Consider the following 72,089-nt stretch of genomic DNA (forward strand, 5'->3'; position numbering starts at 1 on the left):
CCGGTAGAACAGCTGTAGGAGAACCGTGACGTTCCCAGTTTCAATCACTATAGGCTCCCCCAGAGTTAGTGTCGAAGTGTCCTTGAGCAAGACACTGAACCCCTAATTGCTCCTGATGTGCAGGTTGGTGCCTTGCATGGTTTCCTCTGCCATCGGTCACGGTGTATGAATGTGTGTGTGAATGGGTGAATGAATGTAATGCACAATCTATGCACAATCTATGTATAAGGTGCTATATAAATAAATGCACCATTTACCATGTAGTGTCACCACGATAATGGGCAGGCCAACATACCAATTTGACTGCAAATATATACAAGTATTCTTTATCATAACATACAGTAACTATTACTGTATGTATGTCAGTCTGACATTTGGAATCTCTTAATCTCATCTCCATTTCACCATATTCATACGGCGGCCATTTTGCACTTATTTCATACTTAAAGAGTACCACCCGGGGTGGCATTTCTTCTTCCCAACCCGCAAATATGATGTACGATGTAAGAGAAAAGTGGCGGCAGCCGTGTGTGAATATAGTCAATGCTTTAAGAAGATTCTTGCAGCAAACCTATACCTATACTGTTATTTGTTTCATTAAGACAGTTTTGCTTCCATAACGTACAATCATTCTCTCATTGTTGCAGGTGTCCGATATAGAAAATAAGATTGCGGCCCTTAGTGCCATGGACAAGTCCAAGAAAAAGGCAAGCTGGATCCTTGATATAATGTGATTTGACTGTGTCACTGGAACATAACATGAAAACAGATATATCTACTGTAGATTAGCTTCATGGGCAGCATTCCTTTTCGGGTTTATGATCCGGTCGGGAGCGGATGATATCGCTCTGTCACTCATGTTGTAGTAATTGTTTTGTAGTCATCAGGCAGGAACCATCAATCTGGAACTTCCTTTTCCCTCAAACCAATTTTTCTCAATAAAAGCTGCATGCTACGAGAGCTTTTATTGTTATTCTTCCGGTTTTAGGGAAAGGAAGTTGCAGATGATGGTTCCTGCCTGATGACTATAAAACAATGACTACAACATGACGATATTATCCGCTCCAGACCGGTTCACACGGCAATTTTGTTAACACAGACCAAGGCTTTCCTCCGAGGTGGAAAGCCTGGTGATGCAAGGTTAACTGCAGTCGATAGGAAATGCTGATTAGTATCTTTCAGCTCTACTGTACTGGGGTTAGACAATAGCTCAGCTCAGTCCTGTGTTTTTGATGTGTGTGTGTGTGTGGTGATATAACAATAATTACTTTGGGGATTTTATTCCTAGTTTTTAATTTACATGCAATCGTGTTTTTCATTAATTATCTCCATCTGGTCTATATTCCTGCTCCAACAGATGTCTGGTCCCCAGCAAAGGAAAAGATTTACTCCTGACGCAAGTAAGGCTTGAAACTCTCTGCTAAGGTTAATGTCTCGCCCAGACCACAGGGTTCATGATTTTTACAGTGTTTGGGGAGAAAAACAAGCATTTCGATCTTTGATCTTATGACTCATAGACCCATGAAATTCATGAACATTCAGTCAAAATAGCTGAACTTTATGTGAAAATAGCATAAGCTCACGGTGTGCCATATGACAACGTGTTGTGATCTTATAGACCGGGCTATTTTCACAATGTCATGCACAATGAATGAAATATATGAGTACTCTTGGATTTGGTGGTTAAAAAACCAAGTCAAGTTAATTTTCCTGCGTGTCTTTGCAAATAACCTGATACCTTATTCAAATCACAGGAAACAGCAACAGCTCAGGATTTCAATGGAAGTCCAACAACATCTTCTAACAAACTTCATCTCCCGCCCCGGACCGCTGCACGAACACACTGGATGTGTACTCTCAACATGGTCTCGACTCCTCAGAAGACCTCAGCCATGCATTTTGATCCTTGTAATATTTTCAGAATCAGCATACTTGGATGTATACGTATGCAGAAACATATTCACAACTTACACGGTAGCTCAGTACACTTTGACTAGTCCATTCATAACAATGCTTTAAGTTCGAAGGCGATACATTGCAACTTGCAACAACAACCCAAAGCTGTGTCGACCACAACGGCGCAATAGGCTCTAGCAACAGCAGTCATATTTTGGAAAGAAATTGGGCCTCTTCCTTACTTCACAGGTTTTACCAATGATACTAACGAAGGCTCTGTTTCATTTAGTGTAGTGTAGGACATCCTTGTTTTAAGTTCAAGGACCCCCATAACTCTTGAGTTATTTGGTTCCCATGTATACACTCTCAGAGTTACACACAACCACCAGGGGCCATTTGGTAAGCCCCTCTCAAGGAGCACTGAGATTTTCAAGAATGTTAAGTGCATTATAAATAAAATCATCATCATCATCATCATCATCATCAAGGACCCATGAGGGTCCCTGGCCTGGACCACACCTTGAGACCCACTGGTGCAGTGTTGTTTTCGTCGACTACCTTTTTTTCACTGACAAAAACTACATAAAAACTAAATAAAAACTAAGCCACGAAAACTATGACTAAATATACTGACAATTTCGTCAACAAATAAAAACTAGACTAAAATGTTAGGCAGGGACTAGTGGACAAGAGATCCAGTATAAGTCATTTTACACTTGGTTGCATGCTGAAAATAGCAGGTATACAATCTACAAGTCATTACGATGGCATCAACGTCTGCCAAAATACATTTTAGTCGAATAAATCAACTGTAGATTTAGTCGACTAAAATCTTATGATTTAGTCGACTAAAACTAGACTAACAGCCTGGTGACTAAAATGTGACTAGAAACTATTATGAAAACTATTGAAGAGACTATGACAAACTAAAATAAAAATTTGCTGCCAAAAAAACTGCACTGGTTTAGCAGACTGTGACGCAAGGAAGAGGCCCGATTTATTTACAATATGGCTGCTACTGTATGCATGGAGCATTACTCCACTCCTTACACCACCTCAGGTTTCTACGCTAGTTGTGGCACAGGGACAATGTAATGGCACTGCACAAGACAATGCAAGAAGACGGGGTACCAAGGTTCTGAAAAGTGGGGCCCGGCGGGGATCCCCATGGGGTCATCGATGGGGTTCTGGTGGGGTCCAGTATTTAATTTCACAGGCCAGATGTTAACCCGACGATGGCAAATGTATGACAGTCAGTGACTATTCAGATCTTTAGGTTTCACTGACTCTACCCTACAGTTAGCTCTGGTCCATAGCTCTAATGCGTTGCATTTAGAGCTATGTTACCGATTACTTCCAGGGCTCGCTAAACTCACTTTGCCACTTAGCCAGTAGCCACTTGATTTCCCACTCACTTTATGCATGTGCATACCCTGTATATAGAGGTTCTCCCACTATGCATCAATAGATCACACAGTGAAGTCTGTGTAAATATCTGGCAAGAGAATGAAATCCGCACTCTCAGTTGTATTAAGAGTCTTATTTAATAATGTAGAGGATCCGCAGCAGCAGTCAGACCAGACAAACGCGTTTCGACGCGCAGGCCTTCGTCATTCTGACACTGACGAAGGCCTGCGCGCCGAAATGCGCAATTTTATTCTCTTTCTACATGTCCCCCTCGAAGTACAGTAAATTAACACTCAGGGATTTTATTGTACACACACACACCGCCCCACAAATATTTACTTCAGCCTTTAACCATAACGAATATTAAAACCCAGCTGGTCTCCGAAAATGTTCTTCCTTTAATTTGTCCACTTGCAGCACTCGTAGCAAGACAGGACTTTATTTCATGAGCGCTCACCTCTTTGCCTTGAAATAAACAAATCACCTCTTCGTATAAAATACACTCAAGGGTTGAAGTGTTCATCCAATGAGCCAAAGACTATAGTTCAGTCAGACAAGTCACGAATAGATTTACCAATATTTATTACAGAATGAGTAAGGAGTGTGCATATGATATTCGACTTGGCGTTCGGCTCTGCTGGATTTTCTCCCTGCTCGGCACGATTAAGGACCAACATAAAACATTAAGAGCAGGGAGATAGATATACAGTCTAGTGCAGTCTAGCATGCAGTCTAGTGAGCTTAAGTAGCCCACCCAATTGGTCAGCCGACTGCCGCATCGGCGAATGACGTGTGTGACTTGCACACACATAGTAATGCAGCATGTTAATAGACCACTGGTTGAAAACCACTGATATAATCAGCCATTTGTAAGCTGATCTACAATAGGGCTTTCACTTCTAGTGATTTTTACTAGTTGCCTAGTTTACTAGTCGACTAGTTGTTTAACTACCTATTATGAAAAAAAAGTTTAAATAAATAAATATATTTGTTCATTTAGAAACTGTGTACATTGGTGACTATAATCTAGCATTCTAGCTGATCTTGAGGCCTACAAAAACGGGTGAGAAAAAAACTTTTTGGCTTTTTTAATTAATGTTTTTATCAAATAGTCCAGGGGTTCTCAACGTTTTTGGCTGGGGACCCCCGGAAATGCTTTGGCCATGTCTCGGGACCCCCGCCCCGCCTCCCTCCCCACCACCAATACAAACTGACAACAAAAATTAATCTTAATAATAGAGAAAATATATCATAAATAAATACTGAAACCAGATATAATCATTAAGGAAAGTGTATGCATGTACTCTGTGTACTTAATGATAATTTAATAATAACTAGGGTGACCCATGGGTTGAGAACCCCTGAACTAGGGGTAACAAGGTCGACTAGTGGATTTACTAGTCGACTAGTTGCTTAAAGCCCTAATCTACAAACTCACAGTGCATTTGTGAGCTTGTACTGTATGTAGATATGCTATTGTCCAAAAAAAAAAATTGACATTCGGCATAATGAGTACTTTTGATACTTTAAGTGCATTTTGATGCCAATACTTTTGTACTTTTACTCAAGTCAATTTTGAATTCTGGACATTTACTTGTAACCGAGTATTTCTTCATTGCAGTATTGATACTTTTACTTAAATGCGTAATTGAGTAGTTTTTCCATTACTGGCTAGAAGAACCTGAATGAGCACAATCGTCACCTATCAACTGCGTATGAGTAGTGATTCTAGACTGTATATACTTTGATTGATTGATTGATTGATTGAAATATTTATTAACAGTTTGCAGAATTACAGTACATTTCAAGCACAAACTCAATACAAAGACTGTTAACTGTGAGTGGACGACCCAATTAAGCATACACTTGTTTACAAGAGGGTCCACCATGTTCAATTCATCAAAACATTTAGAGATGTACAAATAGACACTTCTATATAGTCAAAGAACAGAACAGGAATTCATCATACCTGCTCATTGTCTCAGCAAAGCCAGCTGCATCAAAGAAAATGTGTAACTATGTGTGGAAATGATACTGTATGCAATACATACTGTATAGTTCATGTGGACAATGTTGCATAATACTGTACTTGATTCACAAATAAAAAGGCTCTGGTCAGGCTCTGCCAGTGGGCCTAACAGGCCAACTCTCAACTTTCCACACACACACACACACACACTCTCTCTGTTGGTCTTGTGTGAAATGTTGTCCCCTGGTGGACATTTCATACCATGCAGTAGAGACACAGTCTCTCACAGTCTCTCTCTCTCTCTCTCTCTCTCTCTCACACACAGTCTCTCTCTCACACAGTCTCTCTCTCTCACAGTCTCTCTCTCTCACATTTCATACCATGCATAGTAGTTACAGTATGTTATTGATAAAACACTACAATGAACAGACAGACATGGATCCTGCCTCAACTCCAAACCTTCCAAACACCACAGAAGCCACAACACACACAAAACAAATAGTGACACTAAACATTAAACTAGAAATGATGCACTCTGTCGAGGTGCAAACTTGTATGTATGTGTATGGCCATACACAAGCAGAGCGCCTGAGCGTGCAAGTACTGCAACTAACTAATGTCTATTACAACTGCTGTTCTAAAACCTTTAGACCCGTTATTGACCGTACCAACATTGAAACATACCCTAGTTACGTCACCATCAACAGCCAAATGAGCCAATAATATTGAAACGTACCCTAGTTACGTCACCAACAACAGCCAGTTAGGGACCACCGAGGACAGGCCTACATACCATACATACACACCATGCATACCATATACATGCATACATACATACCATGCATACACAGCCGCCAGCCGACCACAGTACTTGACTCTTTTGTCACCCAGTCTTTGGGCCAGAATACAGCAGCAATAGTTGGATTAATAAGCATCCCGTGGCACAGAGACAGACATGGTTCCTACCTTTAACCGTCTTCTGTGCAGAAACGTCTTTGATCAAGTCAGTGAACTCCGTGTCATCCCCCTCAGTGGACACAGGTGAGGTGATTAAGCTGCTCTTGAAGCCATCCTGGATCTCACTCGGTTTCTTTACGAAGGCTGGCTTCAAGAAAGAGCGCACACCACCTGTTTATGAGACACATAACGTTTAAGGTAAATGGGCATCGTTAAAAGGAATGCAGGAAAGGTGGGCACCATTACCATATATATGGTGGCTGGCTCCATGGGCACCAACTTTCTGGAAAGACTGGGCTCTAGGGAAGAGTGGGCACTAGGGCAACTGGACACTAGGAAGAGTGGGCACTAGGGAAAATGGACACTAGGAAGAGTGGGCACTAGGGCAACTGGACACTAGGAAGAGTGGGCACTAGGGAAAATGGACACTAGGAAGAGTGGGCACTAGGGCAACTGGACACTAGGAAGAGTGGGCACTAGGGCAACTGGACACTAGGAAGAGTGGACACTAGGGCCGTTTCCCTACACCTTTAAAAGCACACATGGGTAAATTAGTTATTTTTTAATTAATTGTGTTGGGATACCACTTAGGCAATATGACTAACTAACTTACACTTAATAAATCAAAGCACAACAGCTTCAATTAAATTAAACATAAATATATATATATATATATATTTTTTTAACTCATCTACTACAATTAACCTACACTACGTCATGTTCCACTCGAGCAGCAGAACAAGAGACGTTTTAATTGTGATGTAAATGTATTGAAGGATAAATCATATTAGCCCCGTTTGGAACATGTAGCCTACGTGTTGCTCCTTTTGTTTACATTTTCTGTCTCCCCGTCCCCAAATACAGAAAAGGTATAAAGGGGCTACCTCTGCTCTGCTACATGTAACTCTGGTCCATTGTTTGTTTGTTTGTTTGTTTGTTATACATACATACAGTACCGAATACGATAACACCTGTTCGCCAGCCATGCAGCCGTCTGCTTCGACTGATAGCGAGAAGCCCGCTGTTTTATAGTAGAAAATGGTGACCCATAGTTACTGCGTCCCTGTGTTCACAGGCTGTGGAAAATAAACTAGTTTGTGAATATTAAATAAACAAATGAAGTTGGATATTTTCACAAGAGTTGAGGCGAAGAATCATTTAAGTCCAGTACGTGTCCACTGTCCACCATATATTCTGACCCGAAAGGCTTACCTGTCTAAAAAAAGATGTCCTGGCGAAGTGAAACGAAATGAAAATTCAGTGTCAGCCATGCAGGCTACGTACAGTAGGCCTACCTGTCTGACTCCTGAGTCCTGACCCTTACTTTATTCATCACATTATGGATATATTTTATGGACAAAACGGTTCGAATTCGTCTCAACTCTCCTGATACTTTAGTAAATGTGTTGTACCTTAATAATGTAATACTTGGCGTTGTCCAGGCCACCACTGGCCTTAATAATACCATGCCTTGCTTAATACCTTTTTCTCCCTGGAGTAAAAAACTGGCTGGGCAACGTGGCTCTGGCACCATCTAGCGGCTGAAGTGCGGCGCCACAGGGATGCGTCAAACATGTGCGACAACCACCTTACGTCACCACCACAGTCAGGCACTGACAGGCGGCGCATGGAGTTCTCTCTCCTTCTGACATGTGATTGAATGCTGTGTTTACAGTTTATTATCAATAATTATCGTTCGGACATCATCACCATCCCATCATCATGTCGGTGTTTCACGACGAGGTGGAGATAGAGGACTTTGAGTTCGACGAGGAGACGGAGACGTACTACTACCCGTGTCCCTGTGGAGACAGGTTCGCCATAACTAAAGTAAGTGATGGCATTGGTAGTCTGTCTGTCTCTCAACAATATTGTTTAAGAACATGTTTGTATAAATGCAGCTCTTATAGTGACAGCTTCTTTGTTGGCCACTACTATTTTGTTTTCATCAAAATATATCGATGATCTGAAAGTAAAAGTAATGCTCTATATAACATACACAATATAGTCTTTCTTGGTCCAATTAAGGCTGATAATGCTGACTAGTAGTAATAAATCATAGATGTAGTTTTATCGAGTCAAGACTCGATCAAATAATAGACTTCTGAACCAACCCAAGGCTACTTCAATGCAGTGATGCAATACTCACTTATGCAATACTGTATATTATTGGTCAGTCACTATATTTCAATATACTAATTATACTAATGCAACCTTAACGTCTTTAATGCAGTGATGAATGATGCAACATAGTTACATATGGTCACATTCTGACTACACATTCTGGACTCTTTCAATGCAGTGATGCAAGTCAAAGAAGACCCTTGCAAGTCTAATATAATTGCTCTCCTCTCATTCAACAGGAGGACTTGGAGAACGGTGAAGAAGAGGCCACGTGTCCCAGCTGTTCACTGATAGTTAAAGTCATCTATGACAAGGTGGGTGATCAACATACCTGTATATGGACAGTTACACATGGTCATGCACTGCTACAGTTTAACCACTTAACCACTTAAATCCTATATGGTTTACCTACCGGAGTGCCTCAAGGCAACACAGTAAAACAACCCAACATAACGTTGTTGCACAACGTGTGTGTCTGCACATTTCTAGAGATACAATGTCTCTATACAATGGGGGGGGGGGGGGGGTCGTGGCCTGAATAGTTTTGGAAGCCTTGCTATAGAGCGTCGCAGTCCCTTTCCAGACCCGGGAAATAGTTCCCTGTTCATTTTCCTCATAGACTTTTCAAAAAGTAATTATTTAAAGACATTTACGCTGCGGACAAAGCCAACTCGAGTTGTGACAAATCACGACAATAAACATAATTTTGTAAGAAGTAAAACAAAACCTGCCTTTTTCTTCTTCTTTCTAATTATTTGATCGACTATTTGATTTGATTTGCATATACTAGTGTCTTTCCTGTTTAGTCGCGATTGCGTTTCTGTTAAACATTACGAATGACAATTACATTTCTGTTTGGCTTGTAGGGTTTCGTAAACAAAAGTTGCATGGGGCAGATATGGCAAATAACATACATAATTGAATAACTTTTTACAAAAAAAAAAAACTTAAAAAATAAATAGTTGAAATTGCTAATCTAGAAAGTCAAGCTTTTAGAGCAAGTATTGAATTTGGTTATCAATCAAATTATCATTAATAATTACGACAGGGGCATACTGCCATTCATTGTATTGTCCGCTGTGTGTTCCAGGAGATGTTCATGTCCGGAGAGATGGTGGAAGCTCCGTCGTCGATGGAGACCAAGCTGGAGGTGGCTCAGTCGTGACCAAACGGGACGTCGGGGGATGGACGATGCACTGCAAATGCACTGCGGCCATCACCTTGTCACAGGCCGCATTCCTTCACACACGCTATGCATGACCAAAACCCACAGGCCTTTTCTTCACTATCAGTTTATTATTTATCATAAGGAATGTTTGCTGTGAACACACACACACACACACACACACACGCACACACTGTTCGCCATTGACAATGAAACAAAAAAATATTTTTTCTCGTCTGACTACAAGAACAGAAGAGAACTGTGTCGACATGTTTTGCGGGTTCTGGATTTGTCCACACTACGGTTCGGTTTCAGATTAGTTTGTCTGAGCACCTAATTTGGGCCCTCTGCACAGACGGTGGTATGAACATGAATTCTGGAAACACTGGAACTCAGAACCCATAATAAATAAATAAATTAGCCTATCTACAAGCTTCCAATGCGTCACAATGCGATGTATTGTGAGCTTGTAGATTTTGTAAAAGTGTACAAATGGAACCTTCAGTTCCTTTTTGGTTCTTATTCCATGAGCCAGAGCTCCAAAATTGGAACGTTAATTATGAATTGAGTGGGCAAAACCATACATAAATTGTTTATAGGATCGATAATATAAGTAAATTAATATATGTTTTCATATTTTCTATTTTCTTGTGTATTTTCCTATATAATGCCTCATTTGCAAATTAAAAAATAAATACAATAAATCATTGTCTTCAACTGGGGAAGTGTTATGGTGATAACAATCTAATGGTTTTGCCCACTCAATTCATAATTAACGTTCCAATTTTGGAGCTCTGGCTAAGAACCACAAAGAACTGAACTGGTTCCCAACCAACCGGTGGAAAAGGTTGTCACAGAGTTACAGACCTGTAAGGGTCCGCTTGGACCCCCCTATAGGAATAGGACTGTTAAGAGGGAACTGTTAAGGAACCACTTTAAAATCCTAAAGGCTTCCAACCCTACCTATGCATATCCATAACACAAGCTAGTTTTTGTTTCAGCCTCAGCCTGTACCAACCACAAGTTTCCCAAACCCTGCTTTTGGAATTGATTTTGAATTGCAGTTGGTTCCGTTAACACTGTGCGCACAACATAATGTAAATAGGTCTTCTAGTATTTTAAACTTTATCTTCTGTGTGACTCGTCATGCTTGTGTGGTGAACACAATTAATAAAACTTTGCGTTGAGACAGATTACACTGCTTGGGTTTTAATTGTAATTGCGGAATGTGTTCAGCAGAGGGAGCACTTGGACAAGGATAAGTTGCACTGCAAAGAAAAGGATTCCTCAAAGGTAGTGTAAGTGATATTCTTTTTAACTGAAAGCTCTATATTCAGATATAAATAATTGATTTAGACTTGGGAGGGAGGGGAAAGAAAAACACCTGAATGTATCACTGAACAAGTAACAGGTATGTCTCCCCAGCTCTAATTAACAGGAATACATTTTCAGGTGTTTTTGTATTATAATAATTAAAAAAAGGAAGACAATCAACTCTCATGGGGTCCCTGGCACAAATAAGTTAACCAGCGAATAACCAACTAAGTCCATAATTTATTCTGACCCCTCCCTGAAAAGTATCTGTCCTGACCAATTTATACATTATGATTAATTAGTATGGACTTAGATGGTTCTTCGTCTTGACAACTGTGCAATTCTTCAGCCGTGCTTGATTAATCAAAAAAAGCTTTAAGAGAGGTTTAAGACAAGCACTTCGATGTTGTCCGTTTAAAGCCATAGTTCAAATGGACATTAGTGGTCAGAACTGGTCATGGAAGTATAAAAGCTGCCGGGCAGAAACCTAGCTTGTTTCTACATTATTTCAACTTTTTCTTCTTTTTTGGCTCATTTATCCTGATGACGGCCTAAATGACGGAAAGTCGTTTTAAAGGGGTTTTTCACTTTCAAACAATCTCTTGCCTGATGGGAGGAGATTGAAGAGCTAATATCCAGGATGGGAGTTGTCTGCTATGATTTTTTTAGCCTTCCTAATTAGTAATTATTCTGGTGGAGTAGAGTGAGGAAAGTGTAGGGAGGCTACTTACATCCAATGGTTTTTGATGCACAACGTACTACTCTTTCCGCAGCTTCGATTTGTCTTGAGAGGTTGTGTGACCAAACCAGACAAGCATGGAGAAGGTAAGAACACTTTCAATAGTGGCCCTATAGAAGTGAGTCATGGCTGCTTAACTGACTTTAAACTTCTTAAGCTGCCGCAGGAAAAAGTTGCAGAGATTATGCATGTGACATCATCATACCAGAAGTTATGCGGGATCGCCTACTGAGTGGCAAAAAAACTACTTTCTTGCCCTCTTGACATAGCCTGGTTAATAAACCAGACCGAATCAGCCGTTGGCAAAAATAAATTGCCTGCCGGCGGATTACGGTCTGGAGAGGCTCAATTGTACGCCCATTTCCTACACCAGAGAAATGGGGCGGCCAATCGGGACACGGTATGCAATATGGGCGGGCTTTGGTACAGTGACTTTCAATGCTTGAGACCTTTGACTGACAGTAGCTCTGACCAATTGCGTCAAAGAGAAAATGTTTCAACCCGCCCCCCCTGGAAATGAAATCCAAGCTGAGCCTCCCCAGACTAATATCCCGCGGTCCGTGCGATATTAGTCTGGTTTATTAACAAGGCTACTCTTGACAGCCCATACTTTTGATGAATTGAAAATGGTGGGCCCTATTGTAAATAAGTGTAATGGTGTCGTCCACACTCACAGTTAATAGTTTTTGTATAGAGTTGTACTTGAAATTTACCGTAATTCTGCAAACTGTTTTTTTTTCTTTTCTTTTTTTTCCTGAGATGTGCCTCTGCTCAATAATATTTTTATTGACTTTTTTTTTATAACATACATTACATACAATACATTCACACACACACACTCACATTGCACTTGCACTTGTATACACAAAACAAAATAAATAAGTATCTAAATAAGAAAAAAACATTTGTGTAGTCCTTTAGTTTTCAGTTCTGTTTCTTTTCCTCTTAGATAATTCTGCAAACTGTTAATAAATCAATCAATACATCCAAACAGAAAAGTCCAAACTGCAATGCTCTGACACTCAGTCTAGATAAGCTATAGCAGTGGTTCCCAAACTCTTTCATGTCAAGGACCCCCAAATTGATACTAATGAGCCCTCGGACCCCCATTTGAAAAGATATGCCAGGGACCCCCCATAAGAAAAGATGTTTATGGCTCTAGCAGTGATTCTCAACCCGTTTCATTTCAAGGACCCCCAGTTTGACATGCATTAGTCTACGGACCCCCATTTAACCCCAAATTATAGTGTAAAATCAATGTTAATCGGGTCCATTTGGTTCCAAACTATCATTTACCTGGGGACCCCCTGGAACTCCCTCAAGGACCCCTGGGGGAACCAGTGAGATATAGGGCCCTAGGGGGCGTGTCTTCCCTCATGGCAGATCTGACGTCACCGCCAGAGAGAGAGAGAGATAATGGGAAAGAGACAGTAGGCTATAGTAGGCTACAGTCAGGAGGAGGAGAGAGACGCCGCAGCTGCATGCATGCATGCTGGTCCTGTCTGTATTTATTGTGTGAACTGAACACAACTAGTAACAACAGGAGGGGAATAAACGGTCACTCACTCTCCAGCCTGGGATAACAAGGATTACTATATTTACTACAGCCGCTCATAGCTATTATGTAACACTATAAACTCACTTCATCTCTGAGCTGAATGACAGACACACACTCCACCATAAGGTAAGCGTAAAGTTAATTTGCTGAAAGAAAGAAAGAAAGAAAGAAAGAAAGCGCAGTTGAGTGTGTGTGTGTGTGTGTGTGTGTGTGTGTGTGTGTGTGTGTGTGTGTGTGTGTGTGTGTGTGTGTGTGTGTGTGTGTGTGTGTGTGTGTGTGTGTGTGTGCGTGCGTGCGTGCTTGTGTGTGTGCGTGCGTGCGTGCTGGCTATGTATCACTTGTTGGCGGCTTAATTATGTTGTTTCCACAGATAATTTTAGTGTGAGGTGTGTTTATTTGTGACGATGATGATGATGATGATGAGAGGATTATTGCAGCGTACGGGGTTGTAATTCTCTTTGTCCACACGGGGCTGCATGCGAGGAGGGAGGGAGGGAGAGACTGATTGTTTACGCACGAAAACGAGCACGCGTTTATAATGGTGCCATTATTTGCGTCGGAATGCATTTCCACGCGTGAATGAACCCGTGAAGTCAGGGTCCTCTGGGTCCTCCTCGCCTTATTAAAATAGCATCATAATCATTCTAAACCTTGTTGGGTTTGTGAATCACTTTGAAATGAAATCACTTGTTATCACAACAGCGGCTACAGTATATAGAGATATTCCATTTCATCCACAGTTATAGCCTGTGTATGTCTATACACCTGTATGCATACAGCCTGTATGCCTATGTCTATATACCAATGCACACTGATGCTGTAATCTGTGCAGGTGCACTGCCTCTATACACACTCTGATGTGGCAGCGTGTTGTTGTTCAGTGTGGCTGGCATCTCCCTTAGAGATAGGGTGAGAAGTTCAGTCACACGAGAGAGACTCAGAGTAGAACCGCTGCTCCTTCGCCTGGAAAGGAGCCAGCTTAGGTGGTTCGGGCATCTGGTTAGGATGCCTCTCGCGCGTCTCCCTAGGGAGGTCCTCGACGCACGTCCCACTGGGAGGAGACCCCGGGGCAGACCAAGGCACAGTTGGAGGAAACACATCGACTCACTGGCCTTGGAACGTCTCGGGATCCTCCAGGGAGGAAGTCACTAATGTGGCTCTGGAGAGGGAAGTCTGGAGCACTCTGGTGGAGCTGTTGCCCCCGCGACCCAACTACGGATAAGCGGTTGAATATGGATGGATGAAAATAGCTGTCTGATCAAATTAATATCAGGCGAAACACAATGACCCCAACATGTTTTGAAAGTGAAATATCAAAGGTAATAGAGCATGCACATCCACTCTAGCCCAGGTGCTGGAGTGGACACATGGCAGTACAGGAGAAAGAAATAGAGTCCGCAAGGGAATAACTCAGCTCCACTGGTTTAGTAATTCAACGTTTCCATCACTGGCATCTTCTTCAGGAATGATTCCTGAAGATTCCTGAATAAGAAAAATGTGACCTGAATTCTCTAAAGTCCTGACGACGTACGATTTGGATGGCCGAGAAGCACAACTTCTCTGTCGTTTTTTGTTCCAATTGATCGAATATAGTTATTATGCTGTTGTGTAAGTAGGGCATTCATTTACAAAATTAAGTTTCTGCCCGACAGCAGCAGCAACAACAACAACAACTGTTTTGTTAATCAGAGGTCTTATGATGACTCTGTGGCTTCATAGCAACGTGTTGCATGGCTACAGGGTAGTAGCTGAGCACAAGTGCTCATTTTCAGCAACGCCCTGCACATAGAAACACACATTAAAACCTGGGAGCCTTATACTGTTGGCCACTAAGCAGCTCCACTGGAGCAGGTGGGGGTTCAGTGCCTTGCTCAAGGGCACTTCAGCGGTGTTGTTGGGTGAGTGATGACCAATCACTTCCCGACCCAGATTTTTCCTGCCCGCCCGGGGAATCGAACCGGCAACAAGGGCGCTCCTCTAACCCTTAGGCCACTGCTGCCCAACATGTTGTGATCTTGTAGATTGTACATTGGCTATTTGGAGGTATTGGAGGTTTAAATTGCTCCTGTGGCCTATAATAGTGGCTTCTTTGGGGCTTGTTTTCATGTCTACATTGATGTTGCTTATAGTTATTTCTCTCTGGAAACACTGGTGACCTGCATGCATTCAAATTTCAAACCCAGTGTGTTTTGGCGAGAGGACACACGGTCCGTGATTCATCTTCACATCGTAATGGATGCATCGCGGTCACCGACTTCTCCTTCTGAGTCCGACCGTGGCTCAGTGTGCGACGCATACTTTTACTTTCATGTAGGCCTACTTGTGAAATAGAGTCCAAAGGGAAGCACGCACATCTCAAACAATTCTCTGAAAAAGCAACTCCGCACCCGATCTACCTGGGAGCTTATGATCAGTGTGCGGACTGGCTTCCTTTTTTGACTTTTACGTACTGTACTTGTCTTGTACCATCGGCTGAGACTTATCTGGGACAATACGATATATATATATTTAGACAGCAGTCGCCGCGGAGAGAAAGAGAGAAAAGATAGAATAAGGGGAGGATGAAGTTTCTCTCTGCTTTGATATACGACTTGCAGAAGAACACTTCTCTCTGTATCAGATTTTAGTCCCCCACTCTCCCAGAGAGTTGATCCTTTTTCATCGGGAGGCAAGAATCACTTCATTCACATCATGGGTATACACGAGTGACATGGTGACACAGTACAGTACACAGTGGCACACATGGCACGCGGACAATGGGCACATCACACAATGGACTGCAAGCGGACACTGCGTGACACGACGATAATAAACCGTTGACGGCAAGCCCCGGTCGGCGTCTGCCTGTAATCCGACACCATTGATTGTTGGACGTTGACTATCACGTTTCTGTTACTTTGTCACGTTCTTTGATTTTGGTTTTGATTTGAGGCTAATGTGACCAACCCCCCCCCCCCCCGTTTCTCATGTTCGTGTTTCGGGGCCAGTCACCTAAAACAGGGCCGTCTCTCTCTTTATCTATCTACTGTATGTTCTTACAAAAACACACCGATCACGACCAACAACAAAAGCTCAGTTGACTATGGCAATTAAGCCAACACTGGTAGGCCAAGTTCCATATATGAGTCTATAGGACCCACAAAAATATATGTAATTGACCACCGACCCCCATCTGAAAATATGTTGTTCCAGCCTCCAGGGGACCCCCCCCCTGCTCTGAAAGAATATCTATTCAATGATCTGCGCCCCATTTTCACGATTTAAAAAAATAGCAGATCGGCACTGAGTGCCGCACTATGAGCTTGTAGATCTGCTATTTTTCAATAGCTAAAGTATCACATAATGCTTAAAACAGTGTTTTCAGGTTCCTGTCCTGAATGGGTTAACTCAGCCTTCTCACAGCGCTACACTATACTTTCAGCTGGGCTGATAGAATAATAGATAATTGCAATGTGGTGAGTCATGCATTAGTTATGTTCCACATGGGTGGCAGTAGGCTACGAGACATTTGCTTTGCCACATGCATTCCGGCTCTCCAGCCCCATGGTGGTGCCAGAAATAGGATCTTTTTATCACGAGGGGATAGAAGATCAATACAGCTTCAACCCAACCCCTCCCAAATGAGCTGTCGCGGGCTGGAAATAAAAGGGACAACAGGGTATTCAAGGTGAGCCAAGTCTGACTCGATTCATTCAAAATGTACTTCCTCTGAGGCTCTGACACAGTTATCCAGTGTCCTAGTTTATATCATCTCTTTTAAGTCAATGTTTTTATTTTATTTTATTTGTGTTGGATTGGGAATGTAGGCTTAACTATAACTCATTTTGGGCGGGAACCCCTTTTGGTGTTTTAAGCATCATGTTGTACTTTAGCTATTGGAAAATAGCAGATCTACAAGCTCATAGCGGGGCACCGAGTGCCGCAAAAGAGCTTGTAGGTCTGCTATTTTTGAAAAATCATGAAAATGTGGCGCAAGTCTTTGAATATATATTCTTTCAGAGCGAACGTTTTTAACTAAAATCTTTGCTTCTGGGGGGGGGGGGGGGGGGGGTCCCTGGAACAACATATATTCAGATGGGGGGGGGGGGGGTCCCTGGAACAACATATATTCAGATGGGGATCCGCTGCCAAATACAGATAATTCTGAGCACCACTGACGTAGAAACGTGTCATGACTTTTTAGAATCGTCCTCAAGTAAGAATGGGTTAAATCTTTTTAATTTTTATTTTATTTCATTTGTGTTAGATTAGATTAGGTTTAACACCACTATTATAGTTCTAATAGCCTATAGGTCTGTTTTTTTACCCGCACCGGTGCCGTTCCATTTGAATGCCCGAACTGTACGAACGTACAGTACCACCTCCAAGAATGATGAAAGCTGTGAAACTGTTGTTCATAGACGTGTGTGTGTGTGTGTGTGTGTGTGTGTGTGTGTGTGTGTGTGTGTGTGTGTGTGTGTGTGTGTGTGTGTGTGTGTGTGAGTGTGAGTGTGAGTGTGAGTGTGAGTGTGAGTGTGAGTGTGAGTGTGAGTGTGAGTGTGAGTGTGAGAGAGAGAGAGAGAGAGAGAGATCATATTGTAACGACTCTGCAAAAGACCCGGCGGTAACTTGCTCCTCCAACCGAGCTAGCTCTCTCTTGGCGTGGCTTGTTGCTTGCCTCGTCTACTGAGTTGGAGACCGGGGTTCGACTCCTAGCTCAAGGTGCATGCTAAATGTTACATTGGTGTCAGAAGTGGTCGAGGACCGCTGGAGCGTGCCCTTGCGTGAGGGACGTGAGGGACTACTCTCGAGGAGTCAGTATATTTAGTCATAGTTTTAGTCATCATGGCTTAGTTTATATTTAGTTTTTATGTAGTTTTTGTCGGTGAAAAAAGGTAGTCGACGAACATTTTTTGTCATAGTTTTAGTCGACAAAAACAACACTGGTCTTCAACTCCAGCTCAGGGTGCTAAACGTTACAATTTACACATGTAGTGGCTTGTTTTTGGCTTGTTTTCATAGATCTGGCTGCTTGTTTCTCTCGCAACAAATCTGGCAACTGCTGCCCACAAGCCATTTGTTTGTCATTGCTGAGTCACACAACCTTTGTTTTTTTTTCATAAAAATGGGCACAATTCCGCCCAAAACACCACAGAGGCTGTTCCCACAGCAGCGAACGGATGAGACACTGTTACACGGCCGGACGGCGGTGCCAAGAACAGAACTACACCCCCAGAGATGTGACTGGATTTTCTTTTCTTTTTTTTACCCAATTAGGGCTGACATCGAAATAAAAAAAAATCTTCTAAATCCTGACAGTTTTCTGAACAACCTCATCTATATCAGTGGTGCTTAATATATCATGTGAAAGACACCCCAAAAAAATCACACCCGTGTGAACTGAGTGGTGCAACTCTCCCCTCTTTCCCCTCCCCCTACTGGTACTCATAGTAACACAGTCACATAGGTTAAGATGGACATTGCTGTTCCTTGGAGTGGTTGCACCACTCAAAAATATGTAATTGCAGGCCACAGACCACCATCTGTAAATATGTTGTTCCAGGAACCTCTCAGAAACAAAGATTTGAGTTAAAAACATTCGCTCTGAAATAATGCTTGAAACACCAAAAGGGGTTCACGTACAGAATGAGTTAAGGAAATAGTACATTCACGGTTTTATGACTTCTGTTGAATGAATGATTCATGATACTGTAGCTGCTGGTTATTTCTGGCTAGTCTGCCATAGCATGGTTAGGCGGTGTGACGCCATAGTTAGTAATTTTCCCTCTCCAGTGGTGTAAAGCAGTCGGCTCTCAAACCTTTTCATGTCAAGAAACACTGCTGCACATTGATATCGTTGCTGTCGGGCAGAAGCCTCTTATCTCTATATTTTAACATGTTGTGTTAGGCTACATACATGTAGCCTAACACAACATGTTCAAATATAGATATATATGTACTGTATATATAGAGTACATATATATATCGTAACATTACGCCACACCTGATCATACTACAGTGTCAGACGAAAGCATCAACAGTAGCAGATCCACAAGCTCAAAAATATTCTCTGCCTACCTGCTCATTCCTGGCTTCTCTCCTGCCGTGCGGACGTGCGTCACTGCTGCTGCTGCTGTCTCCCTGCCTCGCTTGCTGCTAACCTGCTGCTCATGAAGCTTTTGCAAATCCCAGCATCGCCTCCCCAGCATCCACCTGTAGACTCCGTTAACAGACCCCCCCCCTGCATGGGGGTCTTAATTAATTCCATGTAATTCTATTTGGCTTATAACTTAACTAAAGTGTTAATGTTACAGGGACAGAGCCCAGCTGACGCCAATCTATGCTTTATAAATAAATATATATTCTAAATTAATTCTAAGAGTTGTCTGACTGAATTTGGATTGGACATATGAGGGTTCCTCCCGACACAGAAAATGTGTATCTGTCACGTGTAGGTGAGGTAAGGACCCAAACGCAGGACAGCCAGGCATGTAGTGTTCAAAACCATGAATTGGTGTTTTACTACAGAAGACAGGTGAACATGAACAACTTAAAACAGACTGAAACAGGTGACAGGATACAATGACTCAACAAGGACTGACTGGGGAACAAGACTGATATACACATGAGGGTTAATTACAAAATGAGGCACAGCTGGAGCAAATAAACATAGAACTATGAAACCTAGACCAGGGAACAACACATAGAAATACAAGACCTAGACTACAATAAAATTACAAAAGTCTGTGACTGTGACAGTATTTGGCATTTGGTAAAGTTCACAAACCCAATCCTCTACCAAAGTGGTCTTGTTATTACCCTTTAAGATTTGAAGTATAGCACTGGCTATAGAAAGGTCATGTGATGCCATAGTGAATAATTTCCCTTCTCCAAAAGGCTTCAAAAAAATGATCCTCCCTGCTGACTGACTTTTCTTGGAGTGTCAGAGTTTGTTTGGAAGAAACTCCAACCGCCCCCCACCCCCTCTCTCCCACCCCCAAACGTTGGTTTTTCAATTGTTGAGTGATGACATGTTTATAAAGAGTTGAGAGGCTTCAAACCCCCCGTGGGGAGGATTCAGACATTTCCTAAACTTAAAAAGCAACTGCAGTATGGGGCGGTATATATTTCTTTCCCCCCTGCTGTGTCATGGCAAGCTTGTCACACAGACAAAAACTGATATGAGTTAACTTCTGTGTGTGAGAAGGAAGTTTGGGAAACTCTGCATTCTCTAACAGCTGTGGGAAGAAACCTAAGTAGGCCTACAGTACATTCACTCATGTAGTGTAGCCTACTTGTTGTGTAATTGTGTATGGACATATACTATAATATAGCCCTGCTCTGATGTTTGACTTTGATCCAGATTTGTTTTTCATTAAGAAAGGAAATGGAACAGAGATTTTCATCATTTCAACACATCTGAAGGATGCTGTAAGTCACTTTCATATGTCTAACACGGTATAGAACTAAAGGACTGTGAGGCCTCTTTACAAATTACTCAATTTGGAAATGTATATTTTGTATAATCGTTTGGAGATTGGCCTTTGTAACAGTATATGTTTCTTTTCCCTTTTTACCTCCTTTATCTATCTGTACGTCTCTAAATGTTTTGATGAATTGGACAAGATGGACCCTCTTGTAAACAAGTGTAATGCTTTATTGGGTCGTCCACTCACAGTTAACAGTCTTTGTATTGAGTTGTGCTTGAAATGTACTGTAATTCTGCAAACTGTTAATAAATATTTCAATCAATCAATCAATGACTGACAGTATAAGTAATTGATATATACAGTATTGAGGTATACACACACTGGGTGTAATAGCCGGCATCAGTAGTGGAAAGTACTCAAGTAATGTAACTGTACTTATGAACAATATTTAGTTATTCTTTTACTTTAATGGAGTGCTTCCCATTTTAAAAAAAATTACTTCTACTTCACTACATGTCAAATATTGTATACACTTACTCCACTATAATTATTTGAAAACAGTTGTTCCTACTAGTTACTTTGATTATAATTTCAAAACCACTTCAGACCTATACATACACATACTTTGGCAATTTGAAACTAAACAGATGTACAATAACAGATGTGGATCTGCTATTTTGAAAGTATATAAATTATGTATTTATCATTTCTGGGGGCCCCTGAAACATAATTGAAAAAGCACTGTGCTTTTTCAATTACGTTTATTTAAAAATAAGTAATAAAATAATAGTAAAAAAAAAAAGAAACACAGCCCCCTCATGTATTAGAAGGCCAATATCAGGCTTGTAAGACAGGCAATCTTTAGGCAATTATTTTAAGATTAGAGTATAATTTGAAGAGGTCAAACAAACTAGCAATATGTTCAGAAGCACCTTACATAATATCTTAATAATAGTCTCGGATATTTCATAATAAAAGCACAGTTAGTTAGTTGACTGCGAGAGTGAGGTCTAGCCAGCACTAACTCAGGATTCCTGGATCGCTGCCCTCCACAATTTCCTATCCAACATGAGGTTCTTGAGCTCTGCAGTGTTGTCAGCCAAGCTGTCACGCCGCAGCACGTCTGCATAGGTGGTACGCTTTTTTCCCCTCCTGGCTTTGCCCTGGGTTGGCTCCCATAGGGTAAATTTACTTGCCTCAAGTTCTGGGTGCCTGACGGAGTGCCCTGCCAGCCTCATCCGTCTCTCTCTGACTTTGACCCGTGGTAGGTCCCCATATAGGACGGTCCACATTTCTGATGTGGTCCGCCCATGTGACATCTAGTGCCATTCGTAGCATTCTTGTGTAGACTCCATCCAGGGCTTTTTTCCTGTTGTACTGTGAGGGTCCATGTCTCGGCCCCATAGGGCAGTACTGACTGTGATTTCCACACTCTCCTCTCCCTCTCTCTACGTCGTCCTCAGACGAGCCCTCCATCGGCGTTTCCAGTCATCTCGGTTCTCCATACATCTGGCCAGCTCCTTTGTGCTTTCCGCACCAGTATCTTTCATTAGTACGTCCACGTAGGTAGGTGTGGGACGTCCTCTCGATCGATGCCCGTGTGTTGGTTCCCACAGTACAGGCTTTTGGCCGGGAGTTCTTGGTGTCGGTGGCAGTGGCCAGCTAGTCTCATCCTCCTTACTGCTATCTTCTCTGTTAAGACAAAAAGGAAAAAAATGGAAAGGCGAGGCTCGCAGCACGGCAGTTAGCTTGTAGATCTGCTATTTTTTGAAAAGCCAACATAATTGGATGAAGTTGATGACATGATTGTGATGCTGTGATGCTGGAACCCCCCCCCCACCCTCTGTTCAATATCTCCCATCATATCAGTGACGGACGGTGTCAAATTCAATCTCCCTTCTATCCTCTCATTTTGATATGAGCAGCATGCTAGTCTGTATGTGAGGAATGTGATCGATTGGCTTCTGAGCTGATCGATGAGGTGCTATCTGTCTGTCACCGATCAATAGATGTGGGAAACGCGTATATCTATTCTACGTCCGAGCATAGACATGGTAACGCCCCGCCTGCCTCTGATTGGCCTACCGACACTGCCTGTCTGGCCGTCTTGCCTGTCCTCCGAGATGCAAGGGTACTTTTTGTAGAAGAGGCAAACTAATATTGTTTGTGCCGTTTGCTTTGATTGAATAATTGATTGAACACGTATGTACTATTGATTTGGCTGTGTTCTGAAATAAAGTGTTATTGTTGATTATCGTGTATTAATCTAATTATAGTAAACTAATACTATTATACAAAAATATATAAAGATCAAGGGAAAATAGACCTTTTTACAGTACAATAATGTTTCAAGTTTACAAATAAACAGGCCAACGGCATAAACAATATTAGTTTGCCTCTTCTACAAAAGTTACTGTCGCACTGTCATTCTCTTGACATATTGTACTTGTATTATTTATTTATTTCCCACCACAGAGTAACCTCGCGGCAGACTATACAGCATGTATCTTGACTATCTTCCACCTCGGAGGAAACTCTGGTAAAGCCGGCAGTGTCGGTAGGCCAATCAGAGGCAGGCGGGGCGTTACCATGTCTATGCTCAGACGTAGAAAAGATATACGCATGGGGAACGCAGGGAGGGGGGGGGGAGATGCTGGTTTGATTGAGAGCAGAGCACCACGTGTTTACAGAGAATGTGTGTGTGTGTGTGTGTGTGTGTGTGTGTGTGTGTGTGTGTGTGTGTGTGTGTGGATACGTGTGCACGTATCCACGTGCACACGTGCGTGCCTGCTGATGCATGTTCATTACCGTTCATTGCCTCATTCTATAATTCAGTAGCAGAGTCTGTCACCTCAGTGACATCAGAAAAGACACACGCACGCACACACACAGTCACACACAAAGTGCAGGTTTAACTGATTCATTAAAATTAAAGTTAGGCATGTGTTTAATACGTTTTACTTGGTTTACGGTTAGGAATGGTTCATACATGTTAATTCTGGACCAGCATATACACACACACACTGATGTACACATGCAGTGTCTCTCTGTGTGACTGACTGTACGCCGGTCAACCTCTCTCTCTCTCTCTGTCTCTCTGTGTCTCTCTCTCTTTCTCTCACACTTTCCCTCTCTGTCTCTCTGTCTGTCTCTCTCTCTGTGTCTCTCTCTCCCCCTCTCTCCCCCCATCTCTCACAGACAAAGAAAGAGAGAGATACATATAAAGAGTTTCTCTCTCTATCTCTCTCTCTCTCTCTCTCTCTCTCTCTCTCATATTCTCTCACAGACGGACAAAGAAAGAGAGCGAGCAATAGCACGATTTCCGTGTGTCTCCCTCTCTCTACCACCCCCTCACAGACAGACGGAGCTAGAGTTTCATAACTGTCTGTCTGTCTGTCTCACTCAGCATGTTATGTTTCACACACACACACACACACACACACACACACACACACACACACACACACACACACACACACACACACACACACACACACACACACACACACATTTTCTCTTCTGGGGGTCCCTGGCACAGAACATTTTCAGATGGCGGGGGGCGTTCCTTGCATATCATTTTGGGGGTCCTTGGCTGCATGTTGTAGCAGACACTTTTATCTAATTATAGCGTTGTGGTCAAATCGCCTTAATTTCCTTTTGATTTTGTAATGAAGGAAATTGAAAATTGCTCGCGGTGAGCACGACGGGTTCAATAATCATATTCCTTCATATAGTCGTGTCCTGCCAGCCAGCCAGGGCTTTCTCCGCCTCGGTGCACGTGGGGTACACCAGGGAGGCGAGGTGCACGCATGCTCACAGATGATGCTAGCATGGCACAATTCAGTAATAAAAACGAATGCAGGGAATAATAATAAAGTCTGAACGAACGCGGTAAATGCAATACCACAAATCAGCTCTGTCTGTCGCTCTCGGGAGGATGTTTATTATAAATTGTATTATTAGTTTTTTTATTGTGATGGGATTCAAGATTTTTTTAAATATTGCTATATCAGTCAAGGTCCCTATAGGAATAAGTCTGTGTGTGTGTATCAGTGGTGCAAAGCAGTGTAGTTTTCGTCGACTAAAACTATGACGAGAAATGTTCCGTCGACTACATTTTTTTCATTGACTAAAACTAAATGGAAACTAAATTAAAACTAAGCTATGATGACTAAAACTGAGACTAAATATATTTATTTCATCAACAAATGAGAACTAGACTAAAGTGTTAGGAAGGGACTAGTGGACAAGAGATCCAGTATAAGTCATTTTACACTTAAAAATAGCAGATCGTGAGCTTGTAGATTGGCTATTTTCAGGAAGTGATTACGATGGCATCAAGGCCCACCAAAATACATTTTAGTCGACTAAATCCAGTGTAGATTTAGTCAATTAAAATCTTATGATATTTATTCGGCTAAAACTAGACTAACACTATTCCAGGTGACTAAAACGAAGTGAAAACTATTCAAGAGACTATGAAAATCTAAAATGTCTGTCAAAAACAACAAGGGTGCAAAGTAGTACTCAAGTAGGCCTACTGTCTACTTCATTACACTTTTGGGGATTGCTTTTACTTTACCGGAGTGTTTCCGAGATGTTCAATATTTCACTTATACTGCACTACGTCTCGGAGGCAAATATTGTAGGTTTTTCCTCCACTACAATTACTTGACAACATTAGTTAGTCACTTGGTGGACTTTGATTATTATTACAAAACATGGGCTATTTGAAAATAGCCGATATACAAGCTCACAAGCTTTGAAGTAGGAATGTCCCGATACACCTTTTTTCGTTCCAGATCCGATCCTGACACCACAATGTATGTGTTAGCCGATACCGAATACCGATACCAGTGTTATGATCTCATGTTGTGTGTATAGCTATATCTCATGTTGTGTTTATAGTTATCTAGCTATATATCTCGTGTTGTGTTTATAGTTATCTAGCTATATATCTCGTGTTGTGTTTATAGCTATCTAGCTATATATCTCATGTTGTGTTTAGAGCTATCTAGCTATATATCTCGTGTTGTGTTTAGAGCTATCTAGCTATATATCTCGTGTTGTGTTTCTAGCTATATATCTCATGTTGTGTTTGTAGCGCACTTGCAGTTTGGGCAACTCCAAAGCAAACTCCACATGCCCCAACATTTCATTTACCTGCCATAGTGTCAACACCTTATCACTGTGTCGGATCGGTGGTTAGACTGGCATATTCGCCGATACCGATATGACCCGATATGACCCGATATGAAAAATAAGGGCCGATACGATACAGTATCGGGACATCTCTACTTTGAAGCTTATAGATGTGTTATTTTCAATGCAGTACATGGGGGTTTGTGGAGTCCTCGTCCTGCTGCCAGCCCACATCTTATTAAAAGCCCACAGAGCTTGCTGCTTGCTGCAGGCACACACACACACACACACACACACACACACACACACACACACACACACACACACACACACACACACACACACACACACACACACACACTCCCAGCATGCGTGTGCTTGCTGCTACTGCATGCTGGGACTGTGTGTGTGTGTGTGTGTGTGTGTGTGTGTGTGTGTGTGTGTGTGTGTGTGTGTGTGTGTGTGTGTGTGTGTGTGTGTGAGACATGTGACTGTGTGTGTGTGTGCCTCTCAAGGGCACATGCTGGACTGAGATCCTGTTTTCTTTTGACAGGTGGTTAGTTAGCGATATTTTTTATCAATTTCTCTCTCTAGCCTCTACCTGTCTCATTGTGTTCTTCCTGCATGCACGCACACGCACACGCACACACACACACACACACACACACACACACACACACACACACACACTAGTCTAGTATACAAAAACAGAACAGTGCCGCTGCAATCATCTGCATATATTTTTCACGCCGGTGGTGAGCGTCTTTTATCATTGTCTGGGGTTCACACACACACACACAGGGTTTAATCTCCCTGCCTGCCCGCCTAACTAGGCAGAAAATAACTTGTTTCCACGAGAGATGTGGAAAACAGGCCTTGTTTGAAATATGAGCCGACGGTTTCCAACCTGTGGGCCAGGGCCCACTGGTTGGACGGGAGGATATTGCAAGTGGGCCATGCATCGTCTGATCAAAATCTACAAAGTAAGTAAATAAAGATGGCATATAATAGCAGTGGAGTAAAAGTACAATATGTTTTTGCTGCGAGAGTGAGGTCTAGCCAACACGAACTCGGGATTCCTGGATCGCTGCCCTGTACAATTTCCTATCCAACTCTTGAGCTCTGCAGTGTTGTCAGCCAAGCTGTCGCGCCGCAGCACGTCTACATAGGTGGTATACGCTTCTTTCCCCTCCTGTTACTGCAGCGCTGTTATCTGCTTAAACTTTTGCTGCTAACCCTCCTCCACCCCAGCTACCACCTGTCTCACCCTCCTCCACCCCAGCTACCACCTGTCTCACCCGAGCTACCACCTGTCTCACCCTCCTCCACCCCAGCTACCACCTGTCTCACCCTCCTCCACCCCAGCTACCACCTGCCTCACCCTCCTCCACCCCAGCTACCACCTGTCTCACCCTCCTCCACCCCAGCTACCACCTGTCTCACCCGTCGTTTTTGATCTGCTGTTTAGGTACGGGGGATTCGGAGTCCCTATGGTTGGGACTGATGCGCTTGATCTGATTATCTCTAAAAAGCAGATCCAATTCACCGCCAAATTCCCATCCTGAAGTGCTGTACTTTGCAATTTTGCAGTAGGCCTATCTGTACTTTTAGACTTATTGCATACTTACTGATACTTATTGAAGTACAAAATGTGAGTATAGTTTTTCCAACACTGGTTCAATCGTCTCCTAACTCCTCTAGGCGCTGGAGAAAACGTGCTGCAGCGTCCATCATTTATTTTAATTTGCTTGAATCAGCGTTTTGTCTCTTCCTCCTCTGCTGATCAGCAACACGCCTCCAGTTAGAGCATCTCTTCAACCCCGCCATATATCGACTTCTACTCCTTATCTCTGCTTCTTAATTTCTCTCTCACTCACTTCTATGCACGCACGCGTGCACATTCTCTCTCTCTCTTTCACACTCTTTCCCCCTTTCTCATGCACACATGGCAGGCATGCCCCTAGTACACACCCTATACACACACATGCCTATGTTATGTTACAGTACGATGAGAAAATCTGTCAGATTGTAAAAGGAGCACTTGCTTTTGGGCGTGAGACGGAGCAAGCCTTGATGTTGCAGTGGTACAACGCGAGTGCTCTGTGCTCACAGGCCCGGCCGGGTGCTGGGGGCTCACGGCAAAACCTTGCCGGTGATGAGTCGACCTTAATTGCAGGCTCATCGCAAAGGCAAAAACATCTATTTGGATGGCATGTTATTTAGACAGATGACAGGTCGTTATTGACAGAGCATCCTATTGGTTTACTTATGATCCTAGATGACTATTTCTATGCATTTCAATGTATTACCTTGTGTTAATTGTCCTTGCTTATTGTAAATCGGTCTGGATTAAGAGTGTCTGCTAAATGCCCAAATTGTAGTAATTTAACGAATGCACTGTACCTCTGCCATATAGCCTATATGTGTGATGGACTTGCCATATACTGTCGTACTGCTGCCTGCTCTGCTGCCTGCTCTGCGTTTAGGTCAGATGTTTCTTCCATCTCGGCTATCAAACAGATAATGTGGCAGCATGGAATGCACATCGCTATGTGAATAGCTTATGCATAATTAATCTGGGTTGATTGGTATTCCTACAACGGTAACATGAGGCGCTGTGTGTGTGTGTGTGTGTGTGTGTGTGTGTGTGCGAGTGCTTGCTTGCTTGCTTGATGCCCTCTGTGTGTGCGTGCGTGCATACTGTGTAGTGAGTGAGAGGAAATGTGAGTGCATGAGTGTGTGTATGTATCCCACGTACATTTGGGTACAAACATGCACTTGCATTATTAGTGCCTGTGTGTGTGTGTGTGTGTGTGTGTGTGTGTGTGTGTGTGTGTGTGTGTGTGTGTGTGTGTGTGTGTGTGTGTGTGTGTGTGTGTGTGTGTGTGTGTGTGTGTGTGTGTGTGTGTGTGTGTGTGCGCGAGCGTGCATGCATGCACACACGCATTGGATGTGTATCGTGATGTGCATGTGTCTGTGTGCATAATCAACGTGCGACACGTGCATGCACGTGTGTGATTTGATACTCCGGTGCAGCATTTGTTTCGGTCCAGCTGGCTGTGTGTGTGTGTGTGTGTGTGTGAGTGCGCGCGCACACGCCTGGGTTCAGGCCGGGTTCGTGGGAAAGCCGTCTCTATTCTGGCTGGGTCTGGGGAGGCCAGATGGGGCAGAGGGGATTAAATGAAACGCTGCCTCTATTTCTGAAGCGTTTTCTCACTGCATGCTGGGTTCACATCAGGCCTGCATGCACTGTTGGTTTCGTCGACTAAAACTAAGACGAAAAATGTCCGTCAACTACAAGCTCACAAGCTTGTATTTCTGCTATTTTCAGCATGCAACCAAGTGTAAAATGACTTATACTGGATCTCTTCTCTCTCTCTCTCTCTCTCTCTCTCTCTCACACACACAATGTCCACTAGTCCCTTCCTAACATTTTAGTCTAGTTTGTATTTGTTGACGAAATTGTCAATATATAACCTAATATTGTCTTAGGTTATCATAGCTTAGTTTTCATTTAGTTTCCATTTAGTTCTTGTCCGTAGTCGACGAACATTTTCGTCATAGACGAAATCAACAACAGTGCATGCTCTGGTACGTCACTCTCGAGGCTTTGTTTTGGTTCCTCTTGAGAGATCCTCTCCCTCCACCACCCACCAGATAGCTGTCTGAAGTCTGACTGAAGCCTTTTGGCTAAGAAACAGCTGACAGCGACTACGGCCATACAGCAGCAGCCCAGAGCGATAACGATAAAGACCTGTATAGTTAATGGCCGTTCCACATTGGAGCTGATAGAAGTGGCGTCTAGGGCCCCCTGTTAACCGCCACACGCATCCAGGGCCAGGCCATCAATCCAACCGCATGGAGAGAGAGAGAGAGAGAGAGAGAGAGAGCCCCCCCCAGAAGAAGAGAAGAGAAAAAAATAACATGGGCTGGTTTATTGATTAGCTATACCTCAGTGGTTTTCAACCAGTGGTCCGGGGACCACCAGTGGTCCGCGAGAGGATTCTGGGTGGTCCCCAATGCAGCTAAATTATGGAGAGTTGCTAACCAAATGGACCCTTATGGATCTTTAACTCTTCAGAGCGAAAAACATTTTACACTCTCAAGAGTTACATTATTGTTAAACATCTGAATTATTTAATTTACAAGACTGTTTTGCATTTGCCTCTCCTAAATACAGAGTAGAATTGTGGACAAAAAACTCTTTCGTTTTGGGTCCGAGAGACTCTCTCTCTCTCTCTCTTTCCATCTCGCCCTACTTTCCTATCCCTCTCGACCATTCCTATCACTCCCCCCCCCACCCAAACACCCCCCCCCCCCCCAAACACCCCCCCTCTCCCTCTCTCTCTGCCCCCCCGCCCTCCATTCTCTTATGTGAGGTAATTTCATAATTGAAGCGAGCATTACTTTTAGCTCTTAAGAAGTCCATAAAGGGTTGTGACTGAGTGCCTAACATAAGTTACAGCGTGTTGGGTGGGTGGCCATAATATATTATATGGATCTCAAAGTGGGGTGTAATTAGACGTTAGACGTTAACAGCAGCTGAAGATATGGGTGCTGAATCTCACCTTTTTTTAAATTATTATTATTAATCAACTTAATTGACAATTAAGACCTGAGGCCGAATTAAAAAAAAAAGTTTTATAAATCCTAACAGTTTCCTGAAAAATCTCCCAGAATTATCTGAAAATGTTGTTCCAGGGACCTCCCAGAAGCAAGGATTTGAGTAAAAAATCACACCCGTGTGAACCAAGTGGTGCAACTCCCCTCTCTCTCTCCCCCCCCCCCTCCTCCTCCTCCTCCTCCTCTCTCTCTCTCTCTCTCTCTCTCTCTAACAGGCAACAGTGCACTGTCTCTCTCTCTCTGCATGGCACAACAGCGCCCCTACTGGTACTCATACTGGTGCTTATACATACATAGGTGAACACATACATACATAGGTGAACACATACATAGGTGTACACGGATATTGCTGGTTGTAGGAGTGGTTGCACCACTCAAAAACGTAAAGAATATATTCAAAGATTTGCGCAGATCTACAAGCTCACACACACACACAGAAACTGTTTGACACATAAGCCTGCCAGTTTGTAAATCTGCTACCCCCCCCCCCCCCCCCCCCCACAGGGAAAGTGACAGTACAGTATTTTTTTCCTCCACAGGAAGGTGGAATTTTTCACAGCGTTTGTTTTGACAGCCTCCACGGTGGCTGGACTGCCCCCCCCCCCCCCTCCCCAACAGGGGCACACAGCACAGGTCAGAGGTCAGGGCACCCACTTCCTGTGTGTACAAGCCACTTCCTGCTTCACAGATCCCTCCGGAAAGGGGGTGGGGGGGCGTCAGTTGATCTGGCATCCTACAGTTTGTATAGTTTGTATGTGTATACACATTATGTTTTGGATATAATACTCTGTTGCTCATTTGTACTTTTAAGCAGTTCTTCCACTACTGGTAACGTGCTTTGGGGAGTCTTCGGTCTTCCATGAGCCCGTCCTCCCGGTCCTCCGGTTTCATCCCGTCCTCTCAGGGTCAAGAAATTCCCAGTGACGAGGTCACATTGGTCAGGGGCCGGTCACATGAGACTCTATAATGTGTGTGTGAGTGAGTGAGTGAGTGAGTGAGTGAGTGAGTGAGTGAGTGAGTGAGTGTGTGTGTGTGTGTGTGTGTGTGTGTGTGTGTGTGTGTGTGTGTGTGTGTGTGTGCAACGTGATGTGACACCAGCAGTGGCAGGAGCAGGAGGCGGAGTCAGCTCGTGGTCAGGGACCCTGGTGAAAGTTTAAAGCGACACAGAGGAAGTATCAGCTTAGAGCTTCTCTCTGGCTGTTGTTGTTCCAGGCAAAGATGTTTCTTTTGGAAAGACAGGCCGTCCCAATCAGAGCCACTAGAGGCGCCGGCTGATCTCTCGATCGTCCAATGTCTACTGGTGCTAGATCCTGCGAGAGTTTGTTCCTGGGATAGCAAAAGGTTTCCTGATTTGTCTCTCTAAAACAAGCTAAAAAACATTTTAGTATGAACATCTTGGGAATATTGTGTGGCGGTTCAGTGACCATGATGCTAAAGAAGGAATGGTTCAGAAGCTGTGTTCACATTCACTCTCCCATTGGGATTACCAATAGACCCCAACCTGCTTTTTATATTTGTGTGCGCGCGTGCGTGCGCTCTCACATCTGTCTGCAACTCAGCCAGGTCTTTCATTTTGGAATGTTATCAGCAGACTGTTGTCTGTATTGTCTGCCTCGGGCCCTCATCTCTTTAGTGTGTCAGTTTAATCTGCTCCTCCCTGCTGATTGAAATAACTGCACAGCTTTGACACACCTGAGCACACGTTGGCTCAGCTGTGCCAACCAGAGCATGTCTGATTCTCTTCTGTGTCTGCCTGTATATTTCTCTCTCTCTCTCTCTGTCTCTCTCTCCCCCTCTCCCAATTTTCATCAAAACGAGCTGGAAGGCTAACATTTGGTCTCTGTTAGATTGAGTTCCGCGCAGGGAAGAGTCAGGTGTAACTTTGTTGTTTGTTCCCCCCCCCCCCCTTACCGACGGTATTGCGGTAATTACTGCACTTGTGCAGTGTCTGCGAGCAGCGAGAGAGGGAAAAAAGAAAAAGGAGAGAGCCAGAGACATCAGTTCCACCACTGGTCGCTTGTGGAAAGGAAAGAGGAAAGAGGACGGGTCGGACAAAACTGTTTTTATCTTTTGACTGACCATTTAGAGGTTAGGTAGGTAGGTCTATCGGGTTGGAAATAATAATTTCAAACACTGTCATTTTTATTTGGAATCGCATCATCGCATTGCGGTTATTGCACCCAGCAGCCCTATAGTCTACAACTACTAAAGAGGCGTTTATGTTTTATTTTGCCCTTAAGATATTTCACGGAAGTTCGCTAGGTGAATGTTTCCAACTCAAATGCTGATAAAAACGCAGAATGAAACTGAATGGATTTCAGTTAACTACTGTATCTCTCTCCCTGAATACTAGGGGGGGCGTTACATTGCAACTTAGAGGGAAGACTATCTTACTCAATCTATAAAAGTTGTGCATTTTCTGTCAGAAATGGCTATACACATCCATATAGGAAAAGGTTAGTTTGGTATACAGGTACACTTTAGAAAGTTGACAGCATTATTTCAATGTTTTGCATGTATAAAACCTCCATGGCAAAGAGCAGCATTCATTCGAATGTACTTAGAGGTATTGCTCCGTTCTCTCTCACTCTCTCTCTCTCTCTAGCTCTCTCTCTTTCTCTCTGTGTGTGTAGGCATTGGCAACACCAAACACATCCTGCTGCAGCCCTGATGTAGACCGGTCTATATAGGTCGAAACATGTTGGTTTAATAAAGTCTTTCCTCCTTTTTAACTATTAAGTGTGCGCGGATCTCCGCTTTCTTTTCTATAGATGTTTCCCCCCCCCCATTGATCCCAGGAGCACCTCTTTAACTATTTTTATATTTCGTATACCTGCAGGTCTCCTTTGACTCCACCTGGTTGCTTCCTTGCCACATCCTGCTGTAAGCTCTCTTGTATGGTGAAGGAAGTCCCCCCCCCCCCCACGCTTGGCATTGTCCCATCCGTCTCCAATGTCTGAGCACTATATTTGCACGGCTTTAGAGTCCAATAAGACGGGCTTACCGTACATACGAGAATTATACTGTAAATATTAGACAGGCTTACATGCGAGCATTGTGTTGTAAATACGAGTGGAGGAGCCAGGGACGTGCAGAGAGTGTTAGAAGGGCAGGGGCTGAAATCCTATATAAAGAAGAGGGCACTTTTGGACAGAAATAGCTAAAATAGCAGATCTGCAAGCTCACAACTCTTCAAATCATTTAATCCCAATTTCATACTTCAGCTGTTGGAAAATAGGCGGCAACTTCTGAACTTGCAGCTCAGCTGTTTTCACAAAACGTTTGACAAATGTATGAAAACATCATTTGTCATGAGTTTTTGCACTTTTGGTAGCCAACAAAGTCTTATGCACACCTGTATGCTCTGAGGCGGGTGCGTAGGCAGGGCTCTGGTCTGATTGGGTGCAGCAGCAGCAGCATGGCTTGTAGGGGTCGCTAGAGAGCCATTAAAAAGCCTCATTTAGACTGGCAGCCCAAATCTCTGAGTTTGTTGCTACCAGATCAGTTCCATGCAGTCTGAACAAGGCTATATGGAACGTTGGAACTCATTGTGTTCCTTCCTTTCACTTCCACACGTCACCCATCTGTCCCTCTTTTGTCTCTCTCTCTCTCTCGACTAGACCTTATGTTGTTTACCTCTTCTGAGTTGAGGAGGAGAACTCGTCTTCTGTTGTTGTTTTGTCTCGCCTGAGGCGATGCCTCTCATGTTCTCTCCATCTTTCAATATCTCCCACATTCCTTCTTCACCTCTCTCTCTCTCTCTCTCTCTCTCTCTCTCTCTCTCTCTCTCTCTGTGTATTCAGCTGATCTCTTCCATTTTTTAACGAGCAGTTTTATTACCATTAGTTTAATGACCATGATGCATCAGCATTCCTTTATCTATCTCTACTTCCGCTCCATTACGTCCCCCCCCCTCTCCCCCTCTCCCTCCCCCTTCTCTCCCCCCTCTCTCTTTCACAATGCCACGCCAGACTTTCCGGTCCTTCATTGCCATTGCCATCCCCAGCATGTGTCCCCAGTGGTGACATCAGGGAACGACACTATTAAGTGATATATTTTCTGCCTATTCGGGCCGACACTGAATAGGCCGAAAATGCATTGTTAGCCATTTTCTGCGGCCGAATATTCGGTGCATCACTAAACTAAAGTCATAATACAGATCTCCATTCTCCTCCATGCGGTATAGCGTTTATAGGTGCATTTAACCCAGGCGGCATGCAGGCACACAACAGCTCCATATAGGCTTAGCCCTGCAAGGGCCTGCATAATGCATAGCAGTTGAGTGAGCAGTACGACATGCAGCGTTATGGAAATGAAACATGCAACGTGTGCGTGTGCGTGTGCGTGTGTGTGTGTGTGAGGGAAAGAGAGGGGGGAGAGGGAGGAGGAGAGAAAGGAGGAGGAGAGTGATGGCGTGTGAAGACAGTGGGTAGTTTCCTGCTGGGGTCTTAAGAGCGAGAAAGGGTTTCCTACGTTCGTCATCCATGATGCTGCATGCACGCATGCACACGTAAACTTAGACATATATTGACATAGACATGCACAGACATGTGGACTGCTGCATAGGTGTGCGAGAACTAAGGTATAACCTTAGTTGCCCCACACACACACACACACACACACACACACCCTCACACACACACACACACACACACACACACACACACACACACACACACACACACACACACACACACACACACACACACACACACACACACACACACACACACACACACACACACACACACACACACACACACACACACACACACACACACACACACACACAGAGTAAGTAGTGGCCGTGAGGGACTGTGTGCCTGAGGAAATGAAGACGGATACCCCACAACAGCTGTCTGGCATGCAATTGTAAGACACATATCTTGAAGCATACACGCCGTGAGACAGCTGCCAGTCTCAGTCCCTTTCTGTCGAACAAACCTCTGTTTAATGACTCATTGTGCGTGCGTGCGTGCATGCGTGTGCGTGCGTGCGTGTGTGTGGGTGCGTGTAATGCATGCCCTCAATGACAGGTCAGTGACAACAACCATCTGGTGACAGTCATCTCTCCATGGTGGCTGACATTTTGACAAGTGTTGACAAATTATGATTTCAGTTTTGAATAGTTTTCATTTAGTTTTAGTCACATTTTAGTCACCCGGAATGTTTTAGTGTTAGTCTAGTTTTAGTTGACTAAATATCATAAGATTTTGGTCGACACCATCTACAGTTGATTTAGTCGACTGAAATGTATTTCGGCGGGCCTTGATGCCGTCCTTTTACACTGAAAAAAGCCGATCACTTGTGAGCTTGTAGATTATTTTCAGCATGCGACCAAGTGTAAAATGACTTATACTGGATCTCTTGTCCACCAGTCCCTTCCTAATATTTTGGTCTAGTTTTTATTTGTTGACGAAATCGTCAGTATATTTAGTCTCGGTTTTCAGTCATTTTGGTTTCCATTTAGTTTTCATCAGTGTCAAAAGGTAGTCAACGGTTTTTATTTTAGTCTTATAGTATTAGTCGACGAGAACAACACTGCCTTTGACCTTTGACCCCATGCACGCGGTGTCTCCTCCTCCACGCAGCAGTAGCGGCGGCGGCTCCGGGTGGTGACTGGAGGACATGACGGAGGAGGAGGGCGTGACGACGGTGGTGGTCGTGGCCAAGTGGGACTACGCGGCGCAGCAGGACCAGGAGCTGGACATCCGGCGCAACGAGCGCCTGTGGCTCCTGGACGACTCCAAGACGTGGTGGCGCGTGCGCAACGGCCGCGACCTCACGGGCTACGTGCCCTCCAACTACGTGGAGCGCTGCGGCGGCGGCGGCGGGGGGGGGAGGAGCAACGGCCTGAGGAAGGGCGGCGCCGGAGCCTCGCTGGTCCGGAACCTCAAGGACACGCTGGGTGAGTCTGCGTGAGTCGAGTGTCACGGCCCAAGTTTAACCCATTTAGACCCGAGGACGATTCTAAACGACGAGTCTTCTAAATCCTAAATCCTGACAGTTTTCTGAGAAACCTATATTGTTTTTATGTCAGTGCAGCTCAAACTATTTCATGTCAAGGACCCCTAGAATTATATGTATTTGGCTGCCGACCCCCATCGGAAAATATGTTGTTCCAGGGACCCCCCAGAAGCAAAGATTTTAGTTAAAAACGTTCGATCTGAAAGAATATTTTTTTAAAGATTTGGGCCACATTTTCACGATTTTTCAAATATAGCAGATCTACAAGCTCGTAGCGCGGCACTCGGACCATGCAGGGCTTTATATTTAGGCCTACTGTATCTGTATATCATAGAAGAAATTACGTAAGTCGGGACTTGATCACCCCGGCTGGGTCACCTTACTGCCACTTCTGTCATCGATGACCTCAAAGCCTCTAAAACCATCCTTTAGCTTGCAGGCACTGACCTGTCCTATACCCGGCCGAACCGCTAACCCCCGCTGTGTTGGTGCCTTGCCTTGTACTCTGGTCATTGATCTCAGTGCTGAGCGCCCCTTGTTTGCCAGAGTCACCTTCCGTCTGCTGCGGCAAAGATTTTCCTTCACGCCTGATGGCACTCTGGGACGGTGATGACTGAGAGCATATGGAACGCACGCAGCTGAGAGAGAGAGAGAGGGGGGGGGGGGGGGGGGGGCGATTGAAGGAGAGAGAGAGAGAGGAGGCTGGAGTGATTTCCATCAACATGAGTTGGTCTTCCTACAAAGACAGTTAACACAGCAAAGATGCAGGTTAAGATGCACCACAGTCTACTGGAATTTTTATAAACCCAGAACTGGTGATTAGTATAAACTTTTACGAAATCATTTAAATTTCATCATTCTTTAAGAAGCATGTGACGTGTCAAACTAGGGGGTTTTCATCATTCTGAAGTGGTATTGGGTATACGTCATAATCGGTGCGTTACATTTAATCCTATGGCGGACACTCTTTTTTTTGACGAGGCCATCAGTGTGGCCTCGTCATCAGACTGATATACTGCAGGTGTGTCTTGTACTGATGCTGTTCAGCGATTAGATTGTCTCTGATAGAGGCGGCACTCTAATAGGATCAATATTACACAGCAAGCATGCCTCGTGTCGTGAGTATGAAACTATGGGACAAGAAGATGATTCATTTATTTAATAGAACCCGCAACAGCTGCATTGGGAGGGTGTGAGGGGGTGATTGTGCCTGTGTGTGTGCATGTGTGTGTGTGCATGTGTGTGTGTGTGTGTGTGTGTGTGTGTGTGTGTGTGTGTGTGTGTGTGTGTGTGCATGTGTGTGTGTGTGTGTGTGGAAAAAAAAGTAAAAAGTTAGAATAAGATATGAGGTTTCTGCCCGACAACAACAAATTATTTTGTTTTTAGTTTGAGAAACACCGCCGTATTGGATGACTGTAACGTGCATTGGATAATGGTAGCATTTACCATTTTAAAAAGTGCTTCACCTACCCAGGGTGTCTCTCTCTCTGTCTCTCTCTCTGTCTCTCTCTCTCTCTCGTCTCTTAGCAACAACTGTGTGTGTGAATGCGGTGATGCACTTTGCTGTGTCTCTTCGGCAGCGTTAGTGATGGATGCAGTTTGGCTCCGAAAGCAATTAGCGCTCCTTTGTCACGGTCAAGACCTCGCTCTGCCATGGGGGGTAGAGAGAGAGAGAGAGAGAGAGAGAGAGAGAGACCAGGTGAATTAGTGTGCATGTCCAAGACACTGCCAGAGAACAATAAGAGGTGGTGCGTGCGTGCGTGCGTGTGTGCACCCAGCCTCCATGCATCAAGCGTCGTCATGTAGAGGTTGGGGATAAAGGTCTTTCCGTCATTAAGCCGCCAGTCCTTTCAGTATGCCCAGGCACAGCTTGACTTGTTTTTATTACTTTTTTTTTTTTTTTTTTTGCTTAATTTCCTGTCGGACGCTAAGAATAGCGTCCCATCCCGCAGACGGAGGCTCTCAGGTGGACTGTGGACCTGTTGATGTGCATGAGAGACTGGCACCAACTATGGTCAGCCCAAGAGCGCAGGCACTGCAGGGTAGAAGGGCCTTCACTTCTAGGGATTTTACTAGTTGACTACCGGTAGTTGCCTAGTTTACTAGTCGACTAGTTGTTTAACTATACCTATTATGGTATTGGATGCACCTGGGACGTATCCTCAGTGATGTATCCCAAGGGTTTCGGGTCTCGTGAACATCATACACCCCTCACTCGGGTGACCCAGGCGGGGTGCTCAAGTCCCAGTAGAGGTTCAATTCTGCCATGTGGAGGGACTAGGCTCTGTGGGTTGACTCCTGTCCGGGCCACTCCTATACGACTCATTCAATGATATCCCCATAGATTAGTTTGACAGCACTGTCATCATGTTGGTCGGGTTCACGTGTATTTTCAGACATGATGTAACTACATATTAAAGCAATACTACTACTACTGGCACGGTTCAGGGATGCATTTAGCTGATATTTATTTTCAGCTCTATTTATTATTTTATTGTTATGTTTATTTCAGCATATGTGTCCTGTTTATTATTAATACAGAGTTACTGTTTTTTCTGCCTTGCTGTGTTCTTTAAATACACACGTATATAAATCCCTGCAGAGCGAGTGCGCGCGTGTGTGCGGTGCTCAGCAGAACATGCTGCTTTGCATGGCAGTCCCATAGCATGCACACAGGCTGACATGAATGCAGATGTGTGTACACTAATGCACACACACTCTCACACACACACACACACACACACACACACACACACACACACACACACGCACATGCACACACACACACACACATGCACACACACGTTTGAATTCCATTAACATATGTAGCAGTTGTTGTCGTATAGCCCTGACGACCTTGCAGTCTTATGCAAAGGTTAAATGTAACTTAGATAGCATGATATGTATAGACAGATTCATCACCGGGGCATCCTATAGTAATAGTTTATGAATTACCTCGTCTTTGCCTTGCTCTATAAATCACTGTGGGTGGGTGCGTGCGTGTGTGGGTGTATGTGTGTGTGTGTGTGTGTGTGTGTGTGTATGTGTGCGTGCACGGGAGGAGAGGAGAGGTGGGGGGATGGGTGTGGCAGTGTTTGAATCGTGACCTTATCATAAGAGCGCCCACTGCCTGCGCTCCCCCGGGAGGAGAACCGACCAGGAGAGATGAACAGGGGAGTGAGAGAGAGAGAGAGAGAGAGAGAGAAAGGGATCGAGAACAAAAGAAGACAGGTGGAAGAGTGGTTCTAATCTCAGTCGCACAGATACAATATACACGACAATACATCCAGCGGTTTTCAACCTTTTTAACATCAAGGCCTATTATTTATTGGGCGCATTTGAGAGCCACCATGCATAGCCACAGAGATATCCATTAGTATTCCAGCTGTAGTACACAGAGCCGTTGCAAATGAGCATTGATAATCAATACCTATACCGTACTAGTCCTGGCCACTTCTGAACTAATCACACAATACAGACAGCCCCAAAGGAATCATATTTGAGCTGGAGGACCCCCCCAAAATGATCATATTTGAGCTGGGACCACTCAAAATAATCATATTTGAGTTGGAGGACCACTCAGAATAATCATATTTTTTAGTTGGAGGACCCCCCAAAATTATCAGGGGCCAGAGGAAAAAAGTTCGAGACCCAACAGAGAGATTAGACGTTTGCCCAAACTAGTGAAAATAGCAGATCTATAAGCTCTTTCTCTCTCTCTCTCCCCCTCCCAGGCTTGGGGAGGACGAAGAGGAAGACAAGTGCGCGGGACGTCTCTCCCACGGCCAGCGCGGATGCAGACTCGTACCCGTCGTCCAATGGCAGCGGAGGGGGTGGAGCCGGCGAGCGCGTCTATGACCTCAGTGTGCCGGCACTCGTCAAGTTTGCGTACGCGGCGGAGCGCGAGGACGAGCTGACCCTCGTCAAGGGGTCAAAGGTCGTCGTCATGGAGAAGTGCAGCGACGGCTGGTGGCGAGGGAGCAGCACGGGCCAGGTGGGTCTTCAACGCTGTTGATTTCGTCGACTAAAACTAAGACGGAAAATGTTCCACTGACGGAAATTAAATGGAAACTTCCAGGCTTTTCTCTCTGCCTTAGGTTGTGACCAGGCTTTTCTCTCTGCCTTAGGTTGTGACCAGGCTTTTCTCTCTGCCTTAGGTTGTGACCAGGCTTTTCTCTCTGCCTTAGGTTGTGACCAGGCTTTTCTCTCTGCCTTAGGTTGTGACCAGGCTTTGCTCTCTGCCTTAGGTTGTGACCAGGCTTTTCTCTCTGCCTTAGGTTGTGACCAGGCTTTTCTCTCTGTCTTAGGTTGTGACCAGGCTTTTCTCTCTGCCTTAGGTTGTGACCAGGCTTTTCTCTCTGCCTTAGGTTGTGACCAGGCTTTTCTCTCTGCCTTAGGTTGTGACCAGGCTTTTCTCTCTGCCTTAGGTTGTGACCAGGCTTTTCTCTCTGCCTTAGGTTGTGACCAGGCTTTTCTCTCTGCCTTAAGGTTGTGACCAGGCTTTTTCTCTTCGCAGACGAGTAAGGCTGGGACCGAGTCTACGGCCTATTCCGACGGCCTGGAATAAACTCCCAATCCACCTTAGACCTGCGCCCTCATTTCACATTTTTAAAACACAGCTAAGACATACTCTTTTGCTCTTGCATTTGGCTACCTTTTATCTCTGTTATTCCCACTGCTCTGCCTATTTTTAATGCCTCTGTAATTATTGTCTCCACCAGGCCGAAGGCATGTGGGGAGAGTATGTTTTGCACTCCGTCCGTCCGTGTGTGTGTCCGTCCGTCCGTCCGTCCGTGTGTCCGTGAGCAGCTAATCTCGGCCACCGTTAACCCGGTCGATGCCAAATTTTGCACACACACTCCCTGGATGCCAACGATGAACCTCTGCCCCAAACTTTCCAGAACGGCCTGTTATAGCGCCACCAGGAGGCCACTTTGTGCAAAACAAGTTTTTGCACAGTACACCTACAGATTTTGTCCAAACATCACGCAAATTGGTACACAGTCTCTCTAGAGCCATTCAACGAAACCGGTCTTTCAGATTTCTCAGACTCCATCCTTATTGGTTAAGATTGGCTTCCAAAGTTCACAGGAGTGCTCAGTTTCAAACAAAATGCTGCAAATCATGAACACATCGCGTGATTTCCCTGAAATTGTGCACCCACATTCCCACTAGGCCCAGGACGAAATGCCACATGAACAATTTCAACTCAGACTCAAGGTGGCGCTATAACTGGCCCAAAACTGTTTTTACCTCTAACTGCACGGATCTGTGGATAACTTTGTATGCCAACTCCCTAGAGGCCAAGGAAAAACCTTTGCCTGGAATTTTTCACATCTGCTCTTTATAGCGCCACCAGGAGGCCGACATATGTAAAACACATTTTCTATTATTAATCCTTCAGATTTTATCCAAATTTCACGCAAATCGGTATACACTATCTCCATAGTCATGTGATCAACACGGAGCGGCACCATTTCCCATCTTCCATCCTGATTGGCTAAGATTGGCTTCCAAAGCTCACACGATTCGTCCATTTCGAAAAAAGGCCACAAATCACAAACACAGTGTGCAATTTCCCTTACATTATACACGCACATTTTCACTAGGCCGAGGACGACATGCCACAATTTTTTCCTCAAAATCAGCCTCACGGTGGCGCTATAACAGGCCAATTCCTGTTTTTAGCTATAACTGCATCGATCTTTATACAACTTATGTATGCACACATGGAAAAACATTGTACCTGCATCCCTCGAACACTAACCTCCGGCCCAAATCTTCCTCAACAGCCTGTTATAGCGCCACCATGAGGCCACAACCTGACCTGCCCTGGTGGAGACCTGTGCCGATTGGCACTTTGTCTAGTTTACCTTTGTTTTTTTTGCTTTCCACTGACCTTGCTCTGTTTTCATGTTTGATGTTTTTAGTACTCTATAGTATATATTTATAGTATACTATGTATTTTGACTGTGCCTTGACTTTTATGTTGTTTGATATGCTTAGCCTTTTTTAGTATTTCTTTCCTATAAAGCACTTTGCGCTGCAGGTGCCCTATAAGTAAAGTTTATTATTATTATTAGTAGTAGTATTATTAGGACTATACTAAATAATAAAGAAATCGCTGTAAAAGTGTGTAAAAAAAGACACATTTAGCCACTGCTCCTTTCAAAAACCGCTAAAATCGCAAAAAAGAAAGAAAGCAGAAAATGAAAAAGAAATTAACCCTCATCTTTTTACTTAAAAGTTACTTATTCAAGTTACTTATTGTATTTTTTGTACCTTATTGTTATTGTATTTTAAAAATGTTGTGTAAACACTGTATTTGACTTCACTGTTTTAGCTGATAACTAGAGTTTGTCTGTTTTTAAATTATCTGTTTTTATTGTGAGCATTTTTGTGTGAACCCCAGGAAGACTTTGTGGCAGTGTTGTTTTTGGCAGCAAATTTTGATTTTAGTTTTAGTCATAGTCTCTTGAATAGTTTTAATTTCGTTTTAGTCACATTTTAGTCACCTGGAATGTTTTAGTGTTAGTCTAGTTTTAGTCAACTAAATATCATAAGATTTTAGTCGACTAAATCTACAGGTGATTTAATCGAACAAAATGTATTTCGGCGGGCCTTGATGCCGTCGTAATGACTGTTCTTGCTGAAAATAGCCGATCTGCTGTGGGCTTGTAGATCGGCTATTTTCAGCATGCAACTAATTGTAAAATGATTTATACTGGATCTCTTGTCCACTAGTCCCTTCCTAACATTAGTCAAGTTTTTATTTGTTGACGAAAGTATATTTAGTCTCATAGTTTTAGTCATCATAGCTTTGAATAAAGTATAAAGTGCTTAATTCTTCCACTGTCGCAGGTGGGCTGGTTCCCGTCCAATTACGTTCTGGAGGAGAGCGACGGGGAGGCGGCGTCCGTCGAGCCTTCGTCGACCCGCGGAGGAGGCGGGGCAGGAGGCGGCGGCGGTGACCCCGCCTACCAGAGAGTGGGCGGGACGGCAGCGCCGGTGCCCAACGGCCAATCGTGCGGTGGCGGAGGCGTGGCGTGGGACCCGGTGCTCCACACGGTGCAGACCTTGTACCCCTTCAGCTCCGCGACGGACGAGGAGCTCAACTTCGAGAAGGGCGAGGTCATGGAGGTGCTGCTTTCTGTTGATCAGTGTTTGATTCTGTTGACGCCCCAATTTTGATCTAGTTTTAGTCGTAGTCCTTTGAATGAAATTCCATTTAGTTTATTTTTTTTAGGCATTTTTGTATTGTGAAAATTCCTTCGGAAAGTTAGACAAATAAGCAGTATAAAGTGAAAAAAATAATAGTGACAGATAAATGATATGTAAAAAATATATCACGCTTTTAGTCGATTAAATCTACAGTAGATTTTGTGACGATGATGGCGTCGCAATGGCCGATTGTACACTTGGTTGCATGCTGAAAATTGCCTCTCTCTCTCTCTCTGTCTCTGTGGGCCTCTCTCTGTCATCGTGGAGGTGGTGGAGAAGCCGGAGAACGACCCCGAGTGGTGGCGCTGCCGGAGCGCCCGCGGCGTGCTGGGACTTGTGCCAAAGAACTACGTGGTGGTCCTGGGCGACGGCCCCGCCCCCACCAGCTCCGCCCCCTCCCCCCCGCTCTACGCGGCGGCGGCGGGCCCGGCGCGCGTCGGCAAGTTCGCTGGCAAGGCCTGGTACTACGGCGGCGTGACGCGGCAGCAGGCCGAGGGCGTCCTCAACGAGCGCGGCGCCGAGGGAGACTTCCTGGTCCGTGACAGCGAGTCGTCGGTGAGTCGCGGACGGGGTCAGTCATTTTAATCCAGTGGTTCCCAAAGTGTGGGGTCCGTGGTGGTGGACCCCCAAGGGGTCCTTGAGGGAGTTCCTGGGGGTCCCCAGCTAAATGATAGTTTGATAATGATAGGTTGATAATGATAGTTGATAAATGGGTCCGTTTGGTAACCAAATAGAAACTTTTAACTGATACCCTGTGACACGCCTGGGAGTGGAGTAGAAATGTAAAGTATTGAAGGGAGAAAAAAAAGACTGTAATAATACTCTGGAGTAAAAGTATCTGAAAATTGTACTTTCCACTGCTGGAGATTGTGGTTGTAATGGAACACATGTTTCACATGTGAACGTCTGGGAAAGCATTCTCTCTTTTTCCACATAATTCTGTAGTTCTCAGCAAAAAAAAACCATCCTGGAAAAATAAGTTGTCAATAGCTGGTGAAGATATTAGAATTTTGACCGTGGAACCCTGGCTCCCTCCGCTGGTGTGCTGGCTGAAGTTCACACTGTTCAGAATGTCATTTTTCCTTCTCTTCAGTGTTGCTTTTGTCGACTGAAACTTGTCGACTGAAAAATGTTCGTCGACTACCTTTTTTCATTGACCAAAACTAAATAAAAACGAAGTAAAAAAACTAAGCTACGATGACTGAAAGTACGACTATCAACAAATTAAAAACTATGCTAAAATGTTAGGGAGGGACTAGTGGTGAAGAAGTCATTTTTATGTTTGGTTGCGCTCCGGTGTTGCGCTCTGCAGCGTGAAGTGTTGTGAGCTTGTAGATCAGCTATTTTCAGCAGGCAACCAAGTGTAAACAGGTGTAAAATCAGGCATTACGACACCATCAAGGCTAAAACTAGATGGAATTTTATTCAAAAGACTATGGATAGTCTAGGGTTCCGGTTCCTTACCGGAACTTTTACTTTAGACCTGAGGACAATTCAAAACATTTCTTCTAAATCGTGACAGTTTTCTGAAAAACCTCATGTTTCTATGTGAGTCGTTCTCAAACATTTTCATGTCAAGGACCCCTAAACATATATGTAATTGACCTGACCCCCATCTGAAAATGTGTTGTTCCAGGGACCCCCCCAGAAGCAAAGATTTGAGTTAAGAATGTTTGAGTTAAAATCTATATATTCAAAGATTTGCGCCACATTTTAACGATAAAAAAATAAATAGCAGATCTACAAGCATAGTTGAGAATGGTTACTAATGGTTCTCTCTTCCTATATATTTCTTATAATTATTTATAATTAATATTTTCATACATTGTGCAGTAGAATGACTGAAAATATAAATGCCAGTGGGCCGAATTGATTGCCAAGTACCGTAATTTCCGGACTATAAGCCGCACCTGAATATAAGCCGCACCAGCCAAATTTAGGGAAAATCCCATATACAAGCCGCACCGGATTATAAGCCGCACCGGACTATAAGCCGCAGCTACGTTAGCTCAGAGCCTGAGATGGCTCTGCGTTAGCTGTAAAAATCCATAGATTAGCCGCACCGTTGTATAAGCCGCAGGGTTCAAATCATGGGTAAAAAGCCGCGGCTTATAGTCCGGAAATTACGGTACACTTTTCAGTTTGCAGTCTTCACACACACAGGCACATACACAGATCTCCATGTGGGACACCGGCTGACAGTTAAAATGGGTGCTATGACAACGTATATTATCATTAGGTTCCCAAGTTGCATCGTTCTCAAGTAGGCCGGTGGCCGACTGCGACGGGCACGTACAGGTCTAGTTATTTCAACTTGGGCGACTCCATATTGGTCACATATTTTGTCGGGCTTTGAGTTGGGTCAGACTTTGAGTTAATTTACAGATAACTATGAAACCTTGTGTTTTTGTCGCGTCGCAGTGTGATGCGTTGTGAGCTTGTACAGTAGATCTGCTATTTTCAGCATGCAACCTAGCATAAAACTGGATCTCTTGTCCACTAGTCCCTCCCTAACATTTTAGTCTAGTTAGTTTTTATTTGTTGACAAATTGTCAATATATTTAGTCATAGTTTTAGTCATCATTCGTTCTTTATTTTCGTTTTATTACTTTTAGTCAGTGAAAGAGGGTATCGACGAACATCTTTCGACTTTAAAGTTTTAGTCGACAAAAACAACACTGGTTCTGAAACCGAACCGGCTCCGAGTCACCAACCCTACTCACTCTCTCTCTCCCCGCACGCTCTCTCTCCCTCTCTCTGCCATACCTCTCTCGCCCTCTCTCTCTCTCCGCTCCAGCCCAACGACTTCTCTGTGTCGCTGAAGGCGGCGGGCAAGAACAAGCACTTCAAGGTGCAGCAGCTGTTGGGGGAGGGGGAGGGGCCGGGGGAGGGGCCGGGGGGGGAGGAGTCGGGCGGAGGCGGAGTCTACTGCATCGGCCAGCGGCGCTTCTCTACGCTGGACGAGCTGGTGGAGCACTACCGCAAGGCGCCCATCTTCACCGGCGAGCACGGAGACAAGCTGTACCTGCTGCGACCGCTGCACTGATGAGGATCACGATGAGCAAAACACTGTATACAAACAATAATCATTACACTTAGAATTTACATAATTATATGTAAATGATGTATACCGGCCCGGGATCAACGGTAGAGCCTAAAATACAAGTATGCTCTGAGCTAATATAGGTTGGTTCCAGTTGCTTTTTGTTTTTTTATTTATACTTTGGCAATTCAAATATAGCTGATTTACAAACTCATAGAGCATCACATGGTGCCACACTATGAGCTTGTAGATCTGCTATTTTTTTTAAATCATAATCACTTGGGTTAAAGAGGTGTGAAAAACAAGTGGAAGGCTCAGAACTCTTAAACGCACGCTTGACAGCTCAACAATACGACGTCATCTTTTTTAACTGCAGGTTCAGACCGTACGACGTGTGGGCACGTCATAACTAATCCAACCGAAGGGGTGCTAGGACGTCCTAGTGCATTTTCATTGATATCAAACGAGAGAAAAATATTCTGAATTTTATACTTTTTTTTTTTTGGCCTCTCCTTCTGCACCATACTAGTTTTTCTGCTCTTTCGCGCATGCGCGTTGTCGTTCACTTCCCTGTTTACCGTTCACAAAGAAAGGCTCAGCGCGCGTAATCTAAGGAGCTCTCCGTGGTTTTGACCAGATGGATATACTAAGCTCTTTCTGGCTTCAACATGCCTCTCGATCAAAATATGAAGCGAGCGATCATCAGCGACTGTCATCGTAATCTTTAAAGGTAAGCAAGCAAAAATATGTTTCCCGTTTTTTTTCCGGAACGGAAGTGGGGGAGCTTACAGAGTAAAATCGGCCATATCTTCCCGGCACCCCGAGCTTCTATTTTGAAAGTAATCCAGACCGCAAACGTGACTTACAGGTAGAAACATCGTATCGCTGCCCCGAATAAAGAAAATTGCATTTAAAAGTGAATTACGAGCCTCTCTATATATTTTTTTCATGGTTCTGGTTCTGTTTTTTTGGCAATTTGGCTCAGCACCAAAAAGACGGAGGATGTTTATCATCATCATTTTCTTTGAACTTTGAAGAGGTGTGACGTACATATCTCTCCACCTGGCAAGACAACGAAGAACGGCTGCGCTGGATGCATCGCGATGGATGGATGGATGGATCATGGATGGATGGACGGGGTGGATAGATGCAGTTCTCAAGGATTGATAACGTTGGACGGAGCGCATCTCGGTGCGTGTACCACCGGCCGCCTCTGAATAGGAGTGACAGTGGCCCAGATGTCAATACGACTGTGAAGTGTGAACACTGTTAGTGAACATATGAACAAAGAATAATGTCAAAGAATGATGCCATGTTTGTCCTCTACTAATATATAGACACTAACTGAATGAATAATGGGGCTTGATGATGCGCAGTCATACTGGAAAGAAGTTTGGCCTCTTCCTTAATTACGTCCTTCACAGGTGTTACCAATTACACTAATTCAGGCTCTGTTCCATTTAAGTGTAGCAGACAAGTGCAAATCGGGCACGGGGTTGACAATGAGGCCTGCTGCTTCCCGGGGTCCGCCCAAACGCCTTGACTTCCAGTGAGTTTATTTTGTCAACACTCTCTGTCACACACACACACACACACACGTTTACTATACTTGATGTACATCATGATGCCGATTTAACGAATGTCATTTATTTTCCAAATTGCCATTTTTAACGATAAGGCTAAAGCTGAAAAGCCTAAAGCTGCAAGCTTGCAGATCGGCTATTTTCCGGTTTGTGTCATCGCCGCACAATAGTGAAAACTCTAAACTATAACAGCTAAACCTATCCCGTCTGTAAAGACACACACACACACACACACACACACACACACACACACACACACACACACATTACACATTTTGCTTCCAGCGTTGGTTTCTCGTCCAACATGAGCCATGGAGCATGAAGTGCCAGCCTTTGATGTTTAACTGATTTACACGTTTGGTTTGACCAGTTACACGTTTCTTTTTTCTTTTTGTTCCTCTTTTTTTTGTCTTTATCGAACCACTGCTCTCTCTTGTCTCGCGGCCTCTTGTTCTTTCTTTCTTTATTTTTTTCCCACGATTTTGCAACCCATTTTTTTACCCAGTGTCAATTATCTAATGTAATCCTGGGCGCTACACTGCCTCTCCCAACCTGGCAGCGGACTGACCTCATGCTTCCTTCCATGCATGAGTCCAAGCTGCTTCTTTTCACCTGACAGGGGGGAGATTCCTCCGGCCGGACGTAGCACGTGGAAGGAACACGTTATTCTGACCAGTTCCTTTCCCCTCCATCAGGCGCCCACCGGCTGGCCAGGGGGAGGTAGTTTAGAGACCAGGATTATGGCATGTTTTTGTGTGAGGGTAGGTCTGCCCTAGGAGACACGGGGAAAACATGCAAAGTCCATGCAGAAAGGCCCTTGTTCTTTCTTTCTAGCAAATGTCTTTGGCTCCTACGACGTGTCTGCAGCGACATCCCTCCCCATGGAGATGACAGCTTGGTCACTGCACTCCAGAGTCAAAGGGTCAGGAATTTCACATTAATTAAAACCCATTTAGACCTGAAACCAAATTCTACAATATGTCTTCTAAATCATGACAGTTGTCTGAAAAAAAATGATATTTCTATATCAGTGGTTCTCAAACTATTTCATGTGAAGGACCGCAAAAATTATCTTATTTGGCTGCCGACCCAGATCTGAACATATGTTGTTCCAGATCTACAAGCTCGTAGCGCGGCACTATGAGGTTGTAGATCTGCTATTTTTCAATAGCTAAAGTATAACATAATGCATTAAACACCAATAGGGGTTCCCATCCAGAATGGGAAGTTATTCTTATTTCCACCCTGACAGTTTATATGTTATTCTTATTTTATATATATTTGTTCCGTATAGGCCAGTTTTTCCTCACATGGGTGCGCAGAGGTACTACAGGGGCTAAATGAAAACATTTATTTGACTGTTTAGTGTTTATAATGTGAACACATGTAATTGAGTAATTCTCTCTGGCACAAAACCTTTCCAGACACAGGGGTCCTCTGATGAATACAAATTAATTGGGGGGGGGCCCTAATTGGCACGGAAGAGTTTGAGAACCACTGATTTAAGGTGTGCTAATTTGTGAAATGCTTGGTTTGAATATAATCCGCGTGTGTGTGTGTGTGTGTGCGTGTGCGTGCGGCTTGTGCGTGCGTTTTCTGCATCTATTGCTTGAAGAGTCCTTCGTCTATACGACCCCGTGAAAATGTCTCGCTGCATGACCCACACTCGTGTCCCCGGCCCCACAGTTTCTCTACAAAATGCCTTCTAAAATCTAAATCACTAGTTCTCACACTTTCAAGATTTAAAAAAAATGGCATCTATGTACAAGCGAGCTTGTGTAGATCTGCTGTTTTCGAACGGCCAACACTAAAATGTAAAAGGTCACGGATGCTTGACCGGTTCATACCGGAAACTACTAGGTGAAAAATGTAACCTTTCAGTTCCTCAGCGTTTTTCTTTCTTTCGTTTGTTTGTTTATTACTTTTTTTAAAGATGTCTTAATGTTACTGAGCACTGTTATTTAAATATGATTTCCTCTGTAATAATGTCTATTTAATGCGAAAGGAAGAAACAAAGAAATTCCGTCACGGCGCCACTGTACTGTACTGTACTGTGCTTGGAGAGTGGTTAGGCTTGTGCTGTGAAAGTTGGAATACTTTTGTCAAATTAAAGGTTTTCCTACAGGAATCTGTGGCATGTTTTCTTTATTCCCCCGCATTGTCACTCATCACTCATCAGATCTGTCCAGTCACTAACCAAATGGACCCTTGTGGGTCTGTAACTCTGAGAGTGTACACGGGTCCATTTGGTTCCATTTGTACACTCTCAGAGTTAAATTAACATTGATTTTACAATATGAATTTGGGGGTCCCAGAGATAGAAATGCCATTAAATGGGGGTCCGTAGACTAATGCATGTCAAACTGGGGGTCCTTGAAATTTAACCGGTTCGAGAATCACTGCTAGAGCAGTAAAAATCTTCTCTTATGGGGGGTCCTTGGCATATCTCTTCATATGGGGGTCCGTGGGTTGATTAGTGACAATTTGGGGGTCCTTGACTTGAAAAAGCCATGCAAGGAATAAAGATGGAACAGAGCGTTGATGCGTGTGGTAAGGTTCCATGAGTGTCCAGTAGATGGCAGCATTACTTCACAATATCGATGGAGGACATTGTGACTCTGATGCAACAGTTTGGTAAGTTCAACACTGACATGTTTGGTGAGACAAGGGTTCCCAACTTGTCAGGCCATGCAGAGCCGGCTGCAGGATGAAATGATTGAGGGTTCAATTTAGATTTTAGAGGGTGCAAATGTTTTATTACATATTGCATTGTTAAATCAAACAGGCATGCAGTGCCAGTTCTATAGGACTCAGACCTATGCAATTGATTGATTCATTGATTGAAGTATTTATTAACAGTTTGAAGAATTACATTACATTTCAAGCATGCTTGAGTTGTGCACAACTCGATACAAAAACTGTTAACTGTGAGTGGACGACACCATATTGACCATAAGGCAGTACACTTGTTTAGAGGGTCCACCGTTTTCAATTCATACACTTCTATATAGCCAAACACAGGAAATCAAGTCAAGAGATGCACAAAGACAGTTGGTAGGGCGTTCCACATTTTTGTGGCATAGGAGCAAAATGAATTTAGTCCCTTGTTTATGCCGAATCTGGGTTGCACATGGACATTAAGGAAGTATTTAGTATTTAGGTACATGGGTATATCTTGGTGGTGTATCGAATCTTGTGGACCAGACCCATTGCAAGATGCTGTACTCTGTTGTCAACCCAAAGCCATTCCAGCCTGTTGAAGTGGGCAGGGGTGAGGTGGGTTCGGGGGTTGAGCCTGACCAGTTTGTTTTGGGTAGTCTGGAGCCTTGTTTTAAGGGCCTTTGAGGTGCTGTCGAAGAAAACCTTGTACGAGGGCTCCTGTTAGGGTCTTCAAGGAGTATTTTTTGACCACTGAGGCAAGACTATTTTCGGTGAGCCCCCACCACCAGGGCCGTAGCCAGGCTTCAGAAAATAATGAGGGAATGGTATACAGCGCTGCCCCGCCAGGGGGGGGGGGTCCAGACATTTATTATTACATTTGCAATGAAAATGCTTCAATCTGGTGCACTTTGACATACAAATTAAGAAGCTAGATCTAAAAAGAACTATACTATCTTTACTGTGCTATTATTGCCATTTGCCAACATCATGGCCATCATGGCCTGGCCATGATGTCTCTGCTTCATGTCTGTCTGTCTGTCTGTCTGTCTGTCACAGTTGCAAAATATCATAAGCATACATGACAACAACACTAAATCTATCCCACAGACAGACCATTGCGCGCGTGTGCGTGTGTGCGCATAATAAAACAGTCAAGACAGGCTGTGAGTATTCAGAGACATGCCGGTATATGATTACAACAACAACAACACATAAAGCGCTTCAAGAGAGGCAGGCATGTGTATATGAATCACAGAGACGATAACGTACGTGTCAGTGTGTATGTGTGTGTGTGTGTGTGTGTGAGAGCACGTGCGTGTGCATGCGTGTGATTGTGTACGTGCGTGCTCTGTCTCTCTCGTGTCAGGACTGGAAGAGGAGGTTGGTACACGTATACTTCTTCAATCCGATTCCTAACACTAAGGGATATACATTTCTCCCCCCGGGGAGAGGAGAGGAAGAGCCTGCAGGCGCAGCACTAACTCATAAAGTAATGATTGAGCGCAGATGTTTTCTCAGTAGACCTGTATAGCTGTGCTGAGATTGAATCCGTGCATGTGCATTGGCCTGCTATACTTGTGAGGCCCAAAAGTATAGTAGAGTTTGAGACAGACAACAGGACAACTCATGATGACTCATTATTTATAATAATGATAAAATAATAATGTTACCGTTTTTATTGTGCGAATAGATCAGTGCTTCCCAGGGGTACCTGAGGGAGTTCCAGGGGGTCCCCAGTTAAATGATAGTTTGGAACCAAATGGACCCATGGGTTCCATTTGTACACTCTCAGAGTTATATTAACATTGATGTAACAATATAAATTGGGGTCTCAGAGATAGAAATGCCATTAAATGGGGGGTCCGTAGACTAATGCATGTCAAACTGGAGGAGTCCTTGAAATTAAATGGGTTGAGAATCACTGCTAGAGCCGTAAACATCTTCTCTTATGGGGGTCCCTGGCATTTTTCTCTTCAAATGGGGGGTCCGTGGGATAATTATTGTCAATTTGGGGGTCCTTGACGTGAAAAAGTTTGGGAACCACTGGAATAGATCAAACTAAAGAAATGATTCAGGATTTCAGGTTGGTGTTAGGGTTAGGATGATGTATTTAGAGGTCAGGAGGCAGGAGGGTACTTTTTCCGACCACTGCTCGCAACTGATTATTTCCCCGGACGGACGTAGCGCGTGGAATGAACACGTTATTTCGACCAGTTCCTTTCCCCTCCATCAGGCGCCCCGGCTGGCCAGGGGGAGGTCATTTTAGAGACCAGGATTACTGCATGTTTTGTGAGGGTACCTACCCTAGGGAAAACGGGGAGAACATGCAAACTACACACAGAAAGGCCCTTTCGCCAACCCCACCTCGGGTATGGGCACTGATGACGCGGAGGAGGGAACACGCCCCCAGCGCCCACAGTGTCCCAGGCAGGAATCGAACCCAGGACCTTCTAGCTGTGAGGCGACAGCACTATCGACTGTGCCACCGTGCCCAAAAATATATTTTTTTAATGACAGATGTAGTCACTACGACCACAAATGTCCCAAGAAACTATACTGGCCTAGCCACGAGTTTGCTAGCGCTCTGGGAAAACAGAGCAGCTGAATTCTTTGTTTAGATTAGGTGGTGAATGGTGCTGGTTTGATCCACAGCTAGAAGGCCGTTTCAACCAATCAGATTGCTTCCTCGAAACGTTTAATCTGCATCCTGTGTGTGGATGACAGGGTGATACCGGTTACTGAACAAGCACTAAACAAACAAACCAAAAAGGAGTGTCTTTTGTGCAAAACTAATGCTTGCAATAGATTCAGAATCATGGAAACCCCCTAGTTTGACACGTTACGAGCTATTACAAGCATAATGAAATGTTGAACATTTTGCCTTATACAGGTTGTTAATGGTATGGTCACACAATGGTCATGGTGATAACTGGCAAGTCTGGCATTAAGCTACTGAATTGGAAGATGTATCATACCAAAATATAAACTAGAAACATACAAAAACACAAAAATCTTACGGTCACCTTCGATCACTATCGTAAGCGTGTATAAAAGAAAATGCCATTGGAAAACGCTAACGTCCTCACAAGTATAGTAGCCCAATACAAATGTGCATGTTTAGTGTGAGTGTGTGTGTGCGTGCTAAACTCTCCATGGGGTGGTTATGTTCCCGTCATGTGGTTTCTGTTTGTCTGTTATAGGTTGTACATAAAGACTTTTGCAGTGCAGTAGCCTATATTTAACCCATTTAGACCTGATGACGATTCTACAGATGCCTTCTAAATCAGTTTCTATGTCAGTGGTGCTCAAATATTTTCAATGTCAAGGACCCCCAAAAATATATTTGTAATTGACTGCCGACCCCCACCTGAAAATATGTTTTTCCAGGGACCCCACCCCCAGAAGTATGAAAGAAAATATATTCAAAGATTTGCGGCACATTTTCACTATTTTTCTAAAATAGCAGATCTACAAGCTCGTAACGCGGCACTTGGTGCCGCGCTATGAGCTTCTAGATCTGCTATTTTTCAATAGCTAAAGTATAACATAATGCTTAAAACACCAAAGGGGGTTCCCACTTCCCGCCAAGAATGGGTTATATATCATTGCCGGGGGACCAGTTCTCTCCTCTAGTGTAGGTTACACTGTCACATAATTTATTAGCGTGACATTGGATGTTTTGGAGCGCATGCGAGCCCATTACGACGTCATTTTTCTCCGAATACATGGAGGGCGTTTTCCAGAGCTCTCTGTCTCTCTCTTTGTCTCTGTCTCCCTGTGCATTTCAGTGTTGTTTTTGGCAGAACATTTCTATTTTAGTTTTAGAATGAATAGTTTTCATTTAGTTTCAGTCACATTTTAGTCACTCGGAATGCTTTAGTGTTAGTCTAGTCTTAGTCGACTAAATATCATAAGATTTTAGTCGACTAACTCTACAGGTGATTTAGTCGACTAAAATATATTTTGGCGGGCCTTGATGCCGTCCTACTCATGGCTGATTTTACACAAATAGCCGATCCACAAGCTCGTATAGATCGGCTATTTTCAGCATGCAACCAAGTGTAAAGTGACTTATACTGGATCTCTTGTCCACTAGTCCCTTCCTAACATTTTAGTCTAGTTTTTATTTGTTGACAAAATCAACAGTATATTTAGTCTTAGTCATCATGGCTTAGTTTTTATTTCGCTTTTATGTCGTTTTTGTAAGTGAAAAAAGGTAGTCGACAAAAACAACACTGGTGCATGTCCTGTCAGAAATACTTATACATCTATCCATTAGGCCCGGGGCTGGGCCAACTGGCGCCCTGGGCAACACCCCCCCCCCCCCCCGTGTGTGTGTGAATGTGACTGACAGTGTTTTACTTTGCTTTAACTATATGGTAGACATGAGCCTCTGAAAGGCTAAATAACAACACAGAGGTAAATGAAAATGAAATAACAAATTTACTTCCACAACTTCACTTAACCAGTCCACAGTTAACAGTTTTGTATTTGAGTTGTGCTTGAAATGTACTGTAATTATCCAATCTGTTAATAAATTATTTAATCAATCAATTAACCACCAGTCCAGTACAGTATCATCAAGATTATGATGATAGCTCAGCAATGCATATAGCTTGTGACAGTGACCCGTCTGTCTTCTCTTGCGATGCGACGCAGCTCGCTCGTTTGCAGTCTGTCGATTGCTACTGGAGTTTAAAGAAATAGGACTCTTTGGAAAATCGCCGAGGAGGGGTCACATTATTTTGTGGGAATGTATAGTCCATCACTTGCTCTGGGCCTCTTTTAATCAATATATTTGTTGATGAAATTGTCAGTATATTTAGTCTTAGTTTTAGTCATCATAGCTTAGTTTTCATTTCGTTTCCATTTAGTTTTCGTCAGTGGAAAAAGGTAGTCGACGAACATTTCTCGTCATAGTTTTAGCCGACGAAAACAACACTGGCTGTGACAGCAGAGCGAGAACAAGAAAGCAGCCATGTACACTCAATGCAATATTGTCATTTCATCGATTTATTTCCCTCATCCGGGAGGAAAGAAAAGCAACAGTCGCTCTTCGATCGTTCCTGATCGGTCTTCGTTGTGTTATAGGAGAACAGGAAGTGGTGGAAAGTAATTCATTACATTTATTAATCAAGTACTGTATCTAAGTACACTAGACATGTACGTGCCCGTCGCAATCAGCCATCAGCCTACTTGCGAACGATGCAACTTGGGAACCTAATGATATACAGTATGTTGTCATAGCACCCGTTTTAACTGTCAGCCGGTGTCCCACATGGAGATCTGTGTATCATGTGCCTGTGTCTGAAGACTGCAAACTGACTGTGAAAAGTGTACTTGGCAATCAATTCGGCCCACTGGCAGAGTCTGATTGGTTGAGCCTCAATTGGCTGAGGCTGGAAATTGCACAGGTGAAAGGAGTTGGCCTCATTAGACCCACTGGCAGAGCCTGACCAGAGCCTTTTGTGGTGGTTCTAAAGAACCGTGGGTCCGACCGACTCGATACCGGGGACTGCACTACCTGCGGGGGTGTGGATCGCGTGTGTCGAAGGTGAAGTCGGTGGGTCAAACGGTTCTCGAGTTACGTGCATTACACACACACATGCATGCAGACAGACGTGGCGCATTTATAGTAGGATTCCACATTTCTATACTTTATATAGAAGTTTGTTTTTTAGATTTAGATTATTATTAGGCTACAAAATAAACAGTAAAACCACTTTATGTTTTTCAAATTGACCGTCAATTTGAAGATTTTCCGATCTAGATCAGTTTTTTTAATACATCATGAAAAAGCTGTGAAATGGGATATTGTGCATAATGAGTAGCCTACTTTAAGTATATTTTGATGGCAGTATACTTTTGTACTAGAATTTTGAAGACAGGCTTTTTTACTTTTTTACTACGAGTATTTTTTTATATTGCGGTATTTCTACTTAGTATACGTATTGTACTTTTGAATTAATACCAGGAAATTACAACAACGTCCAAACAAAGACGGACAAGAGAAAGTCAAACAATGACAAATTGAAATTACACAACGATTCGCAATGAGTCAACTGTCTGTATTGAACACAAGATGCCATGACATTGTAATCTGACTCACCGGATTCACAACAGGTTGTTTCGAGGAAGCAATCTGATTGAAACAGCCTTCTAGCCGTGGTTCAAACGAGCACCACTCCACACCTAATCAAAACAAAGAATTCGGCTCCTCTGTTCTCCCAGAGCGCAGCAAACTCTGTGGCTAGGCTAGCTAGTTTCTTGGGACATTTGTGGTCGTAGTGCCTACGTACATCTGTCATTAAAAAAATATGTTTTTTCTTGTTGTATGTTGTTTCTTCTTTTCTTAGTTTTAAGGGTAACTGTTGTATAATTGCAATATTACACTCGAAGGGGTGGTTTAACTTCTGCGTTGCTTTCGTTGCTGCAGCATCAGGTGTGCATTAATGCATTAATAAACCACCCCCTCTCATGTAATATTAATTAAATATAGCCTACAGAAGGAGTCATGTGGACTGTGGAAAGTTCATTTTAAGTCCATCCATATACTGTAAGAAAGCTTGGTATAACCTTTCAGTTAATGTTTTAGTTAAGTAAAAGTATCAATGCAGCAATGTAGAATTACTCTGTTACAAGTAAATGTCCGGAATTAAAAGATTACTTGAATAAAAGTGCAAAAGTATTGGCATTAAAATGTAAGTATAGTAAATTGGAAATACTCAAGTAAAGTACAATTTTTTTTCAATGTTATGCATTCACTCAATATACAATATATCTGCACCGAGGTCATTTAATTGGTGTAAACAGTCTCTCTCACACACACACAATAACATCACTGACGTCATACTTAAGTCAGATGTGACATTGTAGTGACAATGCAAATGCCAGTAGACTACTAGGCTTATAAAGTATCTGGGGGCGACAAAAGGACGTAAATGAATGAAATACTCTGACTCACAGGATTCACAAATATAGCCTACAAAAGGATTAAAAAAAACCCATACTGTAGTCTCTGTCGTCGTGTGGACTGTGGAAACTTTAAGTCCAAAACTGACTTTTCAGGACTCAAATTCAAAACACTGCAAAAGTATAGCTGATCCACAAGCTCGGATCAAGCGCAGTTCTCCTGCATGTGGATGCTTTCGTGTGACACAGCACTGTGATCAAATGGAGCATTCATTTACGCAAAAATACAAACGGTTAGAATATGGACAATTTTCCTGCCCGACAGCAACAATATTCTCTATACCTCTATAGTTCATTGTTGTCTCTGTACTGAATACTCTGTAAGAAAAAAGACAAGAAAATTCTACCCCAAATTACTGAAATGTAGATTTGCACGGGATTAGTATTATATAGGGACCCCGGTGTTTGCTGAATTATGGGTAATTTGGCCTGTAGCCTAATTATTACAGCCCAAATCACCGACATGGTCGCTTTGCACGGGATTAAAAACACAGACGTCCTCCGTGATTATTGCATATGGTCCTGGCAGTGGACCACAACATCAAAGAGTGTCAGGATTTCATGGTAGTTCGTGACATAACACTTCACCAAATTCACCAAAGCGACTAGCCTGGTTTAAAGAGTAGCTACCAGATGAGGACGCGACGTCTTCTAAACCTCTGTGCCCCACGCGTTGGACCGTACATGCTCTTCTGTTTATAATCTATACACTGTGACACATTTAAAAAGTGTTACAAATAATTGTTTAGAACCTAAACGCTTGAGTTTAGTGTGAAACTGTAAATAAAAGCACCAGGGGGTTGTGGGGGACCCCCATGACGATTATAAAAACATTTTGTCTCTGGGCCCTGGGGTAATACTAATTCTGTGCCAATAGGCCTTTAGTTAGTTTTAACACATTATAGATGGTAGTTTGTTAACTCTCTCTCTCTCTCTCTCTCTCTCTCTCTCTCTGTTGTAAAGCCTTTTATTTGTATTTCAGTTTGACTGCAACATTTTGTCGCTCCGCTTCACATTGGACACAAAGACGTTGATTCATGCGTGGAATGGGCTACGTCCAGCACACAGGTGCGACAATTGAGGAATGACCGCCGGGGCAAGGATGATGGAGTTCGTGGAGGCCCAATGAGGCCCTATATCTTGCGAGCCCAACCTTTACCCTAAACTTATAGTATCCACATTTTACCATTTTGAAAAAACATTTTGAAATTGTTCAACTATAGCTGATCGACATGGTGTCAACGTTTTTTTTAAATAATAAATAAATTGTGAAGAAGTTTTGGGATAAGGGTGGAGCGCAAGATCGGGCCCGTATGCTATGTGCACTGTGTCCCAGGCATGTGGAAGGTAGGCGTAAAAAACAAACACTGCAGGTCAACCCAGGCCTTGATCCGTGGGAGCGTCAAGCTGTCCGGACTCCAAGCCAGACTCCACCATACATACATACACACAACAGTTGGCATCCTGAGAAGGACACAGACCTGCAGGATTCTATTACACCCCCAGGGACACACCGCACGCAGGTACTGTATGATGAGAACACTATAGACACTATATACTATTTGTAGAAGCCAGCGTTGTTTTTGGCAGCAAATTTTGATTTTAGTTTTAGTCATAGTCTCATGAATAGTTTTCATTTAGTTTTAGTCACATTTTAGTCACCTGGAATGTTTTAGTGTTAGTCTAGTTTTAGTCGACTAAATGTCATAAGATTTTAGTCAACTAAATCTACAGTTGATTCAGTTTGACAAAAACATTTTTTGACTAAAACGTATTTGGCGAAAAACAAGCTCGCGACGCGTTGTGAGCTTGTAGATCAGATATAATTGTAAAATAACTTATACTGGATTTCTTGTCCACTAGTCCCTTCCTAGCATTTTAGTCTAGTTTTTATCTGTCGACGAAATTGTCAATACTTACACATCGCTTAGTTTTCATTTAGTTACCATTTAGCTTTCGTCAGTGAAAAAAGGTAGTCGACGAACATTTATCGTCTTAGTTTTAGTCGACAAAAACAACACTAGAAGCTGCCCGATGAAATGGAAATGTCATTTTTGCTGTGTTTAATTATGCGAGTGGCTTTCAAACAATTTCATGTAAAGGAGCACCCAAATTGACATTGGCATTTCTGGCTGAAAAGGTTTCGTGCCAGGCAGGGACTTTCATGCGATTTGTATTTGGTATACACTTTATTGTTTTGCACATACAAGGTTTCCACCCGACAGTGACGTGTTGCTTTTTCTATGTTATCTAGTAAATAAATAAGAAAAAAGCCCTCCCCAGCCAGCCAGCCAGCCATGGAGGTCCATCTGTTCCGCACCCTGTTCCTGGGTGTCCTGCTGCTAGGACTGCTGTGTCTGCATGCCGGTAAGATGGAAGAGCCTTTTGTTGTCTTGTTGAATGGAGAATTATTATCCTATAGAAATCACGGTGATGGGCAGTGTTGATTCCGTCGACTAAAGTGCAATACCTCCCGCTTTAAGAATAGCACCTATCCCGAGGCTGTTCGCCTCCTGAATGCTGACCCTCTTTTCACTCACACTTTACAGCGTGAAGCTGCTTTGTAAGAACGATGAACTGGAAGGAATTGCTATTTATTCAACATGAACTGTAACATTCTTCTTATTTATTTGTCCTTTGTACTTTTGTATCTTTTTCCACTGTCTCAATATGTGATGTGAATATGTGTCTTTTTGTATGTCTGTTTTTAGTGCACTGAAACAAATTCCAATCAACTCTGTTGACATGGCAATAAAGTCTTGAATCTAACTTTGGACGGCGCTGAGTCGACTGAAGGTGACTTCGCAATGCTCGGTGCCGCGACTCTGCACCTTTTAATAATAAAAATAGGCCTACATAATGTCTTGTGATACAATTAATACATTTCTTTCTTTCTTTCTCTTTCTTTCTTTCTTCCCCGCCCCTCCTTCCTCCTCCTCTCTCTCTCTCTTTTCACACGCTGTCACACAGAGCCCATGGCGGGTCTATGAATGTTCCATTTACAGACACACGTGTCACAGCCAGCTAGCCCTGTCGTGTCATGATGTCCGTGACGCTCCAAGGTCACCTTCAGCTCTGACACGCTGTTATATCTCGCCACCTGCCCCACCTTTAAAGTTAAGTCTTAGACTTAACTGTTTTTTTTACATTGCGCTAAGACCCCTGGGAGATGGAGTCTGCCCCCGTTACAATGCGCTAAGACCCCTGGGAGATGGAGTCTGCCCCCGTTACAATGTGCTAAGACCCCTGGGAGATGGAGTCTGCCCCCGTTACAATGCGCTAAGACCCCTGGCAGATGGAGTCTGCCCCCGTTACAATGCGCTAAGACCCCTGGGAGATGGAGTCTGCCCCGTTACAATGCGCTAAGACCCTTGGGAGATGGAGTCTGCCCCGTTACAATGCGCTAGACCCCAAGCCGTGCTAGTCATACGCTGAGTTGGCAGTGCCCGGGATCAAACCCATGAGCTTGTGGCGCTCTACCGACTGAGCTACCCGGACACTATAAGTATAAGTTACAACTCGTATTATAAACATTTTATTAAAAAAATAAAAAGTGACATAGTGCCACTTTAATATATAACCAATACAAAATGATCATGTGTGTGTGTGTGTGTGTGTGTGCAGATCTGCTATTTTCAAAGTGTATTAATTTTATCTTGAACATTTCAGAAAACTCTTTTTTTAAACATTAATTTCAAGTTTTCAGGACTTTTACCTCTACCCCACGTCCCCACTACATCTCAGAGGCAAATATACTTTTACTCCACTACAATTATTTGAAAACTTTTGTTTCACCCAGTGTCCATGCCGATGGATTTCAATGGGAATGGAGGGGGTTTGCTGCCATTTGCGGATTTATACAAAATAATAATAATGAAAACAAAATGCTCCGCATGCATTCGCATTAAAACACATTGGCAGGATACGCCCTCAAGGTGTGACCCAGAGCCATAGAGTAAGACAGAGTTACGCAAACTCCGTTCACTTCATGGGGCCTTCTACATAGTAACTTAGTAAGTAAGTAGCCTTGGCGAGCCATGAGGCCCATAGGGCAGGAGCCTATCTCCTGTTTCTGTAGCGTGAGGCAGCTTGATGTACAAGTACACCCCCTGGACATGACACTAGTATGACTTACCCCCAATCCAACCCTTGATGCCGAGTGCCAAGCAGGGAGGCACTGGGTCCCATTTATAGAGTCTTTGGTATGACCCGGCCGGGGATTGAACTCCAACCTCCCAGTCTCAGGGCGGACACTCTAACCACAAGGCCACTGAGCTGGTGCCTTCTACATAGACTTCTATGCCTTCTACATAGACTTCTATTGAATTACGGAATGCATTGCAGTTAGGATGCTCCGATCAGGTTTTTTGGGACCGATACCAATTGTTTTTCTCATGATCGGCCGATACCGATATGGCCGATACGGATACTGATACTGATCTTGTGAAATTGTAATATTTCCAAAATGATTATATGTCAAAACCCAATGTCAAAAAATTATGTTATACCATATATCTGACATTTATACCACTTAAATCGTGTAAAAGATCAGTTTCTCCAGATAGGGTAAATTGCCGATCACAAAATGCCGACACTGTATTTCTACATTCCAGTATTGATACTTTTACTTAAATGTGAGTACTTTTTCCATCTCAGTCAGTCATTCAGTCAGCCAGCCAGCCCGTCAGTCCATCAGTCCGTCAGTCCGTCAGTCAGTCAGCCAGCCAGCCAGCCAGTCACATTGGAGCAGGGCTATTAGCAGAGGTGTTTCCAGGAATTACATGTTGGGCAGGCAAGATGTGTTGTCGTCGTCACAATCAGAAGGACTAAAGATTTTCAAAGAGATAAACCTGTCAGGCGAGTATAGGCTTTTAGGCCGAAAGGCATGCATTTGCATTTCAATGGGTGATTTGTGGGTTGCTTAATACGAGCAACGGCCAGTCCGCTGTCCACGAATAGTTCTCAGGTCTGGTGTTTGTCCTCTATTTTTACCCAGTGTATGGATAATTGGACAGGCATAAATGGATTTCTGTCCTAGTCTTATTGTAGATACGCCAATGGCTATTAGGCTCTGACACATGGCTATGTGAGAGGTGTGGTGTGTGGGGAATTGACCCGTGTGGTGTTTTCCTGAAACCTGTGAATGTTGAAGGAAACGTACAGCTGATCTTTCTGCTCATGTATCATTTTCTCTGTCGGGGGTGGAAAAAACTGTGACTGTGATTGCTTCAAGCCGCAATTAAGCGACGTGTTTCAACGCGTTGCGGAAGTGCTATACTTTTGTGTGACGCTGTATGATAAAGTTGGGCGTTAATTTTACTCGCATAAAAACACAAAAGGTTAGAGTATCATGGAGGTAAGAGGTTTCTCTGCCCCGACAGCAACGATATATAAATGCTGAGCGACTCAAACGAGGCTCGCGGTGAAGCGCTGAATAAAAGACACCACTTCATTAATTTTTCAACGGCGGTGACTCGATTTGCGTCCGCAGGACCGCACGTCAAATCCATTTGCGTCAGCAAGAGTCCCATGCATATATATATTTTTTTTTCTAAATTAATTTCCCTTCTCCTTTTTTCATTTCAGGAGCAGAGGACACAGAGGCCAGTGAAGGTACAGTATGCCCCCCCCCCCTCCCCCCATGAATAATGGTTGCTGTGGTCCAAGAAGTGGTTAATTAACTTAGAATCGTCCTCATGGGTCTAAACGGGTTAAAATAAATGCTATATGTCCTTGTCCCGCCCTCGCTGCTGCTATAGGTGCAGGGCCTGCTGCTATAGGTGCAGGGCCCGCCGCCACCAGGGAGAAGCGAGGCGTCCCCAACTGGGCTCTGACCTCTGACGACTTCTTCGGCTGGGTGGAGGAGCTGCGTAAGACCGGCGGCTACGAGAAGATCGAGGACCTGGCGAGGACCTTCTGGGCCCACTTCCCGTCGGCCGGCGGCCTCGGCTACGGCACGCACGAAGACGAGGAGTGAGGGAGGGAGCGAGGAGGACGCAGCGCAGTTCTCGCAGCTCGCCACCTCATGGCTGGTTCGTGTGGGAGAAGTACTGTGTACTCCAGTGGTTCCCAAACTTTTTCATTTCAAGGACCCCTCCAGTTTGACATGCATTAGTCTACGGACCCCCATTTAATGGCATTTTCTCTGGGACCCCAATTTATATGAATATATATATTAGTGTTAATTTAACTCTGAGAGTGTACAATTTGGTTGGCATTTGGTTCCATTTGTACACTCTCTGAGTTACAAAGCCATAAGGGTCCATTTGTTTGCAAATTATCATTGTAGCTGGGTACCCCCTGGAACTCCCCCTGGGGGTCCCCGGACCCCACTTTGGGAACCACTGGTGTACTCAACTGACCCCAGTACTCAACCCATCAGTGTTGATTTTGTCGACTAAAATGAAGAAAAAAAAAGTTTGTCGACTACCTTTTTTTCACTGACGAAAACTGAATAAAACCGAAATAAATGTTAAGCTATGATGAATAAATCTGTGACTGATATACTGACAATTTTGTCAACAAATTAAAAAAATGTCAGGGAAGGGCTAGTGGAAAAGAGAACTTAAAAAAACACTTCACCACTATTCAACCTATCTTCATATAATTTGGGCCTCACTAATGTTTATGATAAAATACCACCATTTTTCTTGGTCTGTGTCTCATAGGAGGGCTGTGGACAGTTCAGAAATCCATTTTCACATTTCACACTTTTCAGGAATAGAAAGCCTTCTGTTTCTATTAGCTTGGATTCCCATTCGATGATGTCACTGAAATGGTGGTATTTTATCATGAACATTAGAGAGGACCAATAAGGCCTTTCTCTGCCCCACCTCTCTCCAATAGTTTATATTGTGTTTAGTTTCCAAGATGGCCACAGCACCAGGAGGGGGTGGGGGGAGGTGAGCAGGTGGGGTTGACATATGCCCTTACTGGGCTGCGTTCACACATTCAAGACACCTGTCTTGTGCCTGTGTTTAATGGCCGCTCCAATGTATTTCCAATGGAAGCCCATAATGCTTTGACCAAACATTTTGTTTGATGCAGGGGGGAGGGGGGCAGAACACATCCATCAAAGCTGTTTTCAGACACAAGGCAAGTGTCTTGAATGCAGCTCAGTAAGGGCACATGTCGACCCCGCCCGCTCACCTCCGTCCCACCCCCTCCTGGTGCTGCGGCCATCTTGGAAACTAAACACAATAGAAACAGTGGGAGCAACTCAATGCAAGTGGATGGGAGGAGAAATCCGGTGAAGTCTCTATATAACTCTATGATAGACACAGGGGAGAACATGCAAACTCCACAAAGGCCCTTTCGCCAATTAACCCCACCTCGGGTATGGGCACTGATGAACGTAGAGGAGGGACCCCCAGCACCCACAGCATCCCCAGTGGGAATCGAACCCAGGACCTTCTAGCTGTTATTTTATTTTTTAACTGGCAGTCTTGACTGAGGGGCCTATAGGTTTAGTGGGGCGACGCCCTCAACCAGTATAATAATATAAAAAAATGTCCGCCACTGCTATGTTCTATTGCTTTACTTTCTGGTAACATTATTGCCCGGTCATTTTGTGCAAGGACGTGCGCAGATAGACATCAAAGGGGGCTTCAGCCTCTGCCCTTTTACCCGTCTGTAAAACAGTTGCCCTTTCCAGAACACAAATGCAAAACGGAAGGCAGCATTCAGTCTCCTGAACTTGAACATAATAGCATTTTGCGTTGAACTAATTTGTTTAGAAATCCATGTCGTATACACCGCATCTCCACTAGCAAAAGAGTGCTGGGTTGCACCTCGAAAATAGCAGATCTACAAGCTCTCAACGCGTCGCAGCTATTTTAGCTATTTTCTGTCCAAAAGTGCCCTCTTATACGGGATCTAAGCCCCCGCCACTCTCTGCACGTCCTGATTCTGTGTGTTCTGTCCGTGGAGCACTTGGGACAGCTGAGGTTCTGTGTGTTCTGTCCGTGGAGCCCTGCACTTGGGACAGCTGAGGTTCTGTGTGTTCTGTCCGTGGAGCCCTGCACTTGGGACAGCTGAGGTTCTGTGTGTTCTGTCCGTGGAGCCCTGCACTTGGGACAGCTGAGGTTCTGTGCAGGCACATCCGTTTAGTTGGCGGCGGCAGCATCGCTGACAGATGCACGGACGGCGGATCAGCTCTCCTCCCTCAGCATGAAGCGCATAGAAGGACCCTCCAAAAGCCTAATGGACCGTGATAGTGAACATTGCCCACTCGAGAATGCAGCTCCACAGGCGACGCACACATCTCCTCTCACTCTCCTCCACTTCTCAAATTAAGTGGGTGCCGTGCATATAGTGACGCATGTCCAGAGGGGTGCACTATAACGGCATGCCGCAGAATACTTTGATATTTGAAATGTGTCAATTTGACTTCAGATTATTCCGGAAAAGGGGCTGAAATCCCCTGGATTAAGTGGTTAAGTAGTACAGCAGTGTGGCCCTCTGCGCCTTTAACACTACAATTTACTATTTACAAATTAGGCATTTAGCAGACGCTCTTAATCCAGAGTGATTTATATTAAGCAAGAACAAAAAAGCATGGCAAAAATCACATATACATAACAAGTAGTTATCATGAAACATGCGTAAACTAAGAACGTAACAGTGGAATATCTATATAATGAAACTGTATACTGTATACTATATACTATAAAGTGATATGCTATTCTAGTGCTGTCTACATAAAATGCTATAAATCTGTGTAAAATGCTATCAGTGCTAGCTAAGTTACATAAATTGAGCCTTTGCTGCCTGTATGGTCGCGCTACGGGCCATGATGGAGTCTGAAGAGGTGGGGTTTTCAGACTACGGCGGAAGATTGGGAGCACTACCTTACGTGCCTACGTCATGTGCCTGCACGCTACGAGAACGGAAATTAATGAACCCAACAAACCGCCCCCAATAAACCGCAGTACTTGTGAGTATTAATGTCCTCAGTTACTTATGTGTACTTCCCAGAATCCCAATACATGATTATCCCCCTGCATGCTTTCACTGACTGTCCTCTGGGGTGTCCTCTGGGGCGCTTCATCAAAGTCAAGAGCAAAGAAATTATCTCAGAACATGAAATTAATTCCTTTTTTTTCTCTAAAGGAAAGGGAATGCGTTGGGGAGGGGGGGGGGGGGGGGGTATTTCATGTGCAGCAGCAACATCTGTCTGAGCCCCTGGAGATGTTTGTTGCATTTTCTGCATGGAATAATGCCCTCAGAGGAGTGTATATGTGGGGAAGGGGACGGAGGACGGACAGACTTCAAAGAAGTCAAAGAGATTCTATGTAAAGAGGCGACACTCCCATTAAGTCCCACAGTAACAGTGCCTCCGCCATATTAGAGTGATGACGTAACTTCCGATTGCTTTAAAAAACATTAAAAAGTCACGCTGTACAAAACAAGAACTTGTTTTAATCCTATTCTACTCTAATATATTTATTTGCCCATTTATTTATCATATTTATGAATGGATCAAAGCATAAATTAGTAACATATTAATTCAGAATGCACGTGCGACCGTGCATGTTACGTGCGTGTTTGAGGCGTTACATAGACAAAGCCTTGCCACCATATTGGAGTGATGCCTCTATCCTTTTATTACTCTATGGCCCTTTTTGAAACCACCTCCTCACCACTCGCCCTCCACACTTGCCCTCGATATGCACGTTCACGCGAGGCTGTGCCATATTAAGTGCCGTCCGAACCCAAGCATCCTTGAGTGGAAGTGGCTTATAAAGGCCTCAAGAGCCAGTCTGTGCCGATCTAGACTTGATTGCCGCTCCAACTGTTAACAAGGGCTCTTTATTTACTCCACCGTGAAAAACTATACATGAAACCACACAAACAAAACAACTTTTAACACAATGATTTATAAACGCCATGGGTGTATATGAAATGTCTTTTGACATTCAGGCTGTAATTCCTTTTAAATGTCCATATTAATGAAATCCACATGTCACACAAACATATACACGATGCAATGCAATATAACTGTACAAACAAAATAACAGGTAACCATGGCAACGAATGATTTCCTGTTTCTGCACAATAAGGGCGAGTGCATTTCCAAACTGTTTTTTATACCCAGCACCCTAATCAAGGGAACTTGATTCATCTGGAGGGGCACTTCCTGACGAGGGAACCTCCCGAGAGCACTTCAAGTCAAGGGACTGGTTTAAAAAAGGGGGTAAATGGTTCAACCCGCCTGCAGCTGGTTCAACCCGACCTGCAGCTGGTTCAACCCGGGCACAGGACGGCGGTTTCAACACCAAATCCCTGAGAGATCCCAGATGGATGCTGTATATATTGTGAACTTGTGAACTCGATACCGCCCCCATCTGGCGGAGTCAGATTAACAACCCGGGGCAAAGGCCCTCCTGCACACGCAGGGGGGCATTCCTGGACGAGCAGTGGCAGGTCCTTCGGGTCGGAATGTTTGCTGTGTGAGGGCCTGTGTGTGTGTCTATGTGTGTGTGCGTGTGTGCGTGCGTGCGTGCGGAGGAGGCCCTATTCTCTCCGAGTCAGTGACCCCGAGCAGTGAGCAGTGAGGTAGGATCACATCATTCACATGCTTGCAGTTCTCTCAGAAGAAGACAGACACCAACATGGCTCCGCATCAGCTCTCTGTCTGTGTGAGAAGCCTGCTCATTACTGCAGCTGTGCTGCTCTGCTGCTGCCACGTGGACTCAGGTAAAGACGAGACGAAACAACATCGCTGTGGCGTTGTTGTCGGTGCAAATAGCAGATGTACAAGCTCACAAACAATGCGTCATTGTGAGCTTGTAGATATGCAATTTTTTAAAATAGCCGAAATGCATAATGGCTGAAGTGGTTAATGTATATCTTTTTTTACAATAAACAATATAAAATTCTCCAACGTAATTATAGTCACTAAAGTTTTCAAATACTTGTAGTGGAGTTAAAAGTTACTATATTTTCCTCTGGACTGTATACAGTGGAGTGGAAGTAATTGGAAATAATCCGGTAAGTAAAGTAGTAAAACTACCTCAACGTTTAACATTGTAGACCGTCTATTTTTACTGCAATATGTTACACGACAGAATGTAAAATAGGGCTGCCGCTTACTGTAACTGACAGTTACTGACAAGGTGTTTGTTTATTTGTTTGAGTGATTAGTTATTGATTAGCATATAGTTTTGAGTTTTAGTATTTGTTTTGACTTGACTTCAGTCACTGTGACATTAGTAAAGGCAGGTGTGTGAGTTTAGATGATTGCACTGGATAGTAATCAGCTGTGTGGGCTTGAAAACATACCCTTTGTGTTAAGCCCTAACCACACCAAAGGGTCACCATGCAACTCCTTGGGTCAAAACGGTTGCAAGGAGTTAACACTAAAACCGTCTCGACCCTTTGGTGTGGTTTGGGGCCATTTGAATTCCATGCGTTGAATCACTAGGGTCAACGTGGGTCAACGTGCAACAGGACATATCACATCGCAGGCAACGCTAAACCCCCCTTTGGTGTGGTTATAGGGCTTTAGAAGCATCCACTTCTTCTCTGTGTGCAACAATAAATTAATGTGATTCTTCTCCCTCTCACCTTCTATGTACTTTCACCAGGAGGCAATGCTGTAAGTTAGAACTCATATGGATGTAATCATTTGCATGTTGTGACAATTTCATGTTTACATTATTTAGTTAAAAAGTTAATGTTAAAAAAAGAGCATTTTATGGTCATGTCATGGCTACTGTAAAAAGAACAGGACAACATCTCATGTTGTTTGTTTGTTTCAGTTTTTACTCCATGACCTTGTAAAAGGAGAAGAATCACCAGTAAATTAACCAATCTTACATCACGATTCTGTCGTTCTTTCTAAGGGGAATTCGATTTTAACTCACTGTTGAGCTGAGGTTCAGCATACACTTTGGCAGGAACAGCACAACTTCTCCTCAGAGCCAAATATTGTAGCCTACTTTCACTCCACTATACAATGCCGTACAAAACATGTACTTCATCCGCACCGGATTCAGCAATTATATTACTCGCTTATTCATGTCTCAATCCATTAATCCATTCATATGCAAATTGTATACAGTATATCCATGCATATGAAGACTGCCACTGAATACCGTCTTTCAGTTACTCAATCATCAGGAGAGGTAGAGGGGAGGGGGTGGAAGCAGAGGAGAGGAGAGGTAGAGGGGTGGGGGTGTTACGAGGGTATAAGAGGAGAGGTAGAGGGGTGGGGGTGGAAGGAGAGGAGAGCAGAGGTAGAGGGGTGGAAGCAGAGGAGAGGAGAGGAGAGGAGAGGAGAGGAGAGGAGAGGAGAGGAGAGGAGAGGAGAGGAGAGGAGAGGAGAGGAGAGGAGAGGAGAGGAGAGGAGAGGTAGAGGAGAGGAGGTGGAAGGAGAGGTAGAGGGGTGGGGGTGGAAGGAGAGGAGAGGTAGAGGGGAGGGGGTGGAAGGAGAGGAGAGGAGAGGTAGAGGGGAGGGGTGGAAGCGGAGGAGAGGGAGAGGGAGAGGAGAGGAGAGGAGAGGAGAGGAGAGGAGAGGAGAGGAGAGGAGAGGAGAGGAGAGGAGAGGAGAGGAGAGGAGAGGAGAGGAGAGGAGAGGGGGTGGAAGGAGAGGAGAGGTAGAGGGGAGGGGGTGGAAGGAGAGGAGAGGAGAGGTAGAGGGGAGGGGTGGAAGCGAAGGAGAGGGAGAGGGAGAGGAGAGGAGAGGAGAGGAGAGGAGAGGAGAGGAGAGGAGAGGAGAGGAGAGGAGAGGTGAGGTAGAGGGGAGGGGGTGGGGTGGGGTGGAAGGAGAGGAGAGGAGAGGTAGAGGGGAGGGGTGGAAGCGGAGGAGAGGAGAGGAGAGGAGAGGTAGAGGGGAGGGGTGGAAGCGGAGGAGAGGAGAGGTAGAGGGGAGGGGTGGGGTGGAAGGAGAGGAGAGGAGAGGTAGAGGGGAGGGGTGGAAGCGGAGGAGAGGAGAGGTAGAGAGGAGGGGGTGGGGTGGAAGGAGAGGAGAGGAGAGGAGAGGTAGAGGGGAGGGGGTGGGGTGGGGTGGAAGGAGAGGAGAGGAGAGGTAGAGGGGAGGGGGTGGGGTGGAAGGAGAGGAGAGGAGAGGTAGAGGGGAGGGGGTGGGGTGGAAGGAGAGGAGAGGAGAGGTAGAGGGGAGGGGTGGAAGCGGAGGAGAGGAGAGGTAGAGGGGAGGGGGTGGGGTGGGGTGGAAGGAGAGGAGAGGAGAGGTAGAGGTGGAAGCGGAGGAGAGGAGAGGAGAGGAGAGGTAGAGGGGAGGGGTGGAAGCGGAGGAGAGGAGAGGAGAGGAGAGGTAGAGGGGAGGGGTGGGGTGGAAGGAGAGGAGAGGAGAGGTAGAGGTGGAAGCGGAGGAGAGGAGAGGTAGAGGGGAGGGGTGGGGTGGAAGGAGAGGAGAGGAGAGGTAGAGGGGAGGGGTGGAAGCGGAGGAGAGGAGAGGAGAGGTAGAGGGGAGGGGTGGAAGCGGAGGAGAGGAGAGGTAGAGGGGAGGGGGTGGGGTGGAAGGAGAGGAGAGGAGAGGTAGAGGTGGAAGCGGAGGAGAGGAGAGGTAGAGGGGAGGGGTGGGGTGGAAGGAGAGGAGAGGAGAGGTAGAGGGGAGGGGTGGAAGCGGAGGAGAGGAGAGGGGAGGAGAGGTAGAGGGGAGGGGTGGAAGCGGAGGAGAGGAGCAGGGACGTGCACACATACATCAAAGGGGGCTTAATTCAGCCCCTGCTCTTTCACCCGTCTGTAAAACAACTTCCCTCTCCAGACTACGAATGCAGCATTTACTAATGGTGAAAGAAATGCCACTCTGAGAATGTGTGAGAGAGAGTAAGGGGTCAAATGGGTGAGACAAATTCAGCAGGAGTGAGATGGAGGGGGCTGGAGTGTAGGTGAGATATCTGAGGATGTGAAAAATAGAAAGAAACCTCAACACACAGAGAGAGAGAGAGCCTTGTAGTAGGTGAGACTTTCTTATGCATATAAAATTATGATACATAAGAACTAAGAGATCACGTTAGAATAAGTTAATAAGTAAGTATAATAATTCATAATTCAGGTGTCATAGCATAGCAGCAGTGTTGTGAAGAAGTAGAACAGCGTACTTCATTACATTAAAAAAAGAAGAAAAAGAACATGACATATTGCATCGTGTTGGTACAACGTGTATTGATTAGAGTATCTGGTCTGTCTGAGAGGGGTACGCTGACCGTTGTATTGATCACATCTGATGTGACGACGCCTCCGGACATGCTATGCGCCACAGATTTTCAGAGCGGTCAAGGTCAAAGTGCAAAGGTCAATGTTTAGCCCTATGCTTATACATGGGTCATGCACGCCAGCGTGTGGAACACGCTGCTCTTCATAAAATCACACGG

General features: G+C 44.2%; 5 protein-coding genes across 6 annotated transcripts in view; all 5 read left to right on the forward strand.

Moving 5' to 3' along the window:
• Positions 1-2,163, forward strand: part of mlpha (melanophilin a) — a 22,172-nt gene extending 20,009 nt beyond the window's left edge. Inside the window, exons 14-16 of the mRNA XM_083758903.1 lie at positions 648-707; positions 1,358-1,400; positions 1,755-2,163. Coding sequence (XP_083615029.1) covers positions 648-707; positions 1,358-1,400; positions 1,755-1,804 — 153 coding nt within the window. The 3' untranslated portion in view covers positions 1,805-2,163. The remainder of the gene's footprint in view (positions 1-647; positions 708-1,357; positions 1,401-1,754) is intronic.
• A 5,673-nt stretch (positions 2,164-7,836) lies between these two features.
• dph3 (diphthamide biosynthesis 3) lies at positions 7,837-10,683 on the forward strand. Its single transcript, XM_083758690.1, has 3 exons — positions 7,837-8,059; positions 8,593-8,667; positions 9,444-10,683. Exons 1-3 carry the CDS (start codon positions 7,952-7,954, stop codon positions 9,516-9,518), a joined length of 258 nt encoding a protein of 85 aa, XP_083614816.1. The 5' UTR covers positions 7,837-7,951; the 3' UTR covers positions 9,519-10,683.
• Positions 10,684-13,037: 2,354 nt separating this feature from the next.
• On the forward strand, positions 13,038-46,887 carry LOC310854238 (cytoplasmic protein NCK2-like). Of its 2 annotated transcripts, none has more exons than XM_083758804.1 (6): positions 13,038-13,255; positions 35,895-36,211; positions 40,005-40,264; positions 43,132-43,410; positions 43,759-44,046; positions 46,289-46,887. In XM_083758804.1, exons 2-6 carry the CDS (start codon positions 35,932-35,934, stop codon positions 46,535-46,537), a joined length of 1,356 nt encoding a protein of 451 aa, XP_083614930.1. In that variant the 5' UTR covers positions 13,038-13,255; positions 35,895-35,931; the 3' UTR covers positions 46,538-46,887. The 2 variants fall into 2 exon arrangements, with proteins under 2 accessions (XP_083614930.1, XP_083614931.1); XM_083758805.1 differs by having other exon boundaries at positions 35,898-36,211.
• A 13,160-nt stretch (positions 46,888-60,047) lies between these two features.
• On the forward strand, positions 60,048-63,727 carry otos2 (otospiralin 2; the record flags this gene model as incomplete). Its single annotated transcript, XM_083758904.1, has 3 exons — positions 60,048-60,117; positions 63,337-63,363; positions 63,510-63,727. The coding sequence occupies 3 exons, from the start codon at positions 60,048-60,050 to the stop codon at positions 63,725-63,727; spliced, it is 315 nt and encodes a 104-aa protein (XP_083615030.1).
• A 4,636-nt stretch (positions 63,728-68,363) lies between these two features.
• Positions 68,364-72,089, forward strand: part of LOC310854307 (augurin-A-like) — a gene marked incomplete at both ends in the record, with an annotated part of 15,316 nt that continues 11,590 nt past the window's right edge. The window contains one exon of the mRNA XM_083758905.1: positions 68,364-68,448. Within this exon, the coding sequence (XP_083615031.1) occupies positions 68,364-68,448 (85 nt within the window). The remainder of the gene's footprint in view (positions 68,449-72,089) is intronic.

This window comes from Protomyctophum parallelum (assembly GCF_964188405.1).
Source record: "Protomyctophum parallelum genome assembly, chromosome: 23".
Taxonomy (NCBI): domain Eukaryota; kingdom Metazoa; phylum Chordata; class Actinopteri; order Myctophiformes; family Myctophidae; genus Protomyctophum; species Protomyctophum parallelum.

Coding starts and splice junctions, on each gene's coding strand:
- dph3 (XM_083758690.1), top strand. CDS start 7,952: ATGTCGGTGTTTCACGACGAGGTGGAGATAGAGGACTTTGAGTTCGAC. Junction 8,060..8,592: donor ACAGGTTCGCCATAACTAAA/GTAAGTGATGGC, acceptor CTCATTCAACAG/GAGGACTTGGAGAACGGTGA. Junction 8,668..9,443: donor TTAAAGTCATCTATGACAAG/GTGGGTGATCAA, acceptor TGTGTGTTCCAG/GAGATGTTCATGTCCGGAGA.
- LOC310854238 (XM_083758804.1), top strand. CDS start 35,932: ATGACGGAGGAGGAGGGCGTGACGACGGTGGTGGTCGTGGCCAAGTGG. Junction 36,212..40,004: donor GAACCTCAAGGACACGCTGG/GTGAGTCTGCGT, acceptor TCCCCCTCCCAG/GCTTGGGGAGGACGAAGAGG. Junction 43,411..43,758: donor AGAAGGGCGAGGTCATGGAG/GTGCTGCTTTCT, acceptor GTCATCGTGGAG/GTGGTGGAGAAGCCGGAGAA.